The sequence below is a fragment of the Anolis carolinensis genome, chromosome 3, assembly GCF_035594765.1.
Source record: "Anolis carolinensis isolate JA03-04 chromosome 3, rAnoCar3.1.pri, whole genome shotgun sequence".
In the NCBI taxonomy this organism is placed as follows: domain Eukaryota; kingdom Metazoa; phylum Chordata; class Lepidosauria; order Squamata; family Dactyloidae; genus Anolis; species Anolis carolinensis.
The window spans coordinates 248944843-249016931 of record NC_085843.1 but is presented as its reverse complement, the minus strand read 5'-3'; the positions used below and the strand labels follow the sequence as shown (position 1 = coordinate 249016931).

The following is a 72089-nucleotide window of genomic DNA, read 5'->3' as shown; positions in this document are numbered from 1 at the left end:
TGCATTGAGCTTTCCCTATTGCGGTGTCAATGTGACTATTCATAGAAGAACATCGTCTCTTGTTCCTGAGCTTCCAAGCGGCCCTCCAGTGCGCTTACTCACGAGTAGACCGGGAGTTGCGTTCCACTCCTTGTCAAGTTTGGACTGCGTTTCAGATCCATCACAAAATACCTTGCCTATCCTTGAATCCTTGTTCTGGACTTTACTTCAAGAATCTCCCTGTGAAACCTTGCTCTTTCCCCACTCAAACTTCCATAGAGTTTGAGTGTGTTTCGGTTATTTGGATTATAGACTTTGAACTCTAATACTGGACATATAACTTCATTTTATTGGACTAATTTTGATCTTCTCTAAAAGGTCAACTGCTGGACTATATACTCTGCTTATTTTTGTTTAGAACTTTTATTGCTTTAATAAAGATATTAGATTGTTTATTGGCCTCCGTGTTGGTTTCCAGTGTTCGCGCTGCTTAGGGGTGTTACATAGCCCCAGAAAACCCAATGAAACAGGAAATAACACTTTCAAACCAGGAACAGATTTTTGTTATTATTAAAAACATTTTTATAAAAACTTTGAAATTTGCCAAAAATCTGAGGATAAGTCAAATGTTCTAATATTTGGTGAGCTAACAGTGGTAAATGTGTTCTACCACTGTAGCAAATCTCATTAGGATAGCTCAGAAAATGAGGGAGAGAGAAGCCCCTCAATTTTTCCCATTGATGATAATGTTTTCCTTCATGAAAAAGGGCAACCGCCATTAAGGAGGTACATACGAAGATTTGGAAGTTTTGGAAAGTTTTGAACTTTTTGCCTTCAAAATCCAGAAATGACTTTAGAAATGAAGCGCCAGCGTCCCCTACTTTCGAAGAGAGTTTAGAACCTTTTTTTTCCTTGATCGCACATGCCTAATATTTTCCCAACATTGCATTTTATAAAAATGCTATCTTCCTGTCACTCCAAATCCCATACACATTTATTATGTATTATTTACTTTTCAAGTACATTAGTTAGGTAGCCCACCTACATTTATTTACAAATATTTCTATGCCCAATGTCTCTCTCTCTCTCAGTTGCATAGTCGTTTCCGACTCTTCGATGCCCAATGTACTAAACTTAAATACATTTTTTTCTAGAAATAAACCCATATTCCTCCACATGCATTTGTTTCTAATGCAATTAAACAACTAGAACAGGAAAGAAAAACTAGAGGGATCTGTATTACATAAAGAAGAAAATGTTTCTTTAGATAAAACATCATGAGCATCAACTCATAGTGCAAGACTAGCACTTCAAGAGTTATCTGGTGTGGATAGATAAATTACTATCTTGTCTCACAGTTCATTTGTCATAGATAGTTTTGCCAGTTAAAGAAGTGAAATATTAGGGCTGGGCAGTGGGCTGTATGTGTGGTGTGTGGAGCATCCTTGACATTTGGAAGGAAGGAATGGTGCACTGCCCTGCCTCTCTCCTTCTGCTGCTCCTGGAGAAGTTAAAGGGAGGTGTCAGCAGGGGGAAAGAGGGAATGTTTTCAAGGAGATTTTATTTATAGAAAGAAAAATCCCTAAAAATATGGGGATGATTCAAACATTATAAAACTTGGTGGGCTAAAAGTAGTAGATTTGCCCTCCATGTGTGGTGATTTTTATCCCACTAGTTATAAAACTGAGGGAAAGGTGAGCCTTGGGAAGCCTGCCCATAGTGGCCAGTAGGTCAAAAATTTTCATTTTTTCAGATGTGGAACAAAAATGCCCATTTGGAAAGGCACCCATTTTCAGGAGGTGTGCAAAAACTAAAATGGAGAGCTTATGAATGAAACAAACAGAAACGGATAGTGATCCTATACAAATGCACAAGCCTAATATCTAGAGTGACCACTTATCAGTTTCAAACCAGTATTGAAGAAAGCAGTTTTGCTGTGTGGGTAATTACATTGGAAACCCTGGAATTGATGCATTTGTTAAAATATATCAGATTGTAATTATTATGGATACACAGAGACTGGTTTCAAACCCATTCCAGGATCTACAGCATCTACAGCTTGACAGCTGTAAAGAATTCTTTCTTTTTTTTCACCCTCCCTGCTGGAATGTAGAACACTTTGTGCATCTGCACAGCATTTTGCATTTTGTGGAGCCGATGTGATTTATACTACCTCACACTGATGTTCATTAAGGGCTCCATTTTGGACTTTCCCACAACTTTGATTATGTTGCATTATTGGCCTGAATGTGCTGGAGTGCTATTTCATGGTGTGCGTAGTCTAGCCACCAAATTTTGAAGATAGCTTGAAGCTACATTGGATGGTCAATGTATATAGGTGATTGGGCTGATCTGAGAAATCAAAGTTCTGTTATTTCTTTCAAATGTAGCAAAAGAGCTCTGCAATAGTGGAATATGCTGCCTCTGAGGGTGGTGGAGTCTTTTCTCTGGAAGTTTCAAATGGAGGTTGCATGGCTTCTGGAGTGTTTTGATTTTGCATTTTTGTATGTCCTTTGTGATCTCTTCCAACTGTGATTCTATGGTTCTAAGTGTTCCAGTAATGTACACATTACTGCCTGCTGCTCTATGTGTACTATATTTCCTATAGGTAAGAAATAGTCCTAATGGATTGAATAAAACTCAGTTTATATCATGAGTCAATTACATCCATGAAAAAGAAATACACTAACTGTGTTTCAAAAAGATAGATGTGGTGTTGAGGAACTGGAATTGGGCTAAAATGAAAGCCAGCTCTCCCCAAGCAGTATATGTACTATTCTGTCATGCCACCACAGATGTTCTTAAATCATAGAATCATAGAATCATAGAATCATAGAATAGTAGAGTTGGAAGAGACCTCAAGGGCCATCTAGTCCAACCCCCCGCTAAGAAGCAGGAAATCGCATTCAAAGCACCCCCGACAGATGGCCATCCAGCCTCTGCTTAAAAGCCTCCAAAGAAGGAGCCTCCACCACGGCCCGGGGGAGAGAGTTCCACTGCCGAACAGCCCTCACAGTGAGGAAGTTCTTCCTGATGTTCAGGTGGAATCTCCTTTCCTGTAGTTTGAAGCCATTGTTCCGTGTCCTAGTCTGCAGGGCAGCAGAAAATAAGCTTGCTCCCTCCTCCCTATGACTTCCCCTCACATATTTGTACATGGCTATCATGTCTCCTCTCAGCCTTCTCTTCTGCAGGCTAAACATGCCCAGCTCTTTAAGCCTCTCCTCATAGGGCTTGTTCTCCAGACCCTTAATCATTTTAGTTGCCCTCCTCTGGACGCTTTCCAGCTTGTCAGCATCTCCCTTCATCTGCGGTGCCCAAAAAATCAGAGAAGCCAATTCCTGTTTTGGCTAAATCTATGATGCAATGAGTGCAATATGTGCTAACGTTGTTTCTTAGTCAGCTGTCTCACCCACACACTAAAAGAATACATGCAAAGAAAGCAAGTCAGGAAAGAGAGATAAGAGACAAACATATGTTGCCTGATTGGATAGTGATATGATTGGATTAAAGTGTGTGAACATTTGAACATGTTGTTATATTATCTGTTGAACCTGACCTGTTAAGAAAAAAGCCACAAAGGGAGTTGTGATAATTCACTTTTAATGAATAAAGCAAGCAGGAGACTGGAATAATGAATGGAAGGGTGAGCTTCTTAGACTAATAAGACAAACAAAAGGATTGCCAACCATTCAAGTCAAAGGCCAAACAGATTGTAGCCAAAAACATCCCAGGCGTGGATTTTCTCATATTAGCATCTGCATATTTTACAGAGGTTATTTTCTAAGGTCAACATAGTGTTCAAAAGCCTAGAGAAATGATAGATCATATGAGGATTTTATGCAGAAAACTGGTTTGTTCCCCCCCCACCACCACCTTTACATTTGAATTAAAGGCCTGGTCATATTGATTAGGATTCCATGAATGGGCTTTTTGTTCTTGTGAATGAAGTGCTTACATTTTTTTTAAAAAAAAGGTTTTCATAGTAATGAGCTCAATGAAAAAATGCATCCAAACTTTCACAGCTCCATTTTCTGGATTTTGGCAAAGGCAAGTGACCGTCATTTGAGCCAAAAAAACAGAAGATGTACTTCATCATCATCAAAATTAAATAAGGCTGGCATTTACATTGAGAGAAAATAAAAACTTGGAGGAGAAACATGGCTCTAGTATTGAAAGAGATATAATCTGTACTTTTACGTTATCTGTTTCTTAGAAAAGGGCCAACAAATAATATGGTATAAATAAATACAGTTTGTAGTATATTTCCATTTTTACTCGAATTACAGACCTGGAAGGTAGTGGACCTGAAGAAGAATGAAGAATACATGGAGTTGGCTTTGCTATCAGAAATGACCTGATGAAGCATTTGTCCAAAGTACAAATGCTTCACTTTTACAGGAAACATCAGATATCTCCTACTATGTACCTGGAAGGCAACTTTAATTGAGTGGGGAGGGACTGCTGGCACCTCTACACCCATTCCAAATGCAGCTTTAAGCTTCATGAGAAGGGACCTTTTCAGGGAAGGCCCCAGCTTTGTGGAATGCCCTTCCAAAAGAAAACAGGGCCACCACCACACTTTTATCATTTAGGAAAGGAGTGAAAACTTTTATGTTTGAACAGGCCTTTGGGGAAAATTAAAATCGTACATGGACCACGGGTGTCTCAAGATCCAAGAGTATGGGAACTTAGCGAACAATAAGAATAAAAGATAACAGTGTAGGCTGATTTTTTAGTGATCCTGATCAACTCCATGTTGATAATAGCTGATCATGGCCTTTACTGTTTGTTAAGCTCTAGAATTTGTACTGTGATGAACATACTGTAATTGCAATATTATGTGCCTAAGGCCAACACCCAAAAGTTATGGTTATATGCATGCTTCCTGTTAAATGACAAACAAGCTCTGGCTATAAGCTGTACTGATCATATAGAACTCATCATGTACACATTAGATATTGCTCATGTTCACTTTGTGATCGTCTGCATAACTCTGAAATTATAAGCCTAGTACTTGGAATAAACTTTATCTGTCTTGACCAGTGCTGTGTGTAGACTGGATTGAAAGCAGTGTTGGAATTTGGTAGATACTTTGGGAGATACAGTAGGACAGATATTTCAATTGTACCCAACAGTATGATTTTTGAAACAACTCTAGCATCAAATTGTAGTACATATAGATCAAGAAGGGGCAAGACAAGCCATATTCCATTTATCGGGGTTTTAATTTCATGTGTTGTGAATCTGAATTCCTTCACATTTGATCACAACAGTATTTTCTGCCTTCTCACAAGAGTTTTTGCAGTTCATCCATCTGCGTTCAGTTTCCCTTGCTTCACATGGGTGATAAATTACGCTTGCCTTCCTCAGTCTAATCCTTTTCATTTATTTATATTTTATGGAGGAAACATAAAAAGACTCCTCATAAAAATCCAACTGTTCTTGATAAACCTTGTCATGTGCAAATAATGGAGCCTTGTCAAGCAACAAGCTCTGTTGGAAATTTATACCTTCTAATAATAATAAAAGAAAGAAAGAAAGAAAATCAGAAACAAATAAGGAATCTATTGAAAAGGATTTAAAGCACGTCTAAGTTTTTAAACTGGTGACAGTGAAGTCTATTGCATTAAACAGAAAGGGAAGGACTAAAAAATATTGGAATGACTGAAGCAGTATATTGGACTTCTAGCTTTTGAACAATAGATACTGAAAGTGTGGAGAGAAGAAGGGAGGAAAGGGAGAGAGAAAGAAAAAGAGAAAAAAGAGAAAGAAAAGAAAGATGCTTTCTTGAAAACTTTACAGATGCTATGTTTTAGATAAATTTGGGATGCTAGGTGTAACTTCCCAGGCTTGGAGTAACGGTCATGAAAAACATTGCTAGGTCAAGTTCTTTGGGGCTATTTTAGTGGGCTAACTGGTATTGAGCCAAAGGGAAAAAATATCTTCAAAATTGTGGTGGTGATGGTGGTGGTGGTGGTGGTGGAGGAGGAGGAGGATACCTTTCTAAAAATGCTGGAAGGTTTTGTTTCTTATATTACAGATCATTTATCCCAAACACCTAATCCAATGTTTGCATTTCAGTGCTTGCAGTCAAAATAATGCAGTGAGATTTCCTCTTCCACTGTCATATCTCCATGGAAAAGATGCTGCTCTATGTTGTGCGGTTCCTATGGGGATCTGACAGAGGAAAAGAAAATATGCTGCTGTCTCTGGAATCTTGCTGGGAAATCAGAGGGTATGTCAAATCTTGCTGGTTGGGGCTGCTTTTCTGAAAGTGTACACATGGAATGAAAGAAAAAAATTGACAATACCATGTAGTGTGTTGTCGAAGGCTTTCATGGCTGGGATCACAGGGTTGTTGTATGTCTTTCGGGCTGTGTGACCATGTTCCAGAAGTATTCTTTCTTGACGTTTCGCCCACATCTATGGCAGGCATCCTCAGAGGCCAAATTTCCATGCTCACAACCTCTGAGGATGCCTGCCATAGATGTGATCAAAACATCAGGAGAGAATACTTCTGGAACATGGCCACACAGCCCGAAAGACATACAACAACCCAATACCATGTAGTCTTTCTATGAAAATTTCTCAGGAATTTGCCTATTTATCTAAAACAATGGACACACTCCTTTTAAAGTTTCACTAAAACACTATTTGAATAACTATTGTTCTAGATTTTCTGCTTCCATAAAATGATGTATTCTTTGTTGATTTGGAGAAAGTGATATTGATTAAACAGAGTGTTCTTGATAAACCTTATCTTTGGCAACATTTCTGAAGTTTATGAGTGGTTTGATATCTTGGACTAGTATTGCTATGCATTCAAAATAATTAGTTCTTTGTATTTCACTAATGTCTGAACTATAGTATTTTCCTCATTTTTGCAAAGTTGAAGCAAAATCTAAAAAAGAAGAGGTAGATGAAAACAAAGAATGTTTGTGTTTAGAGGATGTAACCAACAGATAGGTAAAGATAGGCATTCCCCTCACATTAAGTCTAGTTGTGCCCAACTCTGATGTTTGGTGCTCATCTCTGTTTCTAAGCCAAAGAGCCAGTGTTGTCCATAGACACTTCCAAGGTCATGTGGCCAGCATGACTGCATGGAGCACCATTACCTTCCTGCCAGAGCAGTTTGACTTCAACTCTCCTCATGCTTTCAATTTGCTATGCTACTTGGGTTTGATAGGAGTTATATTATAGTAACATCTGGAAGGCTACAGGTTATACACTTTCGATGCAAAAATTATAATGGATTTTTTATTTGTAGAAAATAAATAATTAACTGATGTCTATCCACTGATTTGAGGGTTAGCTATTAGGAAAAGAATCAGTCAACATTTATTGATATATAGTCAAGGTGGTGATTTTGAGCAAGCGGTCACACATTAGCCCATCAGCACTTATTCAGCACACCAGAGTTTGCAATTAACTAAATTTTGTTTAGCCATTGAAATGAGAAGTACTTGTGCCAAAAGAGTTCTTTGAGTACAGGATTCACTGCCAAGCATAATTAGACAACACTAGATCATTTAAATCCCTGTACAGAAGATACAAATTGGATTTTGGCACTCTAGTCCAAAAGTAGTTTCCAACTTTTATATGTGAGGCTTCCATGATTTTTTGCTTCAATTATTCTGTTACATATACATGAGATCTACTTTCACTATGTGCATTCATTGGGAAATGACTTTCTAGATTTGTCATCAGTTCGGCACTCAATGAAGTTATAGCCAGCTATGGCATTCTAATTACCATTCTTCTTTGATGTACTTGTTTGTGGATACTTATAAATACTTGTCTATTGCTGATTTAATTAGGAAAATGTATTAGTGGATGAAGAAATGGGCACTCTTGGTTCTTGCCTTGACAAAATTAAAACTAAAAGTTAGGTGACAAGGCTTTTTCAAAATTTCTACATTTCTAGTTGCCATAATGGATAATTCACATAAACAAACATATTTCTGTTTTATAGAGATACAAATGTTAAGAATATAAACCTAGAATTAAGTAAATTTGTAATTTTGCTTTAAGAGGAAATTGTGAAACTCCTAGATAAATCTGGACTCTTGTACCAACTAGACTTGTGTGTGAATTTCGTTTCCTCTGTTTCCTCTATTTCCTTCGGTACCTTCAGTACTTTTTGGGGCACATAAAGGTAAGGGCCCTCCTGGTATGAAAATCTGCCCGACACGAAAGCAAGTGGAAGCTGATCTTGGCTCTTCCTCCCCTATTCGGCATTACAGTTCAATCTTTTTGATTCTTTATTTTCCTGATTCTTTTTATCTAGTGGGGCTGACTAGGAATTAAGTGCTTGGAGACAGTGAGTCACCCTTTTCCCTTCTTTTTCTCCTCCCCTTCATCTCCTTCAGAAAATACTTCTAAAATATAATTATTATTAATAATAATCCCAGCAAACAAAAGGAGAAGCATACCTCTCTTCTAGAGTAGAAAGTAGAAACAGCTTTAAGGAAATATTAAACCAAAGGAGAAAGGAGATTGCAGCCTTGCAGGCAAGTGAAGGAATTTTAAGGTAGTTGTGATGACTCATGGGCCTTGTAGTCCTGTTCCTAGTACTATTGTGGCAGACGAAGAGGAAAACATGGGATTTTCGCCGGTTCAGCAAGAGCCGGAGTCTCTTCACCTGCAGGATGTTGATGTTTGCCCTCAAGAATTCAGCCAAACAGGCCTTGGGCAGAACTCCCCCCCGTTTTCCCGGAGGGACAATTATACCAAAGATAGGGGAGTCAGGGAGGCTAATCGCAGAAGCCTGAGAATCGCTGCCAAACAAATGGCTGATTAGGTCTGCTTCCCTTGGGAAATTCTAAGGAGTCATGCATCTGGACAGAGTTGGGTTTCGCTTCTCGTTCTCTAGGGAAAGAGTTCTGTTGGCGGGAAAACGAGACCCAATATAGGTGTTTGTCGCAAGGGATACTTTGCGGAGTCAATTGATCAGCTTGAGGAGAGAGATCATGTGTGGACTTCATAATCCCAGTTCCTTGCTTCCCAGATCAAGTTTCAAGCCTTGCCTTGTCTCATGTTTTTACCACGGACTGTGTTTCATGCTTCATGTTCTTCTTGCCTCCAGTCAAGGATCTAGTCGAGAATCAAGTTATTCCAGCCTTGTTGTCAAGCTTCATTGGACTTAAAAGACTCTGTTATTTCCCCACACTATTGCTTGGCAAAGTGTGTGTTTCGGTCAAGTGGATTAAAACTTTGAACTCTAATATCTTATATTGGACAATACATTTCTGGACTATATTTGACCTTATCTGAAAGGTCTGCTTCTGAACTATATTCTTCACTTGTTTTTATTGATTTTATATATTTCTTTAATAAAGATATTAGATAGATTCTGGCCTCTGTGTAAGGTTATTGGTGCTCTGCAGCCTGGGTCCTGACAGTAGTTCAGGGAGGATAGCTCAACTGAGCTTCAGGTCATCGCTATTTCTTCCCTGGGCCTCCTTAAAATGTCTTAATGTTGCTGGTGTTGGGAGAAAAGAAAGTGTTGGCACCTGTCTTTCCTCTAGAGTAGAACAGTTTTAAGAAGCAGTAAACCCGGTCTCTCATACAAGCAGAAAGGAAAGGATCCAGAAACTCAAGAGTAGTAACTCTGATGCGTTTTAAAATCCAGGTCTTAATGAAGGATATGGAAGGGGAGCCTGCAGGAAGTCCCCCCAGTAATAGTTTGGAGGAGGATGTTTTCTTAACCCCATTGCTGATACCCAGGCTCCCTTGAAGGGAAAAAAAGGAAAGGCTCCCAGGGAGCCAAGTTCCCTATTGTGGGCCAAACAGAGATGGTTTTTTTTTTTTTTTTTTTTTGGGATGCTGAACAAAAATGCCCATTCGGCAGCATGCCCATTTTCGGGAGGTGCTGGAAAACGGATATGGGGGGCTTCTGGTAACCGGCAAGCAGAAACAGATAGCAATTCACCTGAAATGCACAAGCCTAGTACCAACATTTGTGTGTTGTAACATGACATTGATCACAGTGGCATTGTCTGATATACATATATTGCTGTGTTAACAAATCCTGTGACAAAGAACGTCCTTTCTATAAAGTCTGTTTATGCCTCCCCTTTCCTTTTCCTGTTTGTATTCTGTCTACTTGGAAGATTGTTTAGCAACATTAGCACAGGATGTATGATGGAAGGCTGGAGAAACACAGACTTTTGTGTTGAGTTGTAATAACTTATATGCAGTAAGTAGTTCTATAATGCATAAGCTGAGAAAGAATGGGGTTCTGCTCCAGCCAACCCAACTGTAATTATTTGTGCCTGTCTATAAACAGCAGCAGCCTCCAGAATTTCTAACTGAGCATGCATCATCATCAATCAAAACAACAAACCATAAAGGGAGGGCAGATAAGCTACCTCAGAAATATTTATGCCCACCCCCCAAAAAATCTTAGATTTTAAAAGCAAGGTTCAATTATTTTTTTTCATTTACCTGACCTGGTTGTTTCATTTCACATATTCATGTGGTAAGTTTGGGATAAAAAATGCCCTTTTTCTGGTGTAGGAACCTAGCTTTTGTAGTGTAGGAACCTACCTATGTTTATTGTTTTATCCTTAATGTATTGTGTTTTGTGCCTTTAGTTTGATATTATGTATATTGTTTTTGTGTTGTGAGCCACCCCGAGTCCCTTTGGGGAAAGGGATGATGATGATGACCTTTCTATGCTATTTTTGCCTCTGGTACCAATTTTTTTAAAAAGAATTTAATGTCTAAGAGTACATCAACTTATTTCTCCCCTCCCCCCCACACACAAGATTTGTGTGATGTGTTCTCATTCCAGGATAGGTATGTGCTGCATTTGATTAAATGTAAGGGAAAACTCAGTACTTGCTCAACTTACATCTGCTACTGTTTTTAAAACCATTCAATTCAGAGATGGACAATCTGATGCCCTTCAGATGTTTGCACCACAACTCCCATCAACCAAGCAGCATGATAAAGGATTGAAACTATAGGCAGTGTTGTCTAAAACATTTGGAAGGGAATCAGGTTTTCTCCCTAGTACTCTTTCCATCTTGGTATTGCAAAATGAATAATGTGAAATCTGGTATTGTGAGAAGCATGCAATGTCAAAGAATTAATAGCCTTTGTGTTCCTTACTTTTAGGAGATCCAGTTACACCCTTCAAGTCACTGAGTCAGCACTGGAAAACCTAGCTCTGCTTCTTCCTCCCTTTTCATACTATAATCTGTTGAAAGATTGAGCAGGGAATTTGATGCAGCATAATAGCCAAGTTGAAATGCATACATATCCCGTATTGTTGAGGCATTAACTTAATCAACCAAGGTGTTCAGTCAAACTGGAGTCGGTGAATAATTGTCAAAACAGTGTCTGCTTCCTTGGTATGTTTTGCCATAGTCTCCTCTTGCCACATTAACCTGTTCCTCATGGAAGTTTGATCAAGCCGTTTTCATGGCATTCTATTTACTGGAGACAAGCCAGTGCCACAAAGTCAGAGGAATGCTTAATAAAACGCTAATTACATTTCAGTTCTGAATTAATTTTAATAACACTGAATTAATAAATGATGTAGCGCAGCCTGAAGTATAGGCAGATTTCTTAGTTGGTTGTTATTCTATATGGCACGTATGTATGCTGGTGGCCGTAATTCCTATGACTAACTGCATATAAGTGAAATTATTTCCACTCTGTCTGCTTCATCCTACAGCCAGTCCATTCATTCAGCCTTCTTTTCTTCATCTATTCATGAATTCTCTTGTCATTATCTCACAATAATTAAGAGTACTGTGATAGTGAGGGCAAAGCTCCTTTTCTGAAATTTGTTGACTAATCCTATTAATATGACTCTGACAGTAGTATGCACCATGCTTCTTCTCACCCCATTCAGACCTGCCCTGACTTGTCTATGCCATTCATACTGATTGGGATTATTGCTTAGAAAATATCAGGATGTGTTACCTGCTTAATTACTACAGAGGATATTGCTTGCAAAATGTCCAGTATTATTATGATCAGTTTGTTTGAGTTTGATCAGTCTTTCCTTTTAAATTTCTGGTTCAAAACTTTACATTAAGGCTAAATTTTCATAAAAGAGGATGATTTTAAAAGGGGATCAACTTTCACATATTATAATAACAAATTGTATCACATCATATATCCCCTGTAATGACTATTCATCCCCACTATAAACACTACTATTTTCTTTTTAAAATTTAATGAGATCACAGTTCTGCTTAATATAATTTTATGTCACTACAGTGCTCTTTAACCTCTCAATTATTCAGATTAGGAATGTTAATCCATTGATGACTAATTGGCTAGCAGTTAATACTCACGATTATGTTTCAAATGGCATCCTGACACTTCAGTTATACTTGGCTAAAAATAATCAAAGGACATGGTCTCTGTTTTGTGAACTTTTCTTTAAAAGTGTAGAGACTTCATTTTTATTCATTTATTTGCTTTATTTTTGTCTCACCTTTCTTCCAATGATTATGACAGTGGATAAACTGCAAGGACAAAAAGACATTTAATGTTTTAAATTACATTTGAAAACGTATCTGCATATGTTATATGGAAAGGCACTGTAAACTACTAACAGGGAAATAATGGTGACAGAGAGATAAACAAAATGGCTTTTAAAATTCCTGATTCAATTTTGCAGAAATGTGCCCTGATCTGCCTTAGTCTTGGAAAAAATGCATAAAATGGATAATGCTAAAAAGTTGATTGGCTTGTTTACTCCCATCCGCACTGACTGGTATAGCTCTGTCTGTAAAAAAAATATTGAATTTTTATCGTACAAATCAACACTGTGCATATTTAACACTAATAATATTACCATATATTGATATAGTACAATATAGTAATTTATTGCCTGTATTGTACTATGCTAATAATATAATATTGTATGTAAATTTAACTTGTAAGCCGCTCTGAGTCCCCTTCGGGGTGAGAAGGGTGGCATACAAATGTAGCAAATAAATAAATAAATAAATAAATAAATAAATAAATATTTAATTGAAAATTAATGTTTCAATGCAGAAAATGATTTTTCTTTGTAGAAAAAGTTGATTTCTGTGCAAAACAACCATCTGTGAATTATGTGCAGAACAAATCCCAACTGGTGAAGATTATTACCACTTTAGGAAGAACGTCCTGATGGTAAGTTTTCAACAGTGAAATATGCTTCCTTTGTGCTGGAGACTCATTCCTTGGAAGTTTTTAAAAAGAGACTGGATATCAAAGTGTTTTGATTAGGTATCTTTCTATGTCAGGGGATTGGACTGGATGTCTGGGGTCTCTTCCAGTTCTATGATCCTATGATTTTATGACTTAAGCGGACTGGGATAAGATACAATCTGTATAGGATCTTGAAAATGGAGGCAAATGGGAGCTAGACACAACTTGTTTAAATTATATGTTCAGCGGTTTGGTTTAACTACCTATGTTCTTCTCTGCCTGAATTCTAAAGTTAGGACATTTCACTTCAACAGAAGCTAGCCCTGGATGGGAACTAGTGATCTACTTCTATTAACAAATCAGTAGATGGTGGTAACAAGTAGCTATTTATTTTATCCCAAGTAATCCCAGTGATACTGCTCTGCTACTTTGTTCTCAAATAGAGCTTAAGTGGTTTACTCTTCTACTGTATTGTTTATACATATACAACTTTGTTTTATTTCGGAATATATTCTTCAAATATTTTAAACTAAAATAATCCAACTCTAGTTCAAAAGTGTTACATCTGTGCATTCATTGTAGTTGAATTTGGCCATGTAATTTGTTTACAAATTCATATTCATGTTCTTCAAAGCTGTTGAGGACAGATGGGACGCACAATAACCCAAATAATTATGTTACAATTTTTATGATCTACTAATGAATTTTGGCAACTGTGTATTAGATTGAGAGAAGATCCATGCATTATTTAAAACAGAGGTAGGGAATGGGAGTCCATCTAGATGTTTTTGGAATGTAATTGTCTTTATTTTTGACTGTTTGCTATGCAGCAAGTGCTTATGATAGCTGCAATTCAAAAATGTCTGAAAGGTCCTGTGTTCCTTACTCCGGGACTAAGACATACTGCATAAACTGATGAGCTCATTCTTATGAACTCAAGTGCTTGGATATAATTCTTTTTTCATCACAGTTATTATATGGTCCTCAACTCTTGGATTTGGAACATCATCACATGAGGCTTTTGCCCTGTCCTATGACACTTCCAGGACGGAGCCAGGATGGAACCCAACGAAGCCCATCACATGATGAGGGTTACTTTCGGTGGTGCTTTGTCCTGTATTCATCCTGGCAGTATTGTAGGGCAGATCCCTGAGAACATGGGTAGCTACCCGGATTCTCATTACCTAAGTTGAGGACAGTGCGGGGCAATGTTTTCCCCATATTATGGGGAAGGGGGTGATGCGGGAGATGTGGGGCACTTAATAATGTTTTCCCCTGTTGCCTAACAGATTTGCCCTACTACCAGATGGATTCCCCTGCTGTACCCCAGCTTAAGGATTTCCATATGATGAAGTCCTTGAGCGTAAATAATTAATTGCTTATCCAAATAGATGTTTACTATGGTGAACAAAATCCCCTTTAAAATTATTATTATTGTTATTATTGAACAACAATATAAAACACAACACATGATTTCAGTTAGGATAGGGCTGCTGGAAGATATTTATTTTTTATTGCTGATTTAAACTCAGACAGCATCTCAATCAGACAAATATGGTCTGGGAGGTCATTCCACAATTTGAGGGTGGCTGAAGAAAAGGTCCTCCAGGTAACAATCAACTTAGTTTTGGCTGATTAAAATAGATGCTTCCCAGACGACCTAAGTGTATGGGTCAGATTATATGGAAGAGAGTGACCCTGTGGTAACCTGGACCCAAACCATGTAGAACTTTAATCAACACTTTTTACTTTGTTTGGAAACTTATTTGTCCTGTCCAGAAAAAAAAGTTCCTTATGTATCTTTCAACTATCATACTGTTCACTTTCCAGTAACTATATCTTTGTTTGGACTTTTTTCTCTTTATCTTATCTTTCCACCAATATTCTGCATTAACACGTTATCTAATCATCATCAAGCTGCTCAAGGATCATGGATATATACATTGAAAATAGCTAGTTCTGGTGCTCATAGTAAAGGCTCAGCTCCCTCAAGCCTGCCTGAACTAATGTTTCTTACAGGCTACTTCTAGACTCTGTGAGGAGCACCACAAAGTTAGTATAAACTGTCTGAAAAGTGGTTGGATTTCCTATGCTATATATTTTTTACTTCTCCCCACCCCAATGGAAATGAAAACTGCGGTCATTAGCTCTAGTTTCTCCATTGTGGAAAATATACAGCATATTTCTCATACATTATAGGAGCGTTCCATTAAGATGTGGTGATGCTTATGCTATTCAGTTCATCCCTGGAGATACATTGGCACATTTTTATGGCTATGTCTGAAAACAATTTTAGTCACAAATTATTACTTTGCTATATCATCCCATGACATATTGTATGAACATAGCTTTGTAATGGACTAAAAGCTACAAAATCTTCTAGCCAGCATATAGCCATGGTCACCTCTTTTTAAAAGACTATTCAAGAACCATGTAGCAGTCATGAATTAAAAGGTACATATTCTGATTCAGTACATATGTGTCCCTCAGGGTCCTTCAGTTTCAGAAAGTCAGGACAATCTGTGTTCTCCTTTTCTGCTCTTCACACATGCTCCATTAAGTGATTCTAGAGCCTTGCTTGTTGTACAGAAGTACATGCAGCCTCAGTAGGATCACGTAGTCTTCTTTCATAGGTGAAGCATTATTGCATTTCATAGGTGAAGCATTATTGCATTGTTTAGAGCAGACATGCTTCTGCAACCCAACAGTGAAAGTATGTCTTTCTCCAATCCTACTTTAGCATCCTTCTAACACTAATGCTGCAAAAACTACAACTCCCCTCAGACACACAAAAATACCTTTCAGGGAGATGAAAGAAGAGACAGTGCTGATAAGAACTATGTTTGGATTTACTAGTTTGGGAAAAAAGCTATTTGGTGCATTCTCTACACCACTGCTTCTTTGGGTCCTGATCCCAAATGGGTCTCAATGTTAGCTCAATGTTGGGCTCCCAAAAATCTGGCAACAGTAACCTAGTGGCTGGTTTAGACATTTACACAAATCTGCTGTGCAGTGCTTATAGTGGACTACATTCAGCTGTATTTCATAAAGAGGAAAAACAGCCTGTTTATCAAACCTTGCAAATGCTGATTTGTTATTGATAGTTTTTTATTTTTCTACCTATATATCTGGAGGCCACATAAACATTTATCAGGCTGACAGGGGATATGAGTAGAAATGTTTAGGAAGCACTACTCTAAAGGATCTTTGAGGCTAAAGGCTTTAAAAATGAATAATTAGCTCAAAAGTGATTCCAACAGAAGGAAAATATCTGCTACTTTTGCTTCTGATGGACTTTTCTCTTCTTTTCTGTGATCCCTGCATTAGCTTTGCCCCTGAGGAAATTGCATTGTCATCTGTCTATATGTATTCCTATTTCTAATTGAGAGGCTCTCTGGGCAGAGCCTTAATGTTGTCCTATGTTGTTGTATGGGGAGTTCAAACAAAAAGGCACCATGTGCTTGAAATGATGAGGGTTTGTGTGCCAAAGGTACATGTGACCCCTGTCACCCTATGGTAATGTCTTCTAATGACTTTTAACTGGTCCTCTGAGCATACAATGAAATGGCCACATGGGATAAAGTTAATCAAGTATAGACAAGTATTTTTGCAAGATCTCATTTTTATTAGAAATAAACTAGATGTTGAAGCACTGATTACTTTCTGGAATGCAACAATAAGACTTTATTTTCTTGTCATTGTGAGAGATTTTATAGGAAAATTCTTGCTTATACTTTTAATATGAGGCTTGTCATTTTCAAAGATGGCAAAGAGATCTGAACATAAAAACTTATTTGGCTTATTGTTGCATTCTAGAAAGTAATCAGTGCTTAAACATCTTGTATATTTCTTGTCCAGAGTATGGCAGGAGGCATCTCTCTGCCTAAAAGCTTGTTTGCAAGTTATATTGATCGACCACCCTGGGTCTCAGAAGAGGCCTTAGAAGGTTGTATTGGAGTATTTTAGACAAGGCTAAAGGGAAAAGAAGAAGACCTGGAGAGGAAAGGTAGAATGTGGCTGCCATTACAGCTCAGCCAAATGATCATGTGCTCCCTACTATAGACGGAGGCTTTTGTAAGACTTTTAAAAGACCGCTTAAAGAACAATTTTTGCTTACCTGACGCCTGCTGGAACTCCTTCCCCAAAGACGTAAAAATGGCCTCCTCTCTCCTCTCCTTTAAAAAACTCTTTAAAACCCATCTTTGCACCCTAGCCTATGGAGAGGAGGAGGACTAGAACATCTTAATATGTAACCTCATTTGGATACTGGAAACCCACCCTGGTGCTATTGTCTGTTGTAAATCATTATTTTATATAACATTTTTATCATCATTTTATACTCTGAAGGCACCTTAATTATTTAGATCTTATTTTGATGTAAATATGTATGATGAGGTTTATTTGTTTTTAATTACTTATTTGTTTGATTAGTCATTATATGTTTATATTAATGCTATTTTATGTATTATTTTGATTTGGTTTATTTGTTTATTATGGCACTGAATGTTTGCCACTTTCTGCCTGGAAACTGCCCTGAGTCCCCCTGGGGAGATAGGACAGGTTACAAATAAAGTTTATTATTATTATTCATCAAATATAGCTTTATAATAGTGGGGGCTGGAATCTTATAAAAAGAATGTAAAAGGGGGCCGCTCTCTTAAAAACAGTGTAAAAATAACCTTAAATTTGCCTACTGTATATGTTCCCACTTCTCTTTTTGGTCAATTTATTTTTTCATAGGCTCCCCCCCCCCCCTTACACTAAAAACTGCCTAAGTAATGCTTTTGCATGGAGAAAATCAAGTGGTTTTCTGAGAATTCCTAAGGAGTTATCATGATATTTTTAATACTGGATTAATTGTTCTTTAAACTGTTTCTGAATTGGATAGAAATAATGATCCATATTGTTAAAGTTGACTGAGCAAACTGTGTGCGTTATGTTCTCTCTATACAGCATAGAGAGCATTTCATCATTAATTTATGTTTTACAGCTTTCTCTTTCCCATTTGAATCCTTTCCATCCATTGCTTTATCCCATTCAATTTCACCCAACATTTCTTACCTTTTTTATTGCTGACAGAATAATTCATAAAGTTATACCACTTTACTACAATGGAACATTTCTTCTTAGAGAGGGAGAAGTTTAAATATCTCTCATATTAAAAGGTTGGAGAAATACTGACTTCTTCTCTTCCTCCCACCATCCTTTCTTAGACTGCATAAAGAAATACACACACAAGCCCTTAAAAGACAGGTTATTTCAGCACCCGATAAGGACTTGATATACTTAGATATGGTGGCATATGGGATGTGAGGAAAAGACAGTGAAAATTGTCTGTCTTGACACACTACAGACTCTCAAAAGGATCCATGCAGCATCACTGGTTGCTGATAACCTATAGATAAATAAATGTGTGCTTTTTATATAAACATTTAATTTCCCTCTTTTATTTACTCTTATCTGCCCTTGCCAGATAGTTAGCTAGATTATTAGCCCATTATTATTAACATATATAAAATTATAATTTTGTAAAAATAATCAAATATATAGTTAATGTGATTTAACCCAAAACTTGAAAAGGTTGCTTTTTTGGCCTGCAACCCCCAGACTCCTAAAACCAAGCTCATATTACTACTCCACCTGACTTGTGATTGTCACAAATAGTTGAAAGCAATGTTAAAAGAGCTATATAAAAAGACAAAAAAATCAGTTCCAGTCTCATAGTTGTACAATGCCTTTATAAATAATAAAACAACCCAGTGACTTTATAAATAATAACATATCCAAATAAAAGGTATCATGATAAAGACAAGTTCAGAGTTGACTACTTTCTCTGATGTTTGTATTTGCTTCTCAAAGGCTGGATGGGCAGCTATTGGGGGTGCTTTGACTGTGCTTTTCCTGTGTGGCAGAAGGGGGTTGGACTGGATGGGGTCTCCCAGTGAAATAGTACTGTTAAGTTTATGTTGTTATAATTGCCTAAAAGTCAGTGAATGTGCACATTTTTCTGAAACTTGACGGGAGTAATGACCTGGTTATGTTGTATCATTGAAAATAGAAATTCAAGAAGATAGCTCTTGTAGTTTTGTTTTTTAAAAATATTGTTCGTAAAAACTTTTTTTAAATTCCCAAAAATCAGTGGATTTGTGAAATATTCTGAAATGGGGGGGGGGGCATAACAGTAAATGTGTTCCCCACTTGTGCAATTATATAATGAAAAAGTAACAAAAATTGGTATAATTACGAGACGGACCCTTTACGTTATTTTAGAAGCATATTGCTACTGTCCCCCCAATTTAGTAACGAGTATTAAAACATTTTTATTGATCACACAAGCCTAATATATAGCAATCTAGTGTTGAAGAAAAAGAAGCTTCAATTGATAAATACACATTTAAATCTGTGATTTATCATCCTGGAAAGAAGTGATGAATGGAGTGCCACAGGGTTCCGTCCTGGGCCTGGTTCTGTTCAACATCTTTATTAATGACTTAGATGAAGGGCTAGAAGATATGATAATCAAGTTTGCAGATGACACCAAATTGGGAGGAATAGCAAGTACTCCAGAAGACAGGAGCAGAATTCAAAACGATCTTAACAGATTAGAGAGATGGGTCAAAACTAACAAAATGGAGTTCATCAGGGACAAATGCAAGATACTCCACTTAGGCAGAAAAAACGAAATGTGAAGATACAGAACGGAGGATGCCTGGCTCGACAGCAGTATGTATGAAAAAGTCTTGGAGTCCTTGTGGACAACAAGCTAAACCTGAGCCAACAATGTGATGAAGCGGCAGAAAAAGCCAATGGGTTTTTGGCCTGCATAAATAGGAGTATAGTGTCTAGATCCAGGGAAGTCATGCTACCCCTCTATTCTGCCTTGGTCAGACCACACCTGGAATACTGTGTCCAATTCTGGGCACATCAATTGAAGGGAGATGTTGACAAGCTGGAAAGTATCCAGAGAAGGGTGACTAAAATGATCAAGGGGACTGGAAAACAAGCCCTATGAGGAGTGGCTTAAAGAGCTGGGCATGTTTAGCCTGCAGAAGAGAAGGCTAAGAGGAGACATGATAGCCATGTATAAATATATGAGGGGAATTCATAAGGAGGAGGGAGCAAGCTTGTTTTCTTCTACCCTGGAGACTAGGATGTGGAACAATGGCTCCAAGCTACAGGAAAGGAGATTCCACCTGAACATTAGGAAGAACTTCCTCACTGTGAGGCTGTTCAGCAGTGGAACTCTCTGGCCTGAAGTATGGTGGAGGCTCCTTCTTTGGAGGCTTTTAAGCAGAGGCTGGATGGCCATCTGTCAGGGGTGCTTTGAATACAATTTTCCTGCTTCTTGGCAGGGGGTTGGACTGGATCGCCCATGAGGTCTCTTCCAACTTCTACAATTTTAGATTCTGTCTTACTTCTTTTTGGCATGCTTCTATTCAGAGGTACAGTACAATACAGATCAAATAAATAAATGAAATATTTTAAATGAGAAATATTTGCTGTTAATTTGAATTGTCCATTTCTCTTTTTGACGTGTTCACCCTGCAAACAGGAAAATAAAATATTTAATGGTGACAAAAGAATTACTGATGATAAAATATTAATATCAATATTTTATTTACTATGGGAGTATCTACCAATATGATGCCATGTTGAAAGTCAGGTTTCATTGGATTAATGTACAGTTTTTCCTGATTCTATTTTACTTTATAGTATTCCACATATTCTCAGGTAGCTACATATGTTCTGAATTATCTTGCCCCTTAAGATTTAATGTCTTATGTTTTAAAGTTGAACTCTGTGTTCACAAGTGTGAGTGTATTATGTGTTTTCTCCTTTGGCTGTGGCTTGAAAAATGCTGAAAGCTAGACCAAGCAGTGAATTTAGTCTGAAGAACCAAGATGCATCATTAAACACTAATTTTCTCTTTGAAACCAACTTTGAGAGTACCTGCCAAGTATAAATCACTGAGGTTGGTTAAACTGCTGCTAAGAATCAGATTGGAAATCTAGGAACACCATGCTAACATTTGACACTCACAATATATGGGTGTAAAACCCAAAGAATGTGCCTCAAGAGACCATTATCTGGCTGAAGCAGAACATAAAAATATACAAGGGTATCTCTGAGTTGTGTTGATAACCCAGTTTATGGAATGCACATTATGTCATCTGTACTGACAGCTTTAACTAGATTGGAAAACACAAGCACCTTTTTCTGATAACAGAGAATGCCTAGATAGTCTTTCCTGACCTTGTCCAAAGAATACAAAATACTCCTGCTTCTAATTTCAGTCCGTTAATGCACCCTTAATGCAAGTTCTGAAATTCCATTCGATTTTTGTTTAGCAGGTTATTCTTTTTAGTGGACTTCTATGTGTTTTTCTCTTTTCATCTCAAGAGAAGGAGGCCTGAATTATAGGAGAAGGGAAAACAAAGTAAAGTTGACCCTTGTCATCAGCTAAAATTTGGTTCCAGGACTCTTCATAGGTTTTCCCCTGACTCTATCTGACTCTGGGGGTTGCTGCTCATCTCCATTTCTAAGCCGAAGAGCTGGCATCATCTGTAGACACCTCCAAGGTCATGTGGCCAGCATGACTGCTTGAAGTGCTGTTACCTTTCCACCAGAGCAGTACCTATTGATCTACTCACATTTGCACTGCTAGGTTGGAAGAAGCTGGGGCTAACAGCGGGAGCTCATCCTGCTCCCCAGATTTGAACCACCAACCTTTTAGTAAGCAAGTTCATCAGCTCAGTGGTTTAACCTGCTGCACCACTGGGGGCTCCTCAGGACTCCTCATAGATAACACCATTCATGGATGCTCAAGTCACATTATATAGTAGTAAAATAGTGTTCCTGACATAAAGTGGTAATATCTAGGTTTGCTTTTTTGGAATTTACTTTGATACTCCCAAGCTATGGATAGTTGGATAAGGAAGTTGTGGATATGGAGGGCTGATTGTAGTAAACATCAAAATATGTTAACAAGGGTTATTTCTGATATTTATTTATGCCTAAGCATAATTCATAAAACAGGGATGTAGATACGTTAAACATTGTTATGACTCCAGGTTGAACATCCCTCACCTTGAATTCTGAAATCCAAAATACTCCAAAATCAACCATTGCTTTATGATCGCTCAATGTACGCAAGATTTGTTTCATGCACAACATTATTTGAAATATTGTATATAAAATTTACTTCCGGCTATGTCTATAAGGTGTACATGAAACAGAAATTAATTTGTGTTTAGATTTGGGTCTTATCAAATCTTTTTTAATACAGAATACAGAACAGTTTTGGTCCTAAGCATTTCGGATATGACACCTTTGTTTTTTGATGGTTCAAGCTACATAAACATGCACAAAATTGTTTCATGCACAAAATTGTTTTTTAAAATATTGTGTATAAAATTACCTTCAAGCTACTTGGACTGAAAAACTTTCTTCTTTTAGTGGCCGTATGTATTTTGTAATGTGTTGTAACCCACTCTTATCCTTGAGCGGAGATGGTTAACAAGCAACAACAACAACATTATCATCATCATCATCAACAACAACAACAACAACAACAATGGAATTATGGGAACCGGGAGGAGCACTACTGTTGGAAAGTTTATTGAATATCTGATTACTTTTAATGTCACCCGTAGCCTCCCAGTCTTTGGAATGTCCTAGTGCTATATTTTACTTCAATCTCTGTGTTTCCATGCTGCAGAATGCTGAAATTTGTGGTTTAAGGAAGAATATTAGGAATTCTCAGCCAGGCAATTCTCAAATGCCTCCCCAAACCCCACGATTACATAGGATTGAAGTAGGACAACTAAGTAGAATAACAGAGCTCTAATTGTGCAATGTGAAAGGGTCCTTTGTCCCAGTTATCCCATATAACTCAGTTATGTATGAAGAAGTGATGTTGCTGTGACATCCATAGCAGTAGAGTAAAAGGGTACTGAGCCTCATCAGGCAACTCATTATGAATGGTATTCCACCCAGGCAGAAAGTTTGAAAACCACTACTATAAACGTTTGTGGCATCTGCAACAAAAAATGAACCAAGTTCTTCTGCTGGTGCTTCATACATAGGAATATATGTGCATTCCCACAGGAGCCGTAGATTTGTTCAAATACATTAGTTATCTCTATTGCCACAGAAATAGTCTCTCCAGTATGTACTTAAGAATACCAGCACATTTATTTTATTTATTATTTCAGCACAGAACCAGCCAAGAAAAGGAAACTCTGTGGAAGTATTTTCAAGATGGTATGTATTATTTAATACATTGCTTTGAATCAACTAGCAAAAGAAGGCCACATTATAAAGCAAGCCAGCCAAACCCAAGCTATTAAAATTGATCATACACTTTCATGTTCTCCTAATTCTTCTGCTTTACTTACAAAATAAACATCAACATAAATATTTAATATACGAGCTACAGCATGAAAAGGGCTATTGTCAGAACTCTATAGTAAATACATGTTTTCAAATTACTGCTCATGATGTGGCCTGTTTCAGGCTGAGACAAATAATGTTAATAGCACATATTCATTGGGAAACAAATCTGTTCCTTGCATATAAGCTTAAACAAATATTTTTCAGCAACAAAAATGTATTCAGATTACACCTATTGAAATAGACTTAGCATTAACATTAAATGCTGAAAATGCATGTTCTTTAAAGTATGAAATAAGGAACTACAAACAACAAAAACTACACATGAAATTACCAAATGGATGCATAATAAAAGCAAAAAAGAAAATGGCATAAAACTTACCACACACACATCTAAACTACCTAAATGTAGAAGGAAAAGGGGAAAGACTTCCAACTATATTTTGGGTGGATATATTTTAACTCTTTAACTCCCACCTCTCTCCATTTTATCTAAAGATATCCTTCTGTCTATATGACTCAACCAGTGCCTGTTTTGAATACGATAATTTGCAGATCCATGAAGTAACTGATTTTTCTTTCATTTTTCCCCTGCTCTGTCCCTATTGCTATTTGGGAATTTTCCACATCTAACCACCAGTAGACTGAACAACAATAACAGATATATTTCTCAATAGGCATGTATTTACTTTGTTCAGGCGCATTCAGGCACACTTCTCCATTTCAATGAAGGAAGATGGGACAAGATAAGACAAGTGCTAATCTTTGTTAATGAAGACTGACCCAAAAATGAAATGATTGTGGAAACTCTTGCAGGCAGAAATGCTCTGTGAATTGCTGATGTAGAGTGCATTTATACTATAGAATTAATGCTGTTTGACATCACTTTAACTGTCATGCCTCAATGCTCTGGAATCCTGGGAGCTGTGGTTTGGGTAGGCACCAACATTCTTTGCCAGAGAAGGCTAAAGACCTTGTAAAACTTAAACTTCCATGATTCTACAGCACTGAACTATCAAGTTAAAGTGGTGTCAAACTGCATTAATTCTACATTTTAATGCATCCATAGAAATGCAAACATGACACTGATAACAAAAGTATTATCAGAAACTATAAAGAAAATGTGGTTCAGAGTGATTTTTCTGTTCTGTAACAAGGCATTTTCATATGAGAACTAGAATATGCTTGTGTTACCAGCTAGTGAGCGCTTACTTGATCCTCATGATCATTTTAAAAGGCTTGCTATATAGGACTGTGTGCATAACAAGCTGGGTACTGTACTATTTTAGATATGGATTACTTTGACACCAACTTTGTATTATTTGTCATAAAACACTGTGGGATACTATCAGTACTTAAAAATCAAGCTGTTGGAGTGCTTCTTTTCCCTTTAAAGATTTTATTTTTTGCCACAGCGTTGTGTAAAAAAAGGGTTTCAAACATGACAAGCTTCATGCTCTTGAAAAAAAGGGTTCTTTGTCAAAATGTTCTAGTCACTCAAAGCACAATTCTGTTTATTCATGCAAGAAAATGATCTATTTTCAATTATTTCTGCTCCTGCAAGATAAGAACTTCACAATCAACCCAGCTGAGAGATCCACATGGAGAAATCTAAAACATGACAGAACTTTGAACAAATATCATTTTGGGGGACAATATGATACCAAAGAGTGTAAACTTTGGACTATTTTTCAAGTTGTAAAATCTTATGCAAAAGTCACTTCTAGCATGCTGTGTAATTCTGATATGTTGGTTGTTACATGTTACAACTGGGGATATTAGTTTTTGCAAGTTTTACTTTCTTTTTATATATTATAATTCTACAGCCTTTCATCTTTTATATGAAGACATTTGTGAACTTCAACAAGGTTCTGATTTTTTAGTGTTTTAAAATGAAGTGACCCAAATTCTCAGGCATCTGGACTGGCTCAGTTGAATAGGTACATCTATTCCCAGCATGGAGAGGTACATGTTGAATCAGCTCAGCATGTCACTTACAGAGAAAAAGCTTGTTAGAAAAAAGAGAGAGAGGATAACTCACTTAAAAAAGCCTCTTTCCGTTCTTTTCAGCCCACTGCCGCATCATCTTATGTACTTTGAGACCCCTAAATTATATGAAATGTCTTTGAATGTCCTATAACCTTTTGCAAAACATTTAAATTGGCTTCTTTACCTGATGTACAGGTGGATGATATTGCCATGACTTCTTTACATGATTTGAAAAGAGCAAACCAGTCTTCTTGCAGTGGTGCGTATGCAATGTCTAGGTACATCACTCTGAAAAAGGCTGAAAATGTCTTGGCTAGTTTTCAATAAACGTTTGGAAATATTCTGTATTTCTACAACTTTCATATGGCTTATAAAATGTATTTATTTTAAGAATTGATATCCTCACTTGCCAAATTGATTGTACAAAGCAGTTGGCAGATTATTCATAATTTATATTTTTTATTTGAATTTTACTACTCCCAAGAAATACAGAATGAAGCTCACAAAGTTTAAAATAACTGCATAGTAAAGATAGAAGTATGGAAGTCCAAAGCACGGGACACAGTCCATAGAGTTGAAAACAGAAATAAAAAATGACTTCACTTGCCAAGTAGGCAGTCAGAAAACAAGTTCCAGACTCTGGAAATGACAACAGATAAGCCCCTTGAAAGATTTCAGGAATCAAATATTGTTTTAAAAGGAATGTATATGTTTTGCAACCAACACATTTCCTTCCCACAACTGGATTTCCTCAGAAATATATATCTCAGTAATCAGCTTTGCTTCTTAACCATAATGATCTTATAATGGTCAGACACAAAAGAAAGCATGGTCAGATGTAAGATATGCAATTGAGAACAATCACATGATATGACAAAGAGACGTATTGTTGAATGCTTTCATGGCCAGAATCACTGGCTTGCTGTGAGTTTTCTGGGCTGTATAGCCATGTTCTAGAAGCAGTCTCTCCTGACGTTTTGCGCATATCTATGGCAGACATCCTCAGAGGTTGTGAGGTCTGTTGGAAATCAGGCAAGTGGGGTTTATATATCGGTTGAATGTTCAGGGTGGGGAAAAGAACTCTTGTCTATTTGAGGCAAGTGTGAATTGTTACAATTGGCCAGCTTGATTAGAATTTAATGGCCTTGCAGTTTCAAGAACTCTCAGAAGACAGGGGAATTCCAGTCAGAAAACAATCAGGCCCAGTTAACACCTCCCAACAAAAGATTCCCTCAGGCAAGAAGCAGACAGTCTTTGAGGCTGCAAGGCCATTAAATGCAAATCAGGTTGGCCAATTGCAACATTCACATTGCCTCAAACAGACAAGAGTTCTTCCTTCACCCTGAACATTCCACAGATATATAAACCCCACTTTCCTAGTTTCCAACAGACCTCACAACCTCTGAAGATGCCTGCCGTAGATGTGGGTGAAACTTCAGGAGAGAATGCTTCTGGAACATGGCCATACACCCTGGAAAACTCACAGAAATGCAAAGAAAGAGCTGTCTTTCATATTTCAAGGAGTACTTCTTCTAAATGTATACTAAACATATAACCCAGATTAACTCTGGGAATAAACAATCTATTCAGACAGTCCCAAGTTCACCATCTATCTAGGCCCCCATGACCACTGCAAACAGGACCAAACTATGAGGAAAAGAAGCTAATGATATATCACTCCTACCCAAGTCAAGGTGCCTATTATGTAGACACTAGGTATGTGTGAATCGTTGGAAAAAGTCGTTAATCATAATAAATTTGTTATTCAAAATAGATCCGAAGAGGTTTCCGAGGTAGTTTGGCACTTCGAATTTAACCTTCCAATTCGAAGCGTTGGTGCTCATGCCTCGGAATACCTTTGGATAACTTTCAGATATATGAGAAATATCCCTTCCAAAGGGCTCTTAAAGTGGTTGCTGGAGAAAAATCTCCCTTCTCTTCCTGCTTGCAGAAGCAAGCTTTGCAAACTTGCTGGATAGAAATCTCCAAGCGGGCTTAAAACAATTGCTCTCCCTTTCCTTCCTGCTTGCAGAAGCAAGCTTTGCAAACTTGCTGGAGAGAAATGTTGCTGGAGAGAAAGCGAGCTTTGCAAAGGGCTTAAAATGGAGAGAAATCTGCCTTCCCTACCTGGTTGCAGAATGATACTATATATATAATATAGTATCATTCTGGGAAGGGAAAAGGTTGCATTTTAAATCTATGTTTTAGCAGTATTCCTTTTAAAATCCTCTCTATATTTGTGTATGTGTAAGCCCCATAGGAAGAAACCCCTCCTGGTTAGAAGCGGGCTAAGCCCCATTGGAAGAAGAAACTCACTCCTAGATTATCTTCTTATCCCAGATTATCTGACAGTGTGGACTCATATAATCCAGTTCAAAGCAGATAATCTAAGATCAGATCCTGGGATATAGGGACAGTATGGATGTGGCATCATGATAAATCTACACTGCCCTATATCCTAGGATCTGATTCCATATTATTTTCTTATCCCAGATTATTTGACAGTGTGGACTCATATAATCCAGTTCAAAGCAGATAATCTGGGATCAGATGCTAGGATAGAGTGTGGAAGAGTAATCACTAATCAGGCTGGATATACACTGCTCTATATCCCGGGACCTGATCCCAGATTATCTGATTTAAACTGGCTTATATGAGTTCCCATTGCCATATAATCTGGGATAAGAAGAAAAGTAGGTTCTGGACCAAGATTGGCACGCAGCCCCAATATGGCCAGCTGTGAGTCCTGGGGGAGTTTTGGGAGGGTTGACCCAAGACTTCTGGGAATTGTAGTTCACCCACAGCCTATACATTTTCTCCTGGGAGCATTCATTTTAAAAAAGACTGAGGTTTTAAGCCTCATAGGAAGAAACAGCACCCCCTTGTTGGGACAGCAACCCAATGAAACATGATATAAGACTTTCAAACCAGGAACAGATTTCTGCAATTATTAAAAAATAGTTTATTATAAAAGCTATGAAAATTCTCCAAAAATCAGAGGATAAGGAAAACGTTCTGGAATTTGGTGATCTAACAGTGGTAAAGGTGTTCTACCACAGTAGAAAATTTCATTAGAATAGCTCAAAAAATGAGGGCGAGAGAAGCCCGTCAATTTCCCCCATTGAAGATAATGTTTACCTTTATGAACATGCGCACCCACCATTAACGAAGTACATACAAAGTTTCAGAAGTTTTGGAATGTTTTGAATTTTTTTGCTTCAAAATTCAGAAATGACTTTAGAAACGAAGCGCCAGTGCCCTCTACTTTAGAAGTGAGTATTGAACCATTTTTTTTCATGGATCGCACATACCTAGTAGATACATAAAGCAGAAATACCTCTAAGATATCTTCTTGTGAATAAAAAAATGATCAAGCAACCAAGCTTTTCACAATGCATAAAATCTGTCTAGGATATTCACTTCATTCTGTTGTGATAGGGCAGGGTCCCAAACCTACTGTTGAATAGTGGAAATCTTTAAATACCAACTATGAACACAGAATTGAACACTCTGGTTTTTCCTTCTCCTGACCCTTTCCCCAATGGTGGTATATGGACACTGAGGCCCCATCTACACTGCCATATAATCCAGTTTCCAAATCCAGATTATCTGTTTTGAACTGGGTTATATGATAGTATAGCTAAAGGTAAAGGTTTGACCCTTACATTTAGTCGTGTCTGACTCTGGGGGGGGGGGGGGGTCATCTCCATTTCTAAGCCAAAGAGCTGGCGTCTGTAAACACCTCCAAGGTCATGTGGCCAGCATGACTGCTTGGAGTGCTGTTACCTTCCTGCTGGAGCGGTACCTATTGATTTACTCACATTTGCATGTTTTCAAACTGCTAGGTTGGCAGAAGCTGGGGCTAACAGCAGGAGATAATAATAATAATAATAATAATAATAATAATAATAATAATAATAATACAACTTTATTTATACCCCACCACCATCTCCCCAACGGGGACTCGGAGTGGCTACAAGTTAAATGAAACTACAGTACTAGAAGTAGTGACTCTCTTATCAATTTCCTTTTCTATAAAATGTTTCCGGCCCTTATAAAACAACATATTCTTTAAAAAGAGAGCCTGGAGTTTCAGAAAACATTCTTCATACCCAACTATTGGGCTATTTTAATCCTCTTGCTGTTGTAGTTGAGCCAGTATGTAATGTTGCAAGCAGTAGTAGCACTACCAGTAGGGGAAGAAGGGGTAATCGCGAACAGGTGTCAGATGAAGAACAACAAAGGGAACAGATCCAGGATATACTTATGGCACCTACTGATGAAGACACATTCAAATGGTTTTCAAGTGCCGGGGAGTCGATGAGTGAGGAAGGAAATGTGGTGGATGGAAATAGAGGCACAAAAAGGGTGACTCGGGAGCAGGAATCAGATGAAGAACGGGAGAGGAAGAAGATCCGGGATATATTTACTACCCCCACAGATGATGAATCATGTATGGGTTTCTCTGGGAATGATGGGCGTGGGAGTGATGAGGATGGGGAGAACATAATGGATTGGACTAAAGTACAGGAGATTAGGAATATATATGCAGAACCAACTTCTAGCGACAAGTTTGTGGGGTTTTCGGGACATGAGGATTGGCAAACGGGAGATACATCTGAGTCATGGGGAGACCTAAGTCTTGACAGGAGATGGAGGAACTGGAGAGATGAAAACAGGGGTCCAAGGACAGCTGTTAGAGATGATGATGGGCTGGAGGTCAGCTCATCATCGGATAATGATGTGTAAGTTAAAAGTAGTCTCTGAAATGGGGAATCTTTGCAGAAGGCAAAGTGTTGGTTATGTATCATGTGTATTTTGTCGCTGACTGTTCTCGTGTTTGGGTTTGGGTTCAGGTTCTGAAGCCTGGAGTTCTGTTACCTGGGAATCCTCAATGTTTGGACTGGTTTATCGTGAGTGTGGCTTTCTCCCTTCCTGGACCCTTGGCTTAATTCAACTACGGCTTTGTTTGACCATCTGGGAAACGGTGTTTGTTCAGAACTCCTTTTACGGCAACTCTAGGACTTCGGCTGGCTTGGGCAACTCTTATTTGCAACGGACTCTTTGGAAAGAGTGCTGTCTGCTGGAACCCTTTATTACAGCGCTGTTTGCTTGCTGTTATTTTTGACTGAGTTTAAATCCGGGTTTTCTTTCCGTTTAATTTGGATTTTCTTTCTGTTTAATCCGGATTATTTTCCGGTTGCTTTTGAAGCCCAGTTTGAGCAAACTCTTTCAGTTTTGGCTAGAGACACTGAAGTTAAATGTCTCTGGGCATATTATTGCTTTATAATAAACCTTTTGCTGGACTAAATAGTGTGTGTGGCTCTTTAAGGCCTCTGTGTCTCGACACTTGCTATTTCCTACAGTTAGATGAATGGCCATTTTTCAAATGTCACATGCTGCTGGTCAGATTAACAACTTCAGAGTGGCAAAGAGCAGGGAAAGTATGAGGAGGCAGCCAAACAACCTCCTGATCTGCAAATGGTCGCATGAGGAAAAATCCATGTGCTGCTCTCACCCCCCCCCCCTCCTTTCTCTCTCAAAATTATATGGCATAATTTTCAGGTAGAATTCGGAGAACTTGCAGAATAAGCACAGCAGCTCAGTGTGGGTGGAGGGGAAGGGTGTTCTATGGGATGCACCCATTAGCCACTGCAGCATGAAATGGTTTCCAAATGGCAGGAGAAACACTGGAGCATTATACAATGCAGGGAAGGAGCCAAAGAGTCTGCTTGGTGGCTCAACCTCAGCAAATAATTAAATCAGTAAGTTGAGAAAGGTAATATCTATGCTCCAATGAGAAGAACTTCTTGTATAATCTGGTTCACTAGTTAGCCCTTGACAGAAGGCAAACAGAGATTTGCAGACAGCTATACTTTAATAAATGAGAATCTCAGTTTTCAGGCAACCTAAGTGAAGTGGCAAAAGTTCCAAAAAGCTTAGGAAGACAGTTTGAAAATAAGATCAGAATAAATTTTGCAAGGTAAATATGATATCTTAAAGATAGTTCTTGTTTATTATATTTTTTCAAAATATCACTTGGTTCAAATGTAGTTTAGGATTAATTTTGCAAGCATATATCTGTGCTGGAAATTCAAGAAGAACAAGACTGGATACTCAGAGCCCTTCCAGACAGGTCCTGTATCCCAGGATATGATTCAAGGTTTTGTGCTTTAAAATTAGATTATATGTCCGCACTGCCAGATAATCTGGGATAAGCAGAAAACCTAGAATCAGATCCCGGGATATAGGGCCTGGCTCGAAGGGCCCTCAGTCAGTTCTGAACTTACTAAGGAAAAGGAAATACAGCTTGATATGTTATTTTGGGAGACTTCAGTACCCAGATATTCCCAGCCAATATAGCCTCTTATTTCTAGGAAATTATTCTAAAACCCACAACTTTTTAAAATTCTGGAGAGAACCAAACACATCATATACATAATGGAAGCCTATATCATTTTTTCCAAAATATATTTATAAGTGAAATAGTGGCTGGAATCATGTCAGGGACCTATGAAGGCATATATTTTTCTATCCATATGGGGTATTTTGTGTCATATTCAAAAGTGGCAGTTCTCATACAAATCAAGTTAAGAAATGAATAAGAAGTAAACATCAAAAAGCACATTTTCGGTGAGAGTATGGCCCATAGCAATTATGATGTTCTGAAGTTGTGTGTATATTACTGTATCAATATTTGATCTAATATGGCAAATTATTGTATGTGTTATTGATAGTAGGGTATTATTTACTATTTATTTATTCCATTTATGTGCTGCCTTTCTTCCATTGTAGGATCCAATGCAAAAACAAGATCAGCTAAAAACATAGACTATAAAATAAAATCACAATTAAAATAGTCATATTAAAACCATTATTTATATATTTATACATATATCTTTATACATATTAACATGTATAAATAATTTATGGACAATGTATAATGTACAGATAAGATCATCTAAATAAAAACAGATAAAAGTCATTGGTCTTTTAGGAGAGGGTGAGAATTTGTTGGAATGCTAGAAATGATTGGCTGGGATTTTGAATGTATTTGAAAAGCTTGTGGGTGGTTGTTGGGAGAGTCGGAGCAATTAAGTGAGGTTAGTTAAGTTCATCTTAGGTAGGTTAATTACTGTGAAAATATATGAGCAACTAACAATTAAGAAAGTGTACATATTGAAACTACACCTCTGCACAATAAGTAATTGTAAATCTAATTATCTTCTGTTTTACAAAATCTTATTCATATTCACGTAACATGAGTGACAGCTCTAGTGCTGTGGTTAGTGATGTTCGTTTTATAGTCATATAAACTCAAAACACTTTTTTTTCCTGTGGTGTTAGGGGCAGAACAAGTTGGGATATAGCATTTGGAGGCCAGCAGCAGGATTTAGGTAAAGAGTCTACAGGAGACCCAAAGAAATTGTCACAAATGGTAGCAAAGGTGGAACTGAGTTGTCATATGTATCACTGCAAGGAAATATTGCCTCTACCAACCAATAAAGTCACTCACTTATAATTCAGCATAACCACGTCAGAACATTTATTTATTTATTTCCTTCATTTCTATCCTGCCCTTCTCACCAGAATGGACATTCTTCTCTTCTAGTTTTGGAATTGTATAATTAAAAAATAGCAAGTAGTAAGTATCTTGCTATGCCTATAGTTGTGATGGATGAGATTTATGAATACTTCTTCCTAAACTGTGGATCCTAAACCCAGGATCCTGCAGAGTGGAACCACAACAGTTAAAGTGACATATGGTGCCATAACTATGCAGCACAGAAAAGCTCTTAATTTAAATGTGATACAATCTACCATAGGGAAGTATTTAGCTAAATGTTGACGTTTTTTACGTGGCCATTTTCTTAGTTAAAAAAAAACATGTACTTGCATCTTATCTCCTTTTGGCACATTGTATATGTAAAGTAAAATTTAGTTAGTCAAAGAATACGTAGTAGGAACACATTGTCACAGGGCAGGGCAGCAGCAGCAACAACAACAGCAGCAACAACAACAACAACAACAACAACAACAACAACAACAAGACTTCTCTCAAAATTCATGATGGGATCTGGATTAGCTGAGTAGTCCAAACATCACCTCAGGTTAATCCGTATTAATCTAGAGTAAACCAGGTTTTCCCAATTTATTTCGTGTTAAAAAAACCTCAAAAAATCTGGACATTACTGAAAGGTCTAGATCTTTTGAGGTGTTGGAGCTTGTGGGGATTGAGACCACTTTCCACAATCCCTAGAGCCAATCCCCATTGCCATCTATTTTCTTTGGGTTCTAAGAGGCAGAAGGATGGCACCCCCCCCCCCATCCTCCCTCTTGTTTCCCTCTAAAACATACCAAGAGGTATGCTGGCTTCTTCAATAGAGCTCCTGTCACATCAAAATGAGGCAGCAGGAACCTTTGAGAAGACAGAGGAACAATCCATTCTCCTTTTCCCAAAGCTCCTGCCACATCATTTTGATGCGACAGAACTTCCATTGAAGAGGCATACTTCTTTTTGCAGGCCTCCTGGTAATTTTTTGAGGGAAACGGTGTTGGGGGAGGGGGCTTGTTAGATGCCCTTTCGGAAGGGCATCTAGCCCCCCCCCCCTCCACCAAAATTCTTGAATTTGGACCCACTGTTTGGTCTAAATCTTGGGAAGAATTTGTCCTGTTTTGCTCCACAACAAAACTGGGATTTTAAATCTAGTCTGGAAGGGCCTATATACAGTGAAACTTTCATATCCATTGTAGATGCTTTGGTAAACTTACCATGGAAACAGAAACCTGCAAACCCTATTGAAATGAATGAGTTCTGCATGAATTAGCCGTAGAGTTACCTTGGCAGACCCCAAGACCAGTACTTTGAACTTTACCAGGGAATCTAATAGATAGCAGTGTGAATTAGGAGGGCTTTAAACTGGGGGAGGGAGACACTTAGCTTGAAAACAGTACATATGAAAGGGATCTAGGAGTATTAGGACATGTGTGTTTGGGGAGAATGTCATATTACTGTGCCAAAACTGGAGCTGCAGTGGTGCAATGAGTTAAACCCTTGTGCTGGCTGAACTGTTGACTTGAAGGTCAATGGTTTCAATCCACGAGATGGGGTGAGCTCCCATCTGTCAGCCCTAGCTCATGTGGGGACATGAGAGAAGCCCCCTGAAGGATGGCAACACATCTAGACATCCCCTGGGCAATGTCCTTGAAGATGGTCAATTCTCTCACACCAGAAGCAACTTGCTTCAATTCGCTTCTGACACAATAAAAAAAAAACAGTGGCAAAAAGGCTGCATCAATCGAAGTATAGTATCTAGATTGTAGTACCATTCAATTCTGCTTTTGTTAGACATCATTTGGAATCCTGTGTCCAATTCTGGGCATCACAATTCCAGAAGGGTATTAACAAACATGTCCACAGAAGAGCAGCCAAAAATGATCAAATTTCTAGAGGCTAATCCCTATGCGAAGTAAGGAGTTAAGGAGATAGGTATGTTGACCTTGGAGAAGAGATGGCTGACAGAGAACATGATTAAATATTTAAAGGGATGTTATATTGAGGAAGGGACAAGCCTTTTTTGCTGTTCTAGATATTAGGACATGGAGCAATGGATTCAAATTGCAGATTTGAATCCACCTGTATATTTGGAAGAACCTCCTGATGGTAAGAGCTGTTCAACAGTTGAATATTCTGCCTTGGAAGGTGATATGGTATGGTCTCCTTCTCTTGAGATTTTTAAGAAGTGCTGGGGGGGGGGCTCTAGGAAGGGATGGAGGAGGCTGCCTGGGAAAAAAGTAGAGGAGGAGCAGCAGCTTTCCTGATTATTGAGGCTACTCTGCCCACACCTTGCCACATCCGCTTCAGCTGCACTCCCCTCCCCCCCCCCCCCCCATCTGGAGCCGATTTTCAAAAACGTACCTGTGCTCAGCACTACTCTCTAGTTCCTGAAGATGGCAGGATAACAGGAAGATTAGACAAATATTAAGTATCTCTCTAAATCAGTGGTTCCCAACCTTTGGTCCTCCAGTTGTTTTGGACTTATCTCACAGAAATCCCAGCCAGGTTTCCAGCTGTTAAGAATTTGTGGGAACTTAAGTCCAAAACACCTGGAGGACTAAAGGTTTGGAACCACTGCTCTACATTTTCTAAAATGATCTTATTATAATTGAAAAAATAAAACAGCCATCTTGAAAACAATATACCCACCAGCATGGCTAGCCAGATAAAACAGATTAAAACAAGTGCAGGAACAGCTTAAGTGATTAAATATCTAAACCAACATTACATTGAAAAGCAGATGGAAACAGAAATGTTTTTGAAGTCCTTTCAAAATAATAATAAAATAGAGTTGTATTTTAATAACTCAACAAAAAATCTAGGCTAAATATCTGTGAAATCCTAGGGCCATGCTATAAATACTGAAAATAATGTTGTCATTAACTCTCTCTCTCTCTCTCTCTCTCTCTATATATATATATATATATATATATATATATATATATATATATATATATAGGCATTTTCATTCTGAAATAAACGAAGCAATGGGACACCCCCCCCCCCCCGGATTCCTAAAAGTAAATGTATTACAGATCTGGGTTCGCATCAGTTTCCTACCTGAGATCACTTTCCTGGATTACTGTTTGCTGCCCAGAACTCTGTTTACTGCCCATTCCAGTTGAGGGTGGGGGGGGGGGGGGTAGGTTATGGATCAGGGAGACTTTTTGAATTAAATGTCCTATTTGAACATGATTTGGCTCTTCTTTGAGAGCAAATTCCTTTGACTGTTATGGGTAAAACTTCACAATAAGAGTGTGTGTCTGTGTGTAGTGGGAATATGATGAACAATGCCAATGAGGTTATCTGATCACAATGCTTTCTAATCTGCAATGGATAAATGTCCCTTTAAGAAGGTACCATGTAGATTCTGCTTTTGAATGTAAGAAATGATTAAAGACAAAAGCCATACTGACAGACTGATCAGACATCAGCCTGGATTTCTAAGTAATGTCATAAGCTACCATTTATTTCCTGCAAGGTGAAAGGCAAGCTGCCATGAGCAGTCTTTTCCCCTTAAGGCTTATTAAATCGATGTCCAAACCCTAAAATACATATCTATATGTATGTATTCATTTCTATATATCCTTTCTTTGAAGCATGACAAATTTTAGTTGCTTCCAAATTTGCATATTTCTCCCTTTTTAAAAATGGCAGTTGCCGTCTGTCCCCCATGATAAAGCTTAGATTATAGGTTGTTGTTGGTTTTTTGTTTTTTTGTTTTTTTAATGCATTATGAATCAGCTGTTGTTTTATACCAGAAACATTTGGCTTCTTAAAACACAGAGTCATTTACCAAGCCAGGAAATTTTGTTTACTGGAATGCATGTGTATCATTTTATATCTTTTAGTATTATTGTCACAATGATTTTTATTCAAATGTTGATCCATTGCTGTTCTTGGCAACCAGAGTTTCATCAGGGTGGAGTAGATTTATACTGCATGTCATGCTATTAACCAACAGATGTTAAGAGCCACCTAATGTGCAAAGACTGTTGTTTTTACAGATCTATGATTGGTTGAACCCCAGTTGCTAGAGAGTGATATGTAAACATAAAATAATCTCTACATAAACTTTGGGTTTCTTTCCTCTCTCTTTTAATAAGCACTCTTGAGTGTGTTTTATGTGTAGGAAAAACAGGCCCTCCAAATCAGATAGGAAAGAAAGATCAAAGTATTCCAACTAAGAGTTCCTATGTTAATCTGTGTTTGGATCCAAGGTTTTCCAGATTGTACAGTCAACTATATAGCAGTTGGACACCATCATACACACCTCTCAAACATTTCTCATATGAAACAGGGATGCAACTTTAATGCTTTATTCTAATGCCAGGGAGCATGTCATAAGTCCTTCCTTCTATATAGTACATTAGTCCTAGTCATGCATGAAGCTCAGTATGTGGAGAAGGACAGCTGAAATTCTTATTTCTCTTTGCTAAAGGGATATGTCTACATAGAGGCTACATTTTTAGAGCCATATACTATACCGTGTTTCTTCGAAAATAAGACATCCCCATAAAATAAGACATAGTAGAGATTTGGGGGGATAGTCTAATATAAGACACCCCCGAAAGTAAGACCTAGGAAGAGGGAGCCAAAGAAGAAGGGAAGGCGTGCCTTCCCTAGCGGCGATGGGAAGGCAAAGGAGGAGCCCTCCTTCACTTTCCCCAATGGCGATGGCATCTTTTCCCACCCGTGAAGGAGAAGGAGGAGCCCTTCTTCTCCTTCCCAGGTGGTGGCGGTGGCCTCCTTTGCCGCCCGGGAAGGAGAGGAGGGGTCCCTTCTTCTCCTTCCCGGGCGGCGAAGGCTCTCTCTTTCGCTGCCCGGAAAGGAGAGGAGGGGTCCCTTCTTCTCCTTCCCGGGCGGCGAAGGCGCTCTCTTTCGCCGCCCGGGAAGGAGAGGAGGTGGAACTTCTTCTCCTTCCCGGGCGGCGAAGGCGCTCTCTTTCGCTGCCTGGGAAGGAGAGGAGGGGTCCCTTCCTCTCCTTCCCGGGCAGCGAAGGCGCTCTCTTTCGCCACCCGGGAAGGAGAGGAGGGGTCCCTTCTTCTCCTTCCCAGGTGGCAAAGGAACTCTCTTTTGCCACCTGGGAAGGAGAGGAGGGGTCCTTTCTTCTCCTTCCCAGGCGGCGAAGGCTCTCTCTTTCGCTGCCCAGGAAGGAGAGGAGGCAGCCCTTCTTCTCCTTTCCGAGCGGCAGTGGCGGCGGCGGCCCCCTTTGCCGCCCATGAAGGAGGAGCCCTTCTTCTCCTTCTTGGCTGGCGATGGCTCTCTTTCGCCAAGAAAGGTAAAGGAGAAGAGGTAAAGGCATGCGCCTTTCGCTCCTTCTCCTGCACACCGCTGCCGTGGTGGAGGAGAAGAGAGTGAAATAAGACCTCCCCCGAAAGTAAGACCTAGTGGGTCTTTAGAGCAATATATATATATGTATGGCAGTGTCTTATTTTAGGGGAAACACGGTAGTAGTATATGGCTCTACAGTAAATAAATAATAGTTTCAGTATTGAACTGGGACTCTAGAGCTTCTTCCACACAGCTGAATAAAATCCCACATTTTCTGCTTTGAATTGGAATATATGGTAGTGTGGACTCAGATAACCCAGTTCAAAGCAGATACTGTGGAATTTTCAGCCTTGATATTCTGGATTATATGGCTGTCTGGAAGGGCCCTAGGAGACCATAATTTGAATCCTCACTCATCCACAGAAATCAGTTAGGTTACCTTGAGCATATCACACATTCTCAGCCACTTAAGAAGCCCATGGCAACACCCTCTGAAGAAATTGCCAATAAACACCAATGATGGGCTTTTGTCATAAGGTTACTATGAAATGTCTTGAATGTGCACAACAGCACACATAGCATTTTCTTACTGCAACTGGGAATGCTGGGTTCCTAGTCACATGGACCTCCATGGTACCCAAGTGAGTGTCTTCTTCCATAACAATTTATCTCTTCCAACTCTATGATTCTATGATTTTATGAGTACCATCTATGCAGGGCACTCTAATAATGAGTGCACTGAAACTGTAATGCATGACGTTTACATTACATCTTCTTTTTCTCTTCTAGTGATATGGTGAAACTTCCTTCTAAAAAAAAAGTATTAGGATTTTGTCTTGCTGAATACTTGATAATTCATCAAAAAAAATATGTTGCATCTGTGTTTCCCAACTCTGTTCTATTATAAATTGAGGGAGTTTGCATTTTCTTGTTGCCCTTGTTATCGGGATTTCATTATTATATTGCAGTAACCCCAGTCATAGCAAGCTATGTTGAGTGATGTCAGTGATTAGAAAAGTGGAATTAAAACATCTATTTAAAGTAAAATGAAGAAGATCATACACATCTAGCATCTGTGCAGATATTTCAATGAATGCATGAAGCTCAGGATAGCTAACACTTCTTCCCTCTTCTGCATGTCTTAATTGTACCAAGATCCTTTCCATCACCTATGAACTTTGGATCATTTTCCTTGGCTACTTTCCAACTTTGAAATGCAATTACCATTCTCAAGAGTTAAGTCAGAGCTTGAGGGTCTTCCAGTGACAAATGTGACTTTTTTAAAAAAAGAGACCATAATAAACCTTATTTGTGTATGTTCAGAGTGTGGCAGCTGAATATGATTATTTTAGCTATATAGTTATATTGAATATATTGTACATTTCTGTCTTTCAAAAACACAGTTTTATAACCTGCCCTGAACTCTTGGAGATAGAGGGGTTTAGGAATCAAAATAAATAATGCATGTTACTTTTCAGCATGTTCCTTTTAAATAATAAGTTATTAAATGAAAGATGTTGTGAGGACAATGTTAAGCTTTATTGATAGGTTCAACATGAAATGTAAATTCAATCACTGTTGACTGAGCTGTAAAAATGATTCTCTTAGAGGAAAATGGCAGCATCGGCTTTATAAGAGGCAAGAAGATTCTTTCATCAACACTTTATTTCAATACACATAACATTTATGGTTCCACCTTAATACCTGTAGGTAATCTCTAGATTTTTCAACATTTCTTTATTAATTTTGGAGCAGAATTGCCTTCTAAGTGACACCTATGAACATCGACATAACATGAAATGCAGAGAAGTATATTGCTTCCAATATTACCTTGCAGAATTGGAATAGGAAAATAATTTAGGACAAATATTGGGGATTAGATCCTTGCAAGATCCAGTAGGGATCATCATTGATGAAGAGAATCTGCATCATCCTTTTAAATCTAAACTGATGACCTAGTAAAATCATACTAGAGATTTTAATGTTGATAGTTTTATGTGCTCCCTCTCTGTCAAAAGGATCCTGCCAACAGTATATTGACAGGATCCTCTCTGCTCAGGGAACTCCCTGCCCAGGGAAGCTAGAATGGCCCCCTTCCTGCAGTCCTAAAACTGTTTTTATTCAGGCAGGCTTTTAAAGAGACAGGGGGTGCTGTGGTTTTGAGCTTATATTATGTTTTTATGGATTTAAACTGTGAATTTTAATACCATTTATATTTAATTCTGTTTTAATGTTTGTATATGTTTACATTTTAAATTTTATTGAAAAGTTTTTAATGTAAGCCCCTTTCAGTTTCCTTGTGGAGATAAAAAGCAGGGTATAAACAAACATAAACATAAACAAACATAAAGATAAAGATCGTCATCATCATCTTGTTGGATGTCATTTCACCAATTTCCTATTGTAATACAGTGTTCTCTCACTTATCGCGAGGGTTAGGTTCCAGGACCACCCGAAAATCCGTGAACTAGGGACACTATATGTCATGGAGCCAGATCCCAGGGCTGAATTTCCAAGCCCTGAATCTGACTTCATAACATAAAACAACCCTGCAAGCACCTGGCGGGAGGAGATAAAATGAGCCTGGGAACTCAGAGTTGAAAGTATAAACAATTATAATTGCTGTAGTGTGTGGGAATAGAAATCATGGTAGAAATGTGATCCCGAAGGTGGGGTTTGATGATGATATTTGCGTGTGATATTACGTTGCATCAGAAGTGATAAAATTAGATGTATGTAAACATTAGGTCATTCTCGACTTTTCCAAAGTCATGTATTCTTCAATAAAGATTGAATTTGAGAGCAGCTATCTTTGATCTGCGTTCAGACTGGTCTTTTGAAGTGAGCCTGACAGTAAAGTCGAGAATCCATTTCTCACCCTCCTGCGGAATTCGCAGTGAAGTGATAATGAGTGAAGAAGGAGATCAAAGCCCAAATGGGGCAGAGAGGCCTTTGCAAGGGGCCCGGCCGAAGAGAGAAGAAACGCTGCAAGCCATAGCTTCCTCTACGGGGTACCCCAGGCCAAACGGCGTGACCCAGAGAATTCCCAGGGGAGGAAGAGGCGTCTCTGCGGCTGCAGAAACCAGTTGGGGATCTGGAGGAAGTATGCCGGAGACCGTGGCCCTGCGGTTATCCATCCTGGAAACTAATTTATCCAGGCTGTCGGAAACCGTGGGGAGATTGGTGCCATTATTGGAAGAGAATCTCCAAAAGGAGCCCAGCCGATATGGCGCCGAGAGAGAACCAAGTAAAGAAGGAGATTGGAGCCAGAGGGGCCAGCGAGCGTCAACGCAGAGTCCCGTGGCGGCAAGGGACGAGGGAGATGAGGAATACTGGCGGGAGCTGGAGTTCCGGGACAGAATGGCGCGAGAAGTGGAGCGTCAGCGAGCCCTGGGAACTCTGAGGCCGCCATCTCCAACAGAGCTCCCAACCCCCCGAATGGGCGTCGGGGTGGAAAGGCCACTGGGGCCAGGGATCGGGTCCAGTGGATTAGCAGACGAAGGCGGAGAGGAGCGGGGGATCCAGGAAGAGGAGGAGGATGTGCCGTACGACGAGGAAAGGCGAGATGAGGGGGCTACAGCAAGGCCAGTATGCGGATGGGCGGAAGAGCCGACGGCGGCGGCAGACTTTCGGGAGCCGCGCAGAATGACCACCGGAGTGGGGCGCGGCGTGTTCCAAGGAGCCGCCCGAGGAAACCTGATGCAACCCTTCCCCATGCCTCCCAGACAGCATCAACGGGCTGCAGAATGGATGCCTAGAAGGGAAGATCTCAAACTAGAATACGGAGGGGAATCAGATGAACTGAACTTTTTTCTAATTAGCATCAGAGGATACATGGAAGACAATGCACACACATTCCCCTCCGAGGCAAGCAGGGTTCGAGCCATCGGCAACACACTAAAGCGAGGAGCAGCCAGCTGGTACGTGCAACTCCATGCCAGACACGACCCATGCCTGAGGTCAGTGCCCCGCTTCCTCGCCGCACTGGAAAACCGGTTCAGAGACCGGCTAGAGCAATTGAGGGCTCGAGACCAGCTGAAAGGAATAAAGCAGAGGGACAAAACAGTGCCCGAGTACGCAGAGGAATTCCTTCACCTCGCGGAAAGGGTACCAGAATGGTCTGAAGTGACCAAAGTGGAGTTATTTAAAGAGGGACTGCGCCCCGAGATTTTCAGCTGGGCAGCGCACAGAGACGACCCCGAAACGCTCCAGGGATGGATTCAACTAGCGGGGCGCGTCGAATCCACCCTGGCCCAAGTAAAGCGCTTCAGGAGCGGCAGCGGCCAGCAAAGACCGGTGGCGAGGGGTCGAGGAGAAACGAGGAAGCAGGAAAGACCCGGAGGGAGGCCGGGGATTCCCTCCAGAGGAGACGACAACAAACCTAAACCGGGATGCTTTGTATGTGGGAAGACGGGCCATCGAGCAGCAGAATGCTGGGCCCGGAAGGGGGAGCCACCAAAAGCCCCAAAGCCCAAGCCAGCAACCGGGAGGCGCGCGGAAGAGGAGGTGCAGGCCCCAGAATCTTCAGAAAAACTGGTGAGTCGGGACAACCGCATGATAGTAGTGCCAATCTGCCTCTCAGGGCTAGAAAATCGGGCCACCTGCAAGGCATTTGTGGATTGTGGGTGTTCTAGAAATATTATAACCCCGGAGTTAGCAGGAGCGCTGAAATGCCAGCAGATGGCGCTTGACTCCCCAATTGCATTTTCGCAGCTAGATGGATCAGTCGCTGCTGGGGAAGTATCTACAAAGGAAATACGAGGAATCCCATGTAAAATAGGCAAATGGGAAGGAAGAATATCCTTTGTGATAGCCCCTATTGCCACATACCACGTAATATTAGGGATACCATGGCTCGAACAGGCAAATCCTGAAGTAGATTGGAGAGGAAAAAGCCTAGCATTCAAAGAACAGCAGATGCAATGGGAGATAAGCAAAATTGCAGAAGAGGAGGACGAGGAAGATGAAGCAGGGGAAATAGACCCACAGCTATTGCCACCTGAATACAGGGACTTTGTGGATGTTTTCAATCAGAAAGAGGCCAGTAAATTGCCTCCCAAAAGGAATATAGAAGTAGAAATTGAAATAACCCCAGGAGCAAACTTACCCAAACCAAAAGTGTATCCCATGTCTGTGCAGGAGAAGGAGGAATTGAGGAAATACATTGATAAAAACCTGGCGCGAGGCTTCATTAAGCCATCCAATTCTCCTCTCGGGGCCCCAGTGTTATTTAGGAGAAAGAAAGATAACTCCCTAAGATTGTGCATTGATTATCGAAATTTAAACGCAATTACTAAGGACAATAAATACCCTATGCCCTTAGTCAAGGATTTAATTACCGTATTGAAGAAAGGGAGCATATTTACTAAACTGGATTTAATTGAAGCGTATCATAAATTAAGGATCAAACCGGAGGATACTTGGAAAACTGCATTTTCCTGCGCATTCGGCCATTTTGAATACGAAATTTTGCCTTTCGGGTTAAAAAACGGAGGCGGCTGCTTTATGCAGCTTATAAATGAAATACTACACCCGTTATTGTACAGAGGGGTATTCATATTTCTTGATGATATCTTGATTGTAACTGAAGATAAGGAAAAGCACGTAAAATTGGTCCGGGAAGTTTTGCAGAGACTAAGAGAAGCAAAGCTGTACGCAAAACTGTCCAAATGTGAATTCAATAAAACTCAAATTGACTTTCTGGGGTATCGGATATCTCCAGAAGGGTTAGCTATGGATCCAGCTAAAGTAGCAGATGTGAAAGAATGGGGAGTGCCTCAAACAAGGAGGCAATTACAATCATTTCTGGGGTTTGCAAATTTTTACAGACCCTTCATAAAAGGTTTCGCGCAAATAACCGCACCCCTTACAGAACTTTTAAAAACAAAAGGGAAAGGGGAGACAGCAAAAGTGAAAGCTCCTGGCGCCAAACTGAGTTGGACGCCAGAATGCCAAAAGGCATTCGAAACCTTAAAAGAATGCTTCACTGAAGGACCCATCCTAAAACACCCCGATATCAGGAGCCCTTTCATAATCCATTGCGATGCCTCAGACTGTGCGTATGGGGCAGTACTATTGCAAAAAGATCAAAATGGGAACTTAAAACCCTGTGGATATTTGTCACGGAAGTTCAGCGAAACTGAAAAAAGTTGGCCAATATGGGAAAAAGAGGCATTAGCCATATTAAAAGCCTTAGAATGCTGGCGACACTTCCTCGAAGGAAGCGGAATCCCATTTGAAATTTGGTCTGACCATAAGAACCTACAGTATTTAAAGTCTCCTAGAAAATTGTCCCCCAAACAAATTAGATGGGCGCAATACTTCAGCAGATTCGATTTCCAATTAAAGTTTTTTCAAGGGAAGCAGAACGTCTTGGCAGATGCTCTTTCACGCATGCCTCAACACGAAGGCATAACCACAGCAAAAGAGGGGACAATATTCTCTGACAAACAATGGGGCTTAGCTGTCAGGACAAGAGCACAAACCCAAAAGGAGGACACGGCTTTTGTTGAACTCGGCGGGGAAGAAAACTGGGGAAATGAACTTAAACAGTCTTATGAAGGAGATCAATGGATCGCGTCCAACGCAGAAAAGGGGGAACAGAAGGGGGGATTTTGGTTTGTAAACAAGAAACTGTATATCCCAGCAATATTAAGGATTAAGATTCTGCATCGTTTTCACAACAACCAGAGCGCTGGTCATACAGGAATTACAAAAACAACAAAGGCAATAGTAAAACATTGTTGGTGGCCAGGAATGAGGAAGGACATAAAGAATCATGTTGTTCAATGTAATGATTGTGCCAGAAATAAATCGGGAGGAGGGAAGCCTATGGGATTGTTACAAACAGTAGCGGAACCTACCAGACCTTGGGAATGTGTAGCTATGGACTTTGTGGGAGAACTGCCGGTTAGCAAAGGACATCGTTATATTTGGACAGTATTAGACCTGTTTTCTAAACAGGCTCACTTTATAGCGCTGACGAAACTACCATCGGCTGAGAAACTAGCTGAATTGTACATAAATCATATTTACAAACTACATGGATGTCCCAGTAGAGTAGTCAGTGACAGAGGAGTACAGTTCACAGCAAAATTTTGGGAAAAATTCTTGGAAATGCTAGGAGCAGAAAGGAGTCTAAGTTCTGCTTTTCACCCCATGACAAACGGGGCGGTAGAACGTACTCAGCAAACGCTTGGGCAGTTCCTTCGAATGTACTCTAACTTGAGACAAAATGACTGGTCTAGGTGGTTGGCTTTTGCGGAACTAGCCTTTAATTCAACTATACATTCAGCAACAAATAAAACCCCCTTTGAAGTAGTTTACGGGTATGAAATACAGCCTTTACCCCAGTTGCCAAGGTGGACAGAAAATGAGGAAACAGAGGCAGGGAAGTGGAAAACGCAAATGCTAGAATGTTGGAGTCAAGTGACTGCATCCTTAAAGGAAGCACACAAAAAGTATAAAGCGTTCGCAGACAGAAAGAGGGTGGAAGGCGATAAATTAAATAAAGGAGATCTAGTGTGGTTAAGTACCCAAAACATCAAATTGGGGCTACCTTCAAGAAAACTGGGCCCCAAATATATTGGACCATTCAGAATACAGGGTGTTATCAATGAAGTGACTTTCCAGTTGGCATTGCCAAAAAGTTTAGGGAAAATACACCCAGTATTCCATCGCAGCTTACTGAAAAAGTATATGGGGACTTTGGACAAAATGGACACATAGAGTTATTGTTTGATTTGTTTCAGAACTATGATGAAAGAAGAACCGAAGAGGAGGACGAAGAAAACGAGGGCGCCATGTCATGGAGCCAGATCCCAGGGCTGAATTTCCAAGCCCTGAATCTGACTTCATAACATAAAACAACCCTGCAAGCACCTGGCGGGAGGAGATAAAATGAGCCTGGGAACTCAGAGTTGAAAGTATAAACAATTATAATTGCTGTAGTGTGTGGGAATAGAAATCATGGTAGAAATGTGATCCCGAAGGTGGGGTTTGATGATGATATTTGCGTGTGATATTACGTTGCATCAGAAGTGATAAAATTAGATGTATGTAAACATTAGGTCATTCTCGACTTTTCCAAAGTCATGTATTCTTCAATAAAGATTGAATTTGAGAGCAGCTATCTTTGATCTGCGTTCAGACTGGTCTTTTGAAGTGAGCCTGACACTATATATTTATACATTATTTTAGTAGTTATACACTATTTTAAGTCTTTATCAACCAATTGTGTGTTGATAAATCACCTCCTTCTCCTCTTGTTGCCACTTGGGCTCCTTTTCTCTCCCTTCAGCTTCTCCTTCCTCCCTTCCTTAGGCTGTAAAATATATTTTGTTATGATTTATAATATTATTTTAGAGTTTATTGAAAAAGTGCAAAACAGCAAATCTGCAAAAAGCAAACTGCGAAGTAGCGAGGGAACACTATACTGCTTTCCACATTGCTTTATGATGGAATGGCAAGGTCATCAGCCTGCCTTATGTCACTGTTGTCAGGACATTTAACAAAAACTTCATCAGTCCTAACACCAGAATGGAGTCCTCATTTCCTTACTACAAATGGCTCAATAGAGCCAAGTGCATGCATCCAACATCTCTCTTCCCATCCCCCCCCCCCGCGCTTGGATTTTTCATACAATGATGTTCAAACATACAACACAGAGAGAGTAACAACTTCATACCAGGCCACTGACCCTCTTGCCAGCTGAGAATGACTGGAGATTAATGTCTAGGCTTTAAAACTGATATGGAGCAATTTAGAGCAGTTCGCAGATAGTGGGATCTGGACCGTGGATAGCAAAACCCAGTATGTGGATACCGAGACCCAGCTAGCAGATAACGAAACCCAGCACTGAGCCTGCAGAGTCCATGTCTGATGAGATAAAAAGCTAGAGCCCAATGTTCCCAATTGAAAAAAATTCACCAGTTGAAGCAGAAACCACAAAGGTACTTTATTCGATCTGGCCAGAAAGGATGTCAGCCAGTGGTAAACCACTCAAAGAAGTATAATTATGAATATATATATATATATATATATATATATATATATATATATATATCGGAATAAGATCTCAGACAAAACAGAAAGTGGAACAGTCATGTCAGGCATGTCTTTTTACAATGTCATTTCTATAGGAATTTTCGATCTTTTTGTCATTCCTGTTGTACAGAGGATCCCTGGCAGAAATGAGGAATATTATCTAAAACATCTCACAGAGGATAGGGAACCATTGATGACTTGTAGAGTGGCAGCTATAATAATAAGGAGGCAAATTGTAGATGATTTTAGCAGATATTTTATTATCTATACTCACATATTTTATAATTGTCACTTATTATTATTATTATTATTATTATTATTATTATTATTATTATTATTATTAATAACTTGTAATGTTTCAAATCTCTGGTGTTAATATTAACTCTTTAAAAAAACCCTCTGTTTTTAATGTTTTAAAGTTTTACACTCCTGGTCTGTGACCATAATAATAAATTTAATTCATTTCAGCACAATAGCTTGCAATCTCTTTCATGGGAGGGGAATAGTCTGGGGATACTGTAGGATAGACTTTGGGACAGCACTAACTCTACCTTTTCTTTGAGCTGCACATAACAGATACGAGGATAAAAACTTCTTTACAAAGAATGGCTTCATAAGTATCTAGAGCGCCAAAATTCTGTTGGGGTGTTTTCAGTCTTGGGCCTAGGGAAGATCCTGACCAGTAACTACAGTTGAACCTATATTTCTCAGAAGATGTTTCTCCCTGAACCAAATTCTGAGATTTTTCTTTAGCTCATATTTCCCATTCCAGGAATGAAAGGACATTTTGTAAATATACTCCAACTTTTCTTCCTTTTTCATGTTGGCAATCTCTGCCATTTTACTCCCCTGTGTTGTTGATAAATGTCATGAAGTCAACTTTGACTTATCACCTTATCACATTGAGAAATTTCTCCCTCGTAGGACACTTCAGCCTCAGGGCTGAAAAGAGGCAGAAATGTCCTGATAGGAAAGACCCTGAACAGGAGCCAGCAACCGTGTTCAGAGCTTCTACCTCTTATCGCACTTTACTCCCATGTTTACAACTGAAAAACAGGTGAATGGGAACCATCAAAAGTTTCCAATCTTTTGAATCAAACTCTATGGGGTTTGATGCAGAACCATAGAATCCAATGGAAAGAAATGGTTTTAAACTGTTGTCATTCTCCTTTAATGTAAGGGGCTTTGGGCAGGGCAAGAGATCTCTTGGATTTTGGATATTGTTGTTTCTCTTGCTTAAAAACAAAAAAAGTAATATTGATCTTGTGATGAATGTGAGATGAATATATTGCCAGCACTTATGTTTCCATGTGTGAATGTGATGGGGAAGCAGAACTTGAAAAGGCCCTGCTGATGATAAGAAGAGACGATTCTCTCTTCTTAAAGGGATGCTCACCCATCCTTTTCCTTCTCAATGTGATGAGGTGGTTAAGGCAAACCTATGAATGAGACACCTTCAAGGCATCCTATTAGCAGCCTGGCTCTGGTTTTGCAACCTAAAGGCCTTGGCTTCCTTAATTGAGTCAATCCATTTGTAATGTTGTCTTCTGTTTTCCTTACTGCTGTTTTATTTTATTAATCATTATTGTCTTTTTCAATTATATTAGGCATGGAATATTGTGAGTGCTGTAAAATGACAGCAAGCTACTTGAAGCAACAGCATATAATGGTGTCACACCACAGGAAAGTGTGTTAAGCCCCACTTTCTGCTGAAAATTTAGTCGTCTTTTCGAAGCTAGTGTTTTCACTGTATTGTAAAATTGTGCCCCAGTTTTTCTATACTATGAGTAAGATGAAGAATGTGGAGAGAGCCCAGTTGGTCTCAATTTCAGTTTACTAACAATTTAATTATTCTTTCCACCCTCAGTGAAAACACTTTGTCTTAGCTGAATTTTTCTAAATATAAATTATGAATTCAGAGTAGAAATAATCCTGCCAATGATAGGTTGTGCTGTTTCAGATTAGATTTTTCTTTGAGAGACATGGCAACTCTCCATTCTTAATACATGGCACCAGGAAATAAATATAAATATATTCCCAGAATTAATAAAAGTGTATTTATTCCCTCATTTGGGTCCCTTTTATATTTTAATGGCATCATTGCAAAGCAAAGACTTTTATTTTTATGCTTTTCTGAGTGGCTAGCCAGCTGTGTTAGTGCCGCTTTTTATAAGCAATGAAACCTTATACAATTCTGACATACTACTGCTTTAATTTGAATTTTTCATGTTAACAATTGGAAGGTTTTCCATTCTTGAAAGGAGCCAATTATGGATAGAATTCAGTTACTGTTCATACTTAGAAACAAATTCAAACCAAAGATATAAACTAGCCGAGCCTTTCCCAGACCCGCAGACATTCTGGACTACAGACCCCATAAACCCTGACCACTGCCTCGCTTTACCAAATCTGTTGAGAGTTGTCATCCAAATCATTTGTAAGCCACTGGACTGGTTTCTTGCCTGTAACCCTTGCTGCTTTGTCCCCTGGGAACCGCGGCTTTGGAAAATCCCATGGCACAGAAATGAACATGCCAGTCCAATTTACCACAAAGGTAACCTAGGAAAACTTTAAGGATGAGTCCCTGAAGATCAGAGTTCATGGCAGGAATGTCAATGAACTGATACAATTTATTCTCTACTTGCAGTTCCTCCAGGCAAAGGAAGCAAGCAACTAACTATTCTGAGCTCCTTGTGGGACCCAAGACACTTCTTTAATTAGTCTAATTGACAAAATGAAGGCAATAATGGCTGGATTCCTGACAGAGGCTCTGCAAATAGCAGCATGAAAGACGACATCTAAAAGAAACCAAATGCCTCTAATGAAAGCTTTTGATTATTTTTTTGTTTTTTTACCAGAGGCTGAAATTAGTGAGACTACACTGCCCCACCTCTGAAGCTCAGTAATTCATAAAGCCAAATGGGAGGAGAGAAAAATACAGCAAATTGCTCCCCAAAGGTCAATGAGAAAACGAAAAGCAGGTAGCCTGTGAGCAAGAGCAAGTTCCTCTTTTCCTGGCACAGTGCTTGTGCCAAACCTCAATGCAAACCACCCCGCTTTCATATACTGATTCTTGAGAAAGAAAAATCCATTCTGGAACACCTCCTTAGCCATATTTCACACAGCTTTGTTGAGATATTTCTCAGACTTGAGAATTTAATAAAGGAGAAGCTTTCCCCTTTCTTTTAAGAAAATTCTAGTTCCTTTCCATGTTTTTTACTTATTAATCTTATGCTACAGTTTCTCTGAAGTATATTTTTACAGCTGCAAAATGCAGATGCTAAAAGCAAGTCAAAGCAAGTAGGAGCCTGTGGGCAAATGTATTGATGGATATGGCAAAGGTGCATATATGAAGGTTTGTGTGCATACCTCTACCAGGGTCCAGTTGTGTGAGGCCAACTATGAGTTGGAAAAGATATCTGCTGGACCTGAATCAATGTATACTAAAGCAGACCTTTTCCTCTCCTGGTTTTCAGACTATGAAAAATGTCTTTCATGCAGAACCAAACTATGAATTTACCCTCTTGGGAAAGTATGTGTCTGTACACCTGAGGAAAAAAGAGAGTGGAATGACACAATAATTAATCATAATTTAAACTTCCCCCATACCAACAAGAAAGGCAATGTTGGTTTTATAGTTTAATTAAGAAAATATATATTGCCAATATCTTGCAACTTAATGATGTCTTGGAAGTAGTAGTATTAACTCTATTGCACTCAGTCTAAAATGCTATGCAAAGAATTCAGGGATAGGATAAATCCTATTGAAGTTTATAGGATTTACTTCTGAGTAGGGATATATAAAATTGCACTGCTATGCAGCTCTAAATGGACACCTGGTTCCAAAATCCATGAGAAAATCTCATGAAATGATATGTTGTATTCAGCAAAAATGATATGCTTGGATAATTATGTGGATAATACATTTCTGTAACAGAATGTTAGTGATCTTAATTTTATATCAAAACAATTTTATAGTTCATTGTACTGTATAGTCATGTTGCCTTAGCTGATTCAAACAACAATAAATTCATACTACTTATAGAGATATAAATCTTGACTTGGTCCACCTTTCATTGATAAAGAGGCAACACACACACAATTGGGTTGTTGTATGTCTTTTGGGCTGTGTGGCCATGTTCCAGAAGTATTCTCTCCGGACGTTTCGCCCACATCTATGGCAGGCATCCTCAGAGGTTGTGAGGTATGGATAAACTAAGTAAGGAAAGGAAAGAATATATATCTGTGTAGAGTCCAGGGTATGGCAAGAGTCCTTTGTCACTGGGAAGCCAGCATTAATGTTTCAGTTAATCACCCTAATTAGCATTGGAAAGGTTTCATCTCTTGCCTGGGGGCATCCTTTGTTCAGTCATTAGCTGTCCCATCTATTGTTTTGATTTTAGAGTTTTTTTTAATACTGGTAGCCAGATTTTGTTCCTTTTCATGGTTTCTTCCTTTCTGTAGAAGTTGTCCACATGCTTGTGGATTTCAATGGCTTCTCTGTGTAGTCTGACATGATAGTTGTTGGAATGGTCCAGCATTTCTGTGTTCTCAAATACTATCCTGTGTCCAGGCTGGTTCATCAAGTGCTCTGCTATGGCTGATTTCTCTGGTTGAAATAGTCTGCAGTGCCTTTCATGTTCTTTTACTCTTGTTTGGGCACTGTGTTTGGTGGTCCCTATGTATAGTTGTCCACAGCTGCATAGTATCCGGTAGACTCCTGCAGAGGAGAGAGGATCCCTCTTGTCCTTCGCTGACCGTAGCATTTGTTGGATTTTCTTTGTGGGTCTGTAGATAGTTTGTAGGTTGTGCTTCTTCATCAGTTTGCCTATGCGGTCAGTGGTTCCCTTGATGTATGGTAAGAACACCTTTCCTCTGGGTGGATCTTTGTCTTGATTCTCATGGCTTGTTCTTGGCCTTGCAGCTCTTCTGATGTCTGTAGTGGAGTATCCATTGGCCTGTAGAGCCCAGTTTAGGTGGTTGAGTTCACCTTGGAGGAGGTGAGGTTCGCAGATTCTTTGTGCACGGTCTGTCAGGGCTTTGATTGTGCTCCTTTTTTGATTTGGGTGATGGTTGGAGTTTTTATGAAGGTATCTATCTGTGTGTGTAGGTTTTCTGTAAACTGTGTGGCCCAATTGTTGAACCAAACAATTGAACACACAATTCTTCTTACCACAAAACAGGGAAGAGTAAGGTCCTCCCTACACTGACATATAATGCAGTTTAAAACTGCATTATATGGTCAGTGTATTCTAATTGAACTGCATTATATTTGCCTGTCATTGAACAGCAGTATAGGCATCTACACTGACTAATGCATTATATGGCAGTGCAGATCAGAATTAAGTTTGTTTTCTGTTATTCCAAATACCAGCAAATGAGCCAATTGATTCAAATGACAAGAAAATGGATTGTACCTAAACATTAGGAAGAACCTCTTGAATGGAAAAGCAGTTGCAAAGTGGAATAGACTGCTCTGAAAAGTGATAGGCTTTCCATCTTTGTGTTTTCTCAAAAAAAAATGTTGAAAGACCATCTCTCAGTAATGCTTGTATACCCCTGTGTTCAAACAGAGGATATTTAGAGTTACAATATATGATTCCATGATTTTAGGCAAACTATTAGAGGAAATCAAAGGAAAAACTTCTCTAAAATAATCTTCAGAACCAAACTTTATGATTGCATCACCCTGAGTTAGTCAAATTTGAGACAATAAATTTTGCAGATTTTTGCAGGTTGTTTTTGTATTTGTATTTTTGTGCATGCTTTGCAAACACGCTTAGTTTCATGAAAGGGGGGGGGGAGAAAAAAAACTAAGTTTGTGCAAGAGTAATTTGCACAAATTGCATACAAAATGGGGCTTTATGTTTCAGTGTCATGTTGGAGATCGTTTCTCTTGCAAGGCTTGAATAATCCTTGACAGGATATTTCATTCTGTTGAGAAAACATATTTGGACCAAAACAGAGACAATGGTGAGATGCTTCCCCATATCTCTAATACCAAATACATATTGTTTGATAAATAATAATAGCCAGGATTTTCTGCATAAATATTATGTTAAAATTATATCAAATGTTGTATTAAATATAGTCCGACAGTATATTGAATATATTCTGAATGTTTTAATTATCTTGATTCAGACAAAATGCTAAATGATTGTGCATTCAAAATGGAAATAGACATATTAAATTGACTGAATTGGAAGATGAAACTGGGACCAGACTCTTTCATTTGGGGAATTCATTTCTGCTGTGCTTAATTTTATTTTGTTTTGAATGTATAATGGTATAACCAGATAGATTGCAATAAATAAAGTTATACTTCAGCATGTTTGTTTTATGACCTCATCAAATAGAGCATTTTCTAAGTCATAGGACACTTGATCTCCATTTCAAGGACAAAGAGGAAGAGAGCCCATCAAATCATGTTTCCTACTTCCATCCATCATCTGTTGCCCTGGAGATGAAGCATGTTGAAAAGAGGGAGTTCAGAACATGGGCAAAACATGCTGAGAAAACATATGTGATGGGATCTGACAGATTTGCCCATGTTGAATCATTTCAGTGATGTGGAGGAATGGGCATTCCTCACCCATTTCCTTCCAGTGCATTTTCTCCTTAATAGTGATCTAAACTTGAATTTGTGTTATTCTTAGCTTTTTAACATAACATTGGTCTAATGGAGGGAAGGAAAGCCTAGCAGGAGGGTATCATGGTGAAGTGGTTTATAATTACACTGGTCTAACAAAGGGCAGAACAGATTTGCAGAATGGGAATGTTGCAAAGGGTTTATAATTACCCTGGTTCCTCCCTCCCTATCTTCCTTCCTCATTCCCTTCCTTCCTTTCATCCCCCTTCCTTTTCCTCTTTATCCCCCTCTGTCTCTCTCCCTCTTTCCCTTTCTTCCTTTTCTCTCTCTCAGTCTCTCTCTCCCTCCCTCCCTCCCTCCGTTCCCTCTTTCCTTCTTTCTGGCAGAGGTTTCTAATTACACTGGCCTAATGAAGGGCAGTACAAGCTTGCAAAAGGGGAGCATTGCAAAGGTTTTATAATTAGACTGGTTCCTTCCTCTCTGTCTTCCTCCCTCGTTCTTTTTCTTTCTTCCCCTCCTATCTTTTCTGTCTTTCTCCTTCCTTTCTTCCTTCCCCCTCCTCATCCCTTTCCCCTTTTCTCCCTCCCTCTCTACCTTCCAACCTTTTCCTCTTTCTTTCCTCCTTCCTTCCTTCCTTCCTTCCTTCCTTCCTTCCTTCCTCCCTCCCTCTTTTTATTTTCCCTCTGAAGCAACAACTAGTAATGGAAAAGTAATGAGAAGGACAAGCAGCAACATAATGAATCAACTGTTTTCATCACCATAAGAATATCAGGAGCACATTTTTGAAACAATTTACTGAGTAATAGAATAAATTTCCAAGTTGTTCATGTAGCTCATATAATACTGGAGTACTGTGCTTCATATCACTAGCCACTATACATATTTGCAAGTGTCAATATGTACTAACTAGAGCTTCAGAACTATTTTAGAAAATGAGCCTCATGTAGGGCTCATTACAGCAGTCTAGGTTCAAGATATATCTTTTCTCATTATTCCATAAGCAGCCCCAAAAATGATTTGTTCTGGTAACTTTTCAGGTTTTTGACTGACCTATGATTCTGTAATTTTGTGACATGAGAAACTTTTGAAAAGAGAGCAGCCATGACATGTCTAACGTAGCATAAAATCTGTCTATATTAATTATATAAAACCTGTATGGCCTTCTATCCAACCATGTCATGCCGTTTGTTTTCTTGACATCATCCTGTCCTAAAACAAAGGTCAGAAAAAATTAGAACAAGCCTCCTTCAGTTACATTTTTGTCTTTCCATCTTTTTGAATTTTTGCTGCTATCAGAGACAAGCACCAAATATTTGGTGTCTGTCAGTGAAATCTTGGGTAGGGTTGTGTTTATTTGTATAGACCTGTAGGCCCAGTGCATGTAAAGATTTTTTTAAAAAAATCAGCAGAAACAAATAGCCATCACTCTCATTTCATCCTCAATGTAATCTCAAGGCATTACTTAGGACCTAAAATGACACACATACATTCAAAATTTGCCCTAGAATTTTTCTTGTAAAAGTTATTATTTAAGCTCACCACTGATTTTTTTCTAAAGCAATGTAGAAGTTAGACTCGAAACAGTTCAAAGGAAAAGCAAGAACAGAACATATTGTGTGCACAGTGGCATCATTTTGCTTTTTAAAGTTTTTGTGCTAATTAAGCTGCTTTTTGAATCTGGACAAATTTAATGAGATAGAATCACAGAATTGTACAGTTGGAATAGACCACAGAAACCATCTAGTCAACTTCCTACTATGTAGTAATACATAATCAAAATAATTCTGAAAGGTGACAATCCAAACACTGTTTAGAAATCTCCAATGGGGGAGACTCCAGCACACCCCAAGGCAGCAATATTGGAGGTAGTGGGTTTAATGCCAAATGAAGCTGATTTCTTTAGGATACAGAGACAGAAAAAAAGCTCAGTTGTGAGTGTAAGATATGACAGATTAATTAGACAGCATGCAAAACACATAAGTATCCAAAAAGCTGTTGAGAGTTCAGAGAAGCAACAGCAGAGATACCCCAGGCCAATGATTTATAGCACCTTTATGGCTCTTTTGGCTGCTTGAAGCTCTTTCAAGGCAGTGGGTGTCAGTGAGTGCAGGGAGTGCAGACCACATCTGATGACACCATTGGAGGGGTGATGCCACAATGACTTTCACACTTCTCAAATCCCTCTAGTGACACCGCTGCACAAGGCACCTCATGGTTATTCAAGCCAAGAAAAGGGTGTTAAGAGGCACTTCCCTTGGGGAAGAGTGAGGGTTAGGTAAGATAAGGATGTGTGGATGTTCATTGGGGTAGCATTGAAGGAAGATAACATTCAACACTGAGTAAGCTTTGGGTTACAAAAGGATGCATTGCAGTGTGGAGGAAGGGGAACAAAGAAATAACTCTTATAGTGGTTTTCAGGGAAGATATAACCCAATGAAAGAGGCAAAGGGGAAGAAAAGTGCTGGAAAGAGAGAGGAAGGATCCTTTATTTCCTCACTTAAAGCCATTCAGGGATGTCTCTTCCTCTTCTCCTTGTTTTAAATGTGCATGAAAACTCTATGTGTGAAAAGCACTGAATGTAAGGTGATGGGAAACATGTGACTCTCTTCCAGATGTTTCTGAGACTGAAATTCCAAGCTTCTTTCATGGGCTACACAGACTAATATCCTAACTGGAACATTCTTGGTCTGTAAGCAGAGTTAGTTTTTCCAATGAGGAAAATGAGCATTTTCTTCTTGTTCAGATCTTACAGAGGCAGGATGGAGTGTGGAGTTTTATACAGGATAAAGGAGGAAACTGCACATTTTTCTTTTTCATCCTCCTCTGAAACTACTATGCTGAAAGGTGACAAGTGATATTTTTGTCCATGGTACTAGTAGAGAATTCTGGGCTAGAGAAGCAACTAGCTAACTTGAACCTGAACATTACAGAGCTTCAAAATGTGATGGTGGTGGTAATATTCTGAAGGATGGAAATGAGGCAAACAGGGCTATTCAAACCCTCCCCTCCCCCCAAAATGTTTCAGATTAAAAAAAACTGGTTTACTCATGAACTTTAACTGGTTAACAAAATCCCCATGAGTGTCCACTGAAGTTTATCGATGTAGCCTGATTTCTAAATTATTTTGCCTTATCGAACTATTCTTCATGATTCACTTTAAAAAAGCTCCCCCCCCCCCCCCCGAATTTTTTTTCTGGCTATGGCCCTGGAAGCAAAGTCTCCTTCCCTCCTCAGTTCTTCCTAAAACATGTCTAAAGAAAAATATTTCTTCTTTTAATTTTTTTGTAACATGTATTTTCCTAATCAAAGTCTCAGTTTCCTCCTATAGCATGTGTCTTCCCTTTCTCATAAACAGTTTTCTGTTTTGCTCAGCTAAGAACCTCTAGTTTCTGTAAATCTTGAAGTCTTGTTTATTTTAGCATTTCATTGTACATTTTGCAACTTTATTTTATCATTGGCTGCATCTAAACTACTAAAGGGTCTCCCTAAGGAGGGTGGGAGTGCTACCTGAGTTTATATTTGAACAACATCACCATCAATAATAATATCCTGTATATTTCCTAGTGTGCATCTACATTGTAGAATTAATGAAATTTGACATCACTTTGACCATTATGCTATGGAACTTTGGGAATTGTAGTTTGATGAGGCAATAGCACTATTTAGCAGAGAAGACTAAAGACCTTATAAAACTATAATTCCCATGGTTTTGTAGCACTGAATTATGGCAGTTAAAGTGATGTCAAACTGCATTAATTCTACTATGTAGATGCATCCTTAGTTTGTAACTCATTGTGACTTACTAAAGTGTTAAAATACAGCTATTTTTCATTATAGAAAAAATAAAAATGAATTAAACTATTATTAAAATTATTAAAGCATTATTAAAAAATTGATTATTTGGTGATTTAAAAAATTAAGGAGTTTTTCATGTATACAGCAGGTAATTGCATCATTTGTTAGATGACCAGTTTCAGTCCTGAAGCAGTAAGCTATCCATTACCTGAGTTAGTTATTAGAGGAAATGATGCATTTGACTCTTTAAAAGTTCCTCTCAAATGTGTATAATAATTCAAATCACACTCTGAAGACACTCTGTTAAGATAAGGACTTGTCATATGCACCTTCTATTTGGGTCAGCCACTCTAGAAATACTCTACATGCATAAAATGAGACAAAGATGGAACACTTAAAAGCTTTAGATTTAGAATAATTTCTTTCTCTCTCAGAACAATTAATGCTCTTGAAAAACATTAGAGTGGTCTGTCATACGTTTTAGACATGACAAAAGCAATGAGCTATCAGATGCACTTCATGGGGGGAAATGGCTATTAAGTTTCAAGGTACAGACCTTTAATCTATAGGTCAGCAGGGATGAGTGGACACTTATTTAGCAGCTATTAAACTATGATGATGCTCTGTTTAGCACAATTATTATTCAATTAATCAAACTGCGGGGAGGTCTTTTCCCAGAAGAGCCAAAGAGAATTGCATGGACAAAAAAAAAAGGTCTTGCCGCAAAATAAGGAACAAATGTTTGTGCAAATATTTTATTATTGAGTGAATCTTCAAAATATATTATCCTACGCTTTTAGGGAATCTCTATATATCTCTTTATCTGTCAATGTATATTTTGTATAGTTTGTTAATCAATGTATAAATTTGGATTTCTTCTTGACTGGGATGCATAAACAATAGCCCTGGGCCACATACACTTCCCTATGAAGCCAGACCACAAAGCTTATGGGACATCCTCCTGCTCCACCAATAGCCTCTTTCATCAGTTCAGCAGAGCAAGGAAAATGCTATTCTCTGACTTCTGAAATTACTACTTATCCATAGTTAAAATCAGTTTCCCCACTGCAAGGCTAATGCAATTGTGTAAACAGTGATTTGGACATTGTTGGGCACTTGAAGTATATAGAGAAGGATATTAATATATGCTGGGGTAGAATGTGTACAACAGGAGTGTTGTGGTGGGAGTGTTATAAATATTTAAGTGTATATATATTGATACACATACATGAGTATACTGTTGACTAGTTCTCTGCCCTCAGCTGACACTGGAAATAGCACCCTTGTATTAGAACAATGGATTGTAGTCATCGAATCAAAGAGTTGAAAGAGACCTCGTGGTCATCCAGTCCAACCCCCTGCCAAGAAGCAGAAAAATCGCATTCAAAGCACCCCTAATAAATGACCATCCAGCCTCTGTTTTAAAGCCTCCAAAGAAGGAGCCTGCACCACACTCCGGGGCAGAGAGCTCCACTGCTAAATAGCTCCCACAGTTAGGAAGTTCTTCCTAATGTTCAGGTGGAATCTCCTTTCCTGTAGTTTGTAGCCATTGTTCCGTGTCCTAGTCTCCAGTGCAACAGAAAACAAGCTTGCTCCCTCCTCGCTATGACTTCCCCTCACATATTGATACATGGCTATCATGCCTCCTCCCAGCCTTCTCTTCTGCAGGCTAAACATACCCTGGTATCGACCTGAGGCTGACCGGACGGTAATTGTTTGGGTCATCTTTTTCCCCCTTCTTGAAGATACCTTGTTTCCCCCAAAATAAGACAGGGTCTTATATTAATTTTTGTTCCAAAGGATTCATTAGGGCCTACGTATAGCTGCAAGGACACTATTTAAATTGACATTTTAATGAACTATATTATTTGAAGTAGGGCTTATATTTTGAGCATCCTCAAAATCCTGAAAAATCTTTCTAGAGCTTATTTTCAGGGTAGGTCTTATTTTGGGGGGAAACAGGGTAGGGGCTACATTTTCCCTCTTCCAATCTGCTGGGACTTGTCCCATTCTCCAAGAACTCTGTCCTTTGGGAAGGAGCAATAGGAGATTCAGGAAGAATGAAAGTGACAGCCAGACTGGAGTGATAATATTGGCTTTGTTACATTGGACTAAACCAAACATCACTTCTAGTTAGATTAGATCTGCTGAAATCAGATCTAATCACAGCTAACTTAAGACCCATTGATTACAGCTGTTTTTATTCTGTATAGGCCTAATACTGGACTTACTGCAATGTTAACTGGATATGTATATTTTTATTGGACATTATCCCATGGGGGGGGGGGGGCAGAGAAAAGCAAAGCAAACAGTCTCCTTTCGAGTTGCCTTTTATGCCTTTCCAGTTGATTAGCTTTTCTCCTTCATCAAACATGTTAACTCCTTACCATTTCAACAGCAATCACTGTTCCATTTGCTGTCATAAAACAATACTACAGAGACATCTGGCAGTTTCCATCACACATTAAAGTACTTCCATGTGAATTGGGGAGTCTGGAGTCAAGTAGCGCCTAACTCCAAAAATGTCTGTTTTTAGTTACATTAAAACCTGAGTACAATGGACAACCTCTGGAAGTAGTCTTCCATCACGTGATGGTCTCCGTGGGACTCTGTTTTTAAAGTGTCTAGAAATGGGGGTAAGTGATGAGTCCATAGAATTGTATTTCACATTGTTTTCTCAAAATCCCAAACCTATCATGACGATAAGTAGATATCCAGCTTGTGTAAAATCAAAAATAGTTAGAAGTGCCAAATGTTTACCTTCAACAGTCACACGTATGAAAAATCCATCTTTGTAGATATTTATTTTTAGGGGGGAGGGGTGATTCCCATTGCTTGCAAAAGTGAAGGCATGTAGAGTGGGTCATGGCGCCCCATGTGCCCTTCCTCCTTCCCCCATCATACAGTGAGGCTGGAACAGATGTGGTGTTGGAGAAAATGCTTTCTGGTGCTTCTGCTCCACTTTGAGAGGAATACGGGTGGGGCCTGCTATGCATCATGTGATGATGCACATCAGGCCCCATCCAAGCCATGAATAAAAGCGGCAAAATGGGGCTATTTTGTCCAATGTGAAGAGGTCCTAGAATAGAGCCACTGAATATGTGATGAATTAGTAAATTAACTCCTATATAAGTTCAATTGATTCCCACTGTACTTGGAATTAAAAAATGGATTTAGAATCTTTAAGAATTTGTATCTAGCTCCTTATGCCATGGCATACCACCATCATCTTTTTATTTTTTTAGAATTTAGGTTTCTTTTCCTTTCCTTGTCTACTTCTTCTGTGTTCAATTTAGATTATAAGCCTGAAGGCATGGCCTATATGTTTTTATTTCAGGCCAGATGCTTAAGAGATGGGCAGATGGATAAAAGGAAAGATGGAAGAATTCATCTGACACACAGAGTGAAAATTGGAGAGTACTGTTAATCTCTTTGCCTTTTTATTGAAATGTAAACAGAGCTGAAGATTAAAAAAAAACCATACTCATATACCAATCAGAGGCTCAAGATTCAAATGTAGTGATGGTATGGTACCTTGGATGAGTGAGAGATTCACTTCAATAAAAATCTGAGATGCAATCCCTCCTCCCTTTCTATGCATGCAACTTTGCTCCTATGTCTTTGATTTCAGTGATGGATTAAAGTTAAATAGAGTCCAGATCTTCCTACATTATATTGTTCAGACATCTCTGCCCACTGGCCCTTCCTCCCAGAAGGGATGTTTGTTTTTCTCCTGCTCCAAGTCCTTGATCTTCTTTCCAAGTGAGGTAATTCAGCCAGTCCTAAGGCTGCCCTGAGGCTGGCTGGCTCCATGCCAATCAATTATGCGCTCTGCCACCAATACCTATTTTTCTGTCTCTGATTTTCTGCTTCCTTTGAATCCCTCTGTTCCAATTCCCAGTGTAGGGCCTGACCCATAAAGATCCTGGCTTGGTTAATCACCCCCTTCTCCTTCTGTTTCTAATGGGAACAAAACTGGTGTTGCATTAGCATCCTTTTGCACAGAGAGAGAGGGAATAGACGGACTTCTAGATTTTACAGTTTTTGGCTTAAAAGACCTACATACTCCCCCATCTTTAATGTGTTACTTTAAAAAAAAACTTCACCTAGAATCCTTAGCCAGCACAGCCAGTGGTACTGTTGGCTGAGAAAATTTGACATTTTCATTCAAAAATAATATTTCCAGACTCAGCTTACTCTACAGCATGAGTTCATCCATAATTCGCCCTCACATTTCTTAGTACATCTTCCAAACTGATCTTTTGAAAGCATAATATTGCATATATCATCTGAGGCTTGCTGCTTAGATACAACTGGATCAGGGAAGTCAGGTACCTGTCCCATTCCATAATGAGTGTGTATGGACCAGTTTTAAATCCATTTTCACCGGCCTTCCAGCAGAATTTCAAAAAAGGATGAATGAGAAATCTGTCTAAACAACCACATATAATTTATTTTCTATCAGTCAGTTATGAAAAGTGTCAGTAGGAGGAATCCATGAGTATCAAATTCTTTTTATTTCCTTTTCCATTTCTGAATTATTCATAATCAAATGTGCATGATAGAATATATATTTGAGAAATTCACAGAAATATGCATCAATAGGGAAAATGCATACATAATGTGCACATTAGGGAAAATGTATATTGAATGCATACATTAAGAGAAGCATATACCCAAATGCATACATTTGGGGGCAGAGGGGAGGAACCAATTAGGATGAGGTAAGAATGTTGGTGGGATTTTGAAAACTGAAATAAAAAATTATTTTCATTTTTCTAGTTGCATTTTGGCCAGAAGAAAAATCACCTGGCCTGTTGCTTTTCAGATCTATTGAAATAATCTCCTAAAGCTTTAAAATACATCCATTAAAAAGGCAAAAGACTACAGTCAATAAAACAGCACACTATTAAAACCTTTGCAGTCAAGTCAGCTCTATCATTGTCTTTTAAAACCCTTGCAGTCATAAATCGAAGTGTTCATGTGCTGGTGGAAACACAAAATAGATGGTGATATCCTAACCTCTTAAGGGAGGGAGTTCCAAAGCCTGGGAGGAACCATCAAGAAGATAATAATACATCACTTGGGAAGGCTGGGGGCCATGGTTGGGTCGAGAAGACCTAATGATTGGATGTGGGGAAAGGCAGGAATGTCTACTCCAGGACAGATAGTTATTTGCTCAAAACCTCTCAAAATAAGAAGGTTTTGCTTACAGGTGGAAGAACAGCAGCGAGGAGAATGGTGTAATTTGGAAAGTTGTCCCATGATCTAGGAATCACCACCAAATAAGCCCTTCTCTTGTCTTTACATATGTCTGAAGGTGGTAGGACAAAGAAAATATACTTATGAACATCTTATTTATTATTATTATTATTATTATTATTATTATTATTATTATTTATTTATTTATTTATTTACAACATTTTTACCCTGCCTTTCTCATCCGAGGGGACTCAAGGCAGCTTACAACAACTGGTAAAATTCAGTGCCCCAACAAAATCAATAAAAATCAACAATACATTTAAACAATTAACAATAATTAATATAAACACATTATATAAGCTTAAAAAACATATAATTACTTAATTTCATTCTTCCAAAAACCTTGCACGTAGACCTTAGTTCAGACCATGTCAAATATAATCTTAAAGAATGAAGGGAGGATTTAGTCCTTCGGACGGTGTAGAACCAAATCATGCTTTTCCTGCATGGCAGGGGATTGGACTAGATGGCCCATGTAATCTCCTCCAACTATATTATTTTATGATTCTATGATAAACATGACCAGAAACAGACCCATGACCAGTAAAGCTGTTGCAATGGAAAGTGGTGGAAGATATGTTTCCTCAACACCTTGACCACCACAATTTTGATTATCTAAAGTTTCCAAACACTCTTCAAGGCAGGCCCATGTGGACTACAGGCACATCTACATGATAGCCTAAGTCCAGGTGCTGTTTCGGAGTGATCCCAGATTCTACAGAGGTGTTAACATGCACCCCTCCTTTCCCATCTCCTTTCCTCATTTGTGTGAGAAACTTTGCTGACATCAGCAAAAGAACCCAGCAATGCCCAGGAGTTCTCTGGAGCTACATTGTTGCTACCACAGCAACAAACAACAGAAAAGTTAAGTGCCATTGGCCAGTCTTTATTGTTTTTCTTTACTACAACAAAATACAGCAGATTTGTCAAGGGGGAGGTTAAAATCCAAAATTATTCACACGAGTGGTTGGGATAGTGTCACCTTTGCCTTCTGATGGTTCAGTGCTCCAGTGCATACACATTTTCTTCATGCACAAAATAATTAAAACATTGTATAAAATTACCTTCAGGCTATGTGTATATGGAACAGGAAAGTATTTTGTGTTTAAACTAGGGTCCCATCTCCATATCTTATTATATAAAGAGAGAGATTCCAACATCCATAAAAAAAATTCAAAATGCTTCTATCCCAGGCAATTTTGATAAGGATTTTCAACCTGTATTTCTATCTTTGAAATCAATTGAAAGTGAGGGCACAGTTACCATCATTTTGTGTGAAGTTCCCTTACATTGCTCAGTGTAGTTGTGTCAGTTCTTTGTGCTTTCATTGTGGCACTTCTTTCATAGGTAAATCATTTCCAGTGCAGTTAGAAAGATCTCAGATGAAAAGAAACTAGTGGGGAAAAGAAACTATAAGAGATAAATCCATGGAAGAGACAAAGTGTAGTGTTTCCCACCTCATTGCCACTTTTGTTGTTAAAATCAACTCCCACCTTGTCTTTCAACATGCTTCAGCAGTTTTAATGTGACAGATCTTCACAGAACTTCTGCCATCATGTCTAGCCCAACTCATTGTCTCTGGACTGGACAGGGCAGGAAAAAGACATGGTAAAAACACCACGTGAAGTCTTTCATAAATGAGGGTTAAGGGTAACATGATCGTGTGAGTCTCAGAAATATTTTCGTCACTTCAGCATTGTCTTTCCAAATCTTTTCAGCATTCAGCAGGATAGCCATGCTGTGGCTGCTAGCTATTAGGAACAGTCTGCTTTTCAGATTTACAGCTGTGTGCTTGTCATTTCCAGATGCAATTTTACTAAGATAGTCACTCAGGAAACATTGTGAGAAGCAGCAGGTTCCCAGTAAAACAGGCCTATAAACACAATGGTTGCTGACAAAATAAGGCTTACACCCAGATGCTTCAGGGATAGAAAAAAAATGTACACAGTCAGTTCTTTGTTTGCACTTACCTTGAGGGTTTCTGTGTGAAATGCTAATAAATAGAATGAAGCAGATTTTCCAGCCCAGTTTACTGCTGATACATGACACCTATTTGCAGATAGCTGTAATATTTCAGGTATTTATAGATTATTGTTGCCTCAAATGTATGGGGAAATCTATGGGGAAAGGACTAGTAGCCCACCTGTCATGGGGCGACATATGGGATGCATGTACTAACATTTATCATGGTACCTTAGACTTCATTTGATACTGCTGGTTGCACTTAGCATTATAGAATAATAGAGTTGGAAGAGACCTCATGGGCCATCCAGTCCAATGCCAAGAAGCAAGAAATCGCGTTAAAAGCACCCCCGACAGATGGCCATCCAGCCTCTGCTTAAAAGCCTCTAAAGAAGGAGGCTCCTCCACAGTCCGGGGCAGAGAGTTCAATTGCCGAACAACTCTCACAGTAAGGAAGTTCTTCCTGATGTCCAGGTAGAATCTCCTTTCTTGTAGTTTGACAAGAAACACACATACATACTGGACCATGCAATTTCAGCTCAACATACCCATGCATTATTCACCTTTAGAAAGTATTTAGAAAAGATTTACTTTTAGACTATCATGTCCAGCAGCTTTGACTAACATCAGCATTGAACATGCTAGCTGGAGATTCTGGGAATGGCAATAAAAATATAACTTTCAAACTCTGCCTTGAAATATAGGTAAACCTAGACCAGTATATGTTTGTTTTAACCAGTTTTAATGAATAATGAAAGTTTTTCTGATGTTTTTAATTTAATTTATTTAATACATCTATATGTCATATGATTCAAATATAACAATCTCTATTTTTGTACTTTTAGCAAGATGTACACCAGTGCATTCCCACCTCATCCCAGTTCTATTGTGTTTTAGCGTATTGTTATTGCTTGTGGTTGATACTGTTTTAATTCTTTTAATTTGCCTTTGTTTGTATTGTTATATTGTGTGTTGAGGCCTTGGCCTTTGTAAGCCGCATCGAGTCCTTCGGGAGATGCTAGCGGGGTACAAATAAAGTTTAATAATAATAATAATAATAATAATAATAATAATAATAATAATAATCCCTCCTCCCCTTTCCTTAAGTACCTGATTTGGCTCAGAAAGCATGGCTTGTATAAACAATTCCTCACTGAAACTGATTTGGGGAAACATGGGGAATATTTATGCAACAGATAGGCCTCAGTTCATAGGCCTATGAACTTAGAGTTCAGAAACTCCATGAGAAGCTGAAAAATTCAAGGATTGTGGTCGAAAAGGGATTCTTTGACAGACACCGTAATGTATATAATGTATGTGTCAGCAGAATCAGAATTATATATTCAGAGTTATTTATTATATTCTTAAATATAAAGTATCCTCAAAAATATTGGTTTTTTTATTAATATAGTAATACAACTTAAAATTTAGTTGCATACAGTATAATTTCTATTATATTTTCAACCTACTCAAAAATCATTAACATTATATATATATATATATATATATATATATATATATATATATATATGGTAATATATATATATATATATATATATATATATATATATATATAGAGAGAGAGAGAGAGAGAGAGAGTTTCAGGGGGCCCACTTGTCATCGGGCAAGTTGACACCCTAGCCACTCCACCATTGGCCTTCTCTACTAAAGAATGTTGGTGCCTCACCAAATTATAAATCATAAGATTCCATATCACTAAATCATGGTAGTTAGAATAGTGTTAATCTGCATTAATTTTATAGAGTAGATGCACCCCTAGTGACACATAGGACACAGGAGTAAGGGAACAGCCACCAGGATGTGATTCAATCAGTATACAGAGTGAACTAGAGAGAAAGAGACCCTCATTGAGGTCCAAAATGCAGGCATCAGTGGAGGGAATTTCCAGGCAGTGTGGTGAATCCTTGGGGCAACGGGGAAAAACCGTCATCCAGCACCCCACATCACGCTTTCCCCATCACACAGGGGAAAGTGTCGCTGACTAAGCAATGAGGAAACAGAAAGCCTCCAGTGTTCTCTAAGCACTGTCCTAGGACACTCCCAGTATGGAGTCAGAACAGAGCCAGGCCGGAAGAAGCCTTGCATCATGTGATTAGTTCTGGTGGTCTCTGTACTGGAAGTGTCTTCAAGTCATTTTAAACATATGCTGACCCTAAGGAGAATCTATAATGAGGTTTTCCTGGCAGAATTTGTTGGTAGGTTCAAACCCACTCTATCTTTCACATCCATTATGTTTCTGTATGCATTCTTGGCTCTTTTCCCTGCCCAGATAAAGCTGGCAAGATCATTTTTCCATTGATCAAATATCTTAGTGCCTTTAATGATTGGTAGATTTTGAAATAGGAACAGTATTTTGGGCAGTACCATTATTTTTATCACCACAAGTCTACCCGACCAAGTAACCTTTGCCATCTAATCAGGTCTTTTTTGATCTTTGACCACACTCTCTCGTAATTGTCTGGAAATAGGTTACTGGTTTTTTCGTGAGCCATAGGCCTAACTATTTTAACTCCGTGACTACTTTACATTGTGAAATTTCTTCCACTGTTGTACTATTTGTTCCTATATTTTTATTAAAATTTTAGATTTGTCCTTATTGATTTTAAGTCCTGATAAGTTATCATAATTATTAATTGTGTCTAGAAGTTTTTCATACTCTGTAAGAGGTTAGTTAAGATATATACTATGTTGTTGACATATGCTCTAACTTTGAATTCCTGTCCTTTTTAATTTAAAGCCTTCAATGCCCTTCTCATCTCTTCTACTAATATTTAATATCTCTAACCCTATAATAAATAGCAAAGGTGACAAGGGGCATCCCTGTCTAGTTTCTTTTTGGATCTCGATGGTATTTGATAGTTGTCCATTTATTTTTAGCCTAGCTCTTTGGTTTGAGTATATTGTCCCACTGCCCTTTTAAATTGATGCCCCATCCCATATCGTTCCAAGACCTTTTCTAAAATTTCCCAGCTAATATTATCAAAGGCGTTCTCTGCATCAATACAGAATAGTGCTAGATGTCTATTTGGATCTTTTTCAGACACTTCTGGTATATTTAAAATCATCTTCACATTCCGATTAAGGTACCTACCCAGCAGAAAGCCTGCCTGGTCCTCATTTAATGTCCTTGTTAATATCTGCTTAAGTCTGTTTGCTAACATTGCCACAAATATTTTTTAGTCACTGTTTAATAGTGTTCTATAATTTTTGATCTGATCCATGTCCCTATCTTGTTTAGGGATTAATGTTATTATAAATGATCCAGAACCCTCAAAGTCTTAGTCAGAACCGAAACCAGTATTGGCACTAGCTCTTCTCTGAAAGTCTTGTAATACAAGATTGAGAAGCCATCAGGTGGAAGAAGAAGAAGAAGAAGAAGAAGAAGAAGAAGAAGAAGAAGAAGAAGAAGAAGAAGAAGAAGAAGAATGTTAATAACTATAACAAAACTAAATTACATATTTGGGAGTTAGCACATGTACATTCTACACTGGACAAACAGTTTTGAGACCATTTAATTTAGAAAATGCCATACTAATTTGGCAATGAGAGTTCAGGAAAAGAAAAACACTAACCTAATACTAACAGCCTAACCCAGTTTGTAATTTGGGTTAATGTAAGCCAGTGTAGTGTAGAGGTTTGAATATTGGTCCAGGTCACTGGGAGACCTGGGTTTGAATGCCTGCTCAGCCATAGAAACTCAATGGCTGAACCTGGGTAAGTAGAACTCTCCTGGCCTCAGAGGGCAAATGTGGCCAAACCTACTCTGAACAGATCTTGCCAAGAAACCCCTCTTAGAGCCATCATATGTCAGGAATGATTTGAAAGTCTACAGCAGAAAATGTTGCACTGGTCGGTTAATGACATTTCTTTACATTGCTTTTTACCCAAAAAATGCCATCAAAGCCAAAATGGAAAAGTTGACGACAGATTCCAAATGTAGACTCTGCAAGGAAGCAGATGAAACAATAGATCACATCCTCAGCTGCTGCAGAAAGATTGCACAGACAGACTACAAGCAGAGGCATAACACCGTTGCTCAGATGATTCATTGGAACTTGTGCCACAAATACCATCTGCCTGCAACAAAGAACTGGTGGGATCACAAGCCGGAAAAAGTTACAGAGAATGAACATGTCAAGCTACTCTGGGACTTCCGAATTCAGATAGACAGAGTGTTGGAGCACAATACTCCTGACCTCACGATCGTGTTAAAAAACAAAGTATGGATTGTTGATGTCAATCCCAGGTGACAGCAGGATTGAAGAGAAACAACTAGAAAAGCTGGCATGATATGAGGATTTAAAGATTGAATTGCAAAGACTGTGGCACAAGCCAGTCAAGGTGGTCCCAGTGGTGATCGGCACACTGGGTACAGTGCCTAAAGACCTAGGCCTGCACTTAAACACAGTCGGCGCGGACAAAATTACCATCTGCCAGCTGCAGAAGGCCACCTTACTGGGATCTGCATGCATTATTTGCCGATACATCACACAGTCCTAGACACTTGGGAAGTGTCCGGCATGTGATCCAGTACAACAGCCAGCAGAGTGTCTGCTGTGGACTCATCTTGTTGTGTTTCAAATAATAATAATAATAATAATAATAATAATAATAATAATAATAATAATAATTGCATTGTTTTCAAGAGGACAGGATTTCTTTTCAGTTAAGTAGAAATCAATTCATAATTTTTCCAGTAAACTGTATTCTTATTCAGAAACATGATACATTATTTTTTAACAAGAGCTCCCAAAATTCCCCAGGCAACATGATCTTTAGCCATGTTATTTTCAAATTACTTTTTCAAAGTTGTTATATCTCATTGTTCAGTCTTGTTTTATTGACTGCATTTCAATACCTAACCAGTCCACTTGGCTTCTTTCTTCCACTTGTATTTCTAAGAAGACAATGGTTTTCTTTTGGGGTTAAACCAAAGATGGATGATGACTCTCATATGTTCTACAAACGGTGCCCCAGAGAAATCCAGAAGCACTCACAATTGTCATTTCCACACCCTCTTGTTCAGTTTTCAGCTTTTGCTGTGATAATTACAAAGAAAAAAAATCACAGCAGAAAGACTCACAACATTTTCCACCTGATTTTATGGGCATAAAGGTGGTGTGTGCGCTTGCTAAATACATTGTTCCATGGAAATAATGAAATTTCTGGCTCACAAAGAAGAGAGGAAGATTGCAACTTGTTCCCTTGTCTTTTTTCTTTTCCCTTTCTTCATTTTTTCTGTGTGTGTGAGTGTGTGAGACAGAATGATACCATATGGTTACATCATGGAAAAGACAAATGTGTAGTAAATCCCTCCAGTCAGTTGTTGGGTCATTTTAATGAGGCCATATAAAATGTTTCTTGCCAAAGGTGGAGAACATCTTTTAATTAGGTATCTGTGGAGTACTATTATTTTTTACAACTAATTTTTACAGTGTTATTTTTCTCCAGAATGTGTGTTTGTACCAGGGAACCTCTAGAAGGAATCAAGGAGGGAGGGGGGGGGGAGAGAGAGAGAGAGAGAGAGAGAAAGATTCTCTTGTGTGTCTCTTGTTGTTGTTGGGTTTTTTTTTTGTTTTGGTTTTTTTGGTATCATTATGTTCCTTAAGCCAACAAAGGTAGACAAATAACTTTTTATATTCACTGTCTCAGTGTTTTACAGGGCATATGTACCACCATTTTAATAAAACTCAGTTAGTTATCCACCATTGGTTTATAGCTCTAACACTGTGAAATAAAGATCTAGACCTAAAATCTTTTTCAGAGAGTTACATTCAATTTTTATTTTGTTTGTTGAAAAAAAACAACAATACTAAAGTAAGCATGACAGTAAGGTAACTCTGCCTGATCCCACTCTGTCTTTTTCATTTCACAGTTTAAAAATATGCCTCTCAGAATTTCAACTCTTGTTGCTCAAATAAATAGCCATCAGAATCACTTATGTTTAGAAAAGTTAAAAGTTGGGGTTTCTTGATCGGTTTAGTTCATTTGTCCGGCAATCCCATGCTTGAGCAAAGGAATTGGGCATGGTTGGCTTGTCCTCCAGGTTGCTGTTAGACCATTAAAGTTTATTGGTTGCTGAATTATTTTCATTCCCAGAGCCACTAAACTTCTGATGCTGACTTTGAACATGTGTAGGTCAAGGGGAAGGAAAATTAAGGGTCATCTTAAGTTTATACAGTGGTGCCTTTTCATTTTCTATAAAGCTAACTACATTTTGGCTCCCTGTTGGGTAAGCTTTTCTCCTGTCTATTATTTTCCAAAGAGAGAGAATGTATATGACAGTCTAAGAATCACACCAGCCTGAACACAGATGGTAGGGATTATACTACACTGAGCCTTGACCTTCAAGGCTAGTTTCCTTTCAAGGTTTTTATTCACCGAAAGACATGCTGTTTTTTGTCAATTAATATCATTAATGCATTTTTTTCATTACAATCAATTACCTGTGCTTTGGAACATGTCTCCGAGTTACAGTGACATTCAAAGGCTGCCTAGCAAAAACCTTAAATATACATTTTCTACTAGCATAGCCAGATGCTGTGAAAAACAAGAATATTTATTGTAATAGGATAAAGTGTATTCATACATTTCAATTGTATGGGGAACTTATGCAAAATATCATTGCAATATCTGATTTCTGCTGTTTTTGTGGAAATGATGTGATACTACAGAGGTACAGTGTCCCCTCATGTTTCGCAGGGGTTAGGTTCCAGGCCTGTCCGCGAAAAGTGGAAAACAGTGATATAGCAGCAATATATTTATTTCAATAAATATAACCTCCCTCCCTCCTTCCCTCCCTCCCTCCTTCCCTCCCTCTTTTCCTCTTTAATCATACTGTTCTGTCTTCCTTGTTGTTCCTGGGGCGATGAGGTGCAGGCAGGGCCTACTGGCGCTGCCTGCAGGCAGCTGAGGAGGAAGCGCAGGCTGGGTCACGTGACTCAAACTGAGCCCTTTTTTGTGCCTGCAAAGAGAGGGCGGGCCAGATGGAAAAATCCACAATACAGCAAATCCGTGGAACCCAAACCGCGGATTAGCAAGGGAACACTGTATTCAGTGAAAATG

The 72089-nt window shown here is 38.8% G+C and overlaps 2 long non-coding RNA genes across 2 annotated transcripts; both read left to right on the top strand.

Annotated features, from left to right (window-relative positions):
- Positions 1-8043: 8043 nt before the first annotated feature.
- LOC134297834 (uncharacterized) lies at positions 8044-24309 on the top strand. Its single transcript, XR_010004715.1, has 3 exons — positions 8044-11336; positions 13020-13119; positions 23352-24309. It is a non-coding gene; the product is annotated as an uncharacterized LOC134297834 (long non-coding RNA).
- A 31656-nt stretch (positions 24310-55965) lies between these two features.
- Positions 55966-61898, top strand: LOC134298097 (uncharacterized). The gene is made up of 3 exons (XR_010005071.1): positions 55966-56259; positions 60316-60415; positions 61117-61898. It is a non-coding gene; the product is annotated as an uncharacterized LOC134298097 (long non-coding RNA).
- Positions 61899-72089: the final 10191 nt, after the last annotated feature.